Here is a 68,537-nt window from a genome sequence, read left to right as displayed (position 1 = left end):
GGTATCTATGGGATGGTATCTATGGGATGGTATCTATGGGATGGTATCTATAGGATGGTATCTATAGGATGGTATCTATAGGATGGTATCTATGGGATGGTATCTATAGGATGGTATCTATGGGATGGTATCTATGGGATGGTATCTATAGGATGGTATCTATGGGATTGTATCTATGGGATGGTATCTATGGGATGGTATCTATGGGATGGTATCTATAGGATGGTATCTATGGTATGGTATCTATAGGATGGTATCTATGGGATTTTATCTATAGGATGGTATCTATGGGATGGTATCTATAGGATGGTATCTATGGGATTTTATCTATAGGATGGTATCTATGGGATGGTATCTATGGGATGGTATCTATGGTATGGTATCTATGGGATGGTATCTATGGGATGGTATCTATGGGATGGCATCTATGGGATGGTATCTATGGGATGGTATCTATGGGATGGTATCTATGGTATGGTATCTATAGGATGGTTTCTATGGGATGGTATTCAGGCAGAGTGGTATTAGCGTGAAGCGTGATGGCGCTCTGGCCAGATAATAGACTACTGCAGAATTCCAGAGACAACATTCCAGCAGCGGAGAACGTTCAATTAGAGTGAGAATTGGAGCTGGAGCAAGGCACGGAGATACCAGGGAGACGCAGTGGTGCCTGGCCCTTTTAGATACACGCACGCACGCACGCGCATGCACACACACACACACACACACCTTCAGGTCGCAGGAACATCTTGTGTGGGAGGTATAAGACAAAGCCTATTATCCCTCTAAGGGCTCAGATACACCAATAACATTTGCTGGCCGAGAGTACTTGTAATGTAATTTGAGAACAGAGTGCGCACCAATTTTACATCTGGAATCACGTGAAAAAGGAGGGTGGTCCCTAAAACACAGCGCGCTGAACGATCGGCAGACGAACGCTAGATCCACATTCTGTGCGATGTGTGTGAGCCTTAACTTACAATTAAGTGTACATAATCTCCAATCCCACACAGGACAGTTTGTTCACTATCAGCTCAGGGCCATTGCTCTGGGTGTTACTAAACACTGGGACCACCACAGCTCCATCCATAGTAGACCCCCTAACTGAGGTGCTGCCCTACACTAACCATTCCTCTGACCTCTCATCCTCCACGGACTCTACTGTCCCTGTCTGAGCTTCATACTTCCACATGATTTGCAGGCTGATGGGTTAAAACCACAGACAACCGTACGGCCATCTCTGATAAGGTGTGTGGGAGGTGATGGGTGAGGAATGCATGGAGTAGGGCAAGGGGAAGGGGGAGATGGGAGATTAAACCTGAGAAGATCAATGCCAGGGAGAAGAGGGGGAGGAGAGGGAGGAAAATAGGGAGAGTATGTAAGAGAGAGACGGGGGGGAAGCGGAGTGAGCAATGGTTTAAAGTGGTGTATGTGTGAGAGGGAGAGAGTGAAAGAAAAAGAGAGAAAGTGTGTGAGAAAGTTAAAGGGATTTGAGCTGGTCTGTCCTCATGTGTGGTTGGGTAGTGTACACAGTTGACAGGAGCTGTGCACCTGTCAACTGGAGAGACGGGGAGAGGAGAGAAGGGGAGAGGAGAGAAAGAGGAGATGACAGACATTCCTTCACCACCGCTGCTATTCCTTTCCTGAGGCACTAACACACAGATAGCTAGCCTGGCAAGCTCCATAGCTACTAATAGTGAACCAGAGATGGCTAAAGCTGGAACAGTCTGGTGATATGACATCATGACTATAAGTATGACTATAGTCTTCTATAGTGACCATGACTTCCTATGAATGATGCTACATGACCGTGTTCCAAATACTTCTGCGGTCATCTCCCCCCAGGGCCGCAGTGGCTCAGCCAGTCTTACCTTGGGCCCCCAGACTGGAAGTGGTCTCTGTCAAGTACACTCACACATGCTCCATTTCCTTCTATAGAAACGTGGGATCGCCCCTCTCTTTTCCCCGGGAAGCTCCCGTTGGCCACTTCCTGTGCCGCTCCCAGTCTGTGAATAAACAGAACATTTCTGTGTCTGCGTGTCTCACAACACTGCTTACACACACACACACACACACACACACACACACACACACACACACACACACACACACACACACACACACACACACACACACACACACACACACAAAACCACACACATCCTGACCCCCTTGCCATGTCTCCTCTCTGTGTCTGAGGATTTATATTCTGCATATCCACCTTTCAAACACACACGCACCAACCTCCACCCTTTCCCTTTCCCTGTTTTCTCCAGCTTCATCCCATCCAAGACATACTAAAAATAACAAAACTATATCCATCCCATCCATCACACAGCGGGAAGCCTAGTCCAGGCCTCTCCCCAAGACACGTCCAGAGACTGCTCGCGAGTGGCCTCTCCTCAAGAGTCTCAACCCAGAAAGGGAGCTTCATTGACAGGCTGAGTCAAATGGAGACCTGGTGTAGATCTGGCTGTCGTGTTTACTATCTGTAATGTCAGTAGTGATGTTCGCACACAGTAGCACCTCCAGATAAACCCTGGGGCTGTAGGGGTCATCTGATACCTCCTCAGCTTTGATAGCTTCCTCTCAGACCCCAGGTCTTGGAAATGTTCCATGGGACCCACAAAGATTTCACCCACCCCCAAACTACTAACCCAACTCCTCACCCCCAGATACCAACCCTTCACCCCACTACTCGCCACCCGGGTCATCCTAAGTCACGTCCTTACCTCTATAGAGGTAAGGACGTGATAGAGGTGAGGAGAAAGAGAGGAGGGTGAGCAACATAGCGTTCAATAGTTAGAAACCAGCTAAAAACCTCCCTCACACATTCTTTCACACATGATCATGTACACGAACAGGCAGAGATATCAGGAGCGGCTCCAGTTGGAACCATGCTTCTGATAAGGAGGTGTGGAGTCTTCTGTGTCCTGTCACTGAGCCTGTAGTGTACCTCCTCCACACAACTACGCTACGAGCTCACACACACACACACACACACACACACACACACACACACACACACACACACACACACACACACACACACACACACACACACACACACACACACACACACACACACACACACACACATTGTTGTCTATCAACAATGAGGGGTCTGACAATCTGGGTGGAAAATTACTGAGGATAATAGCAGATGATATTGCCACTCCTATTTGCCCATCTTTAATTTAAGCCTACTAGAGAGAGTGTGCCCTCAGGCATGGAGGGAAGCAAAAGTAATTCGATCCAAGAATAGTAAAGCCCTCTTTACTGGCTCAAGTAGCCGACCAATCAGCCTGTTACCAACCCTTAGTAAACTTCTGGAAAAAATTGTGTTTGACCAGATACAATGCTATTTCACAGTAAACAAATTGACAACAGAATTTCAACACGCTTATAGGGAAGGACACTCAACAAGCACAGCACTTACACAAATGACTGATGATTGGCTGAGAGAAATTGATGATAAAATGATTGTGGAGGCTGTCTTGTTAGACTTCAGTGCAGCTTTTGACATTATCGATCATAGTCTGCTGCTGGAAAAATGTATGTGTTATGGCTTTACACCCCCTGCTATAATGTGGATAAAGAGTTAACTTACAAACTACCTGCCCCCCAGGACACCTACACCACCCGATGTCACAGGAAGACCAAAAAGATCATCAAGGACAACAACCACCCGAGCCACTGCCTGTTCACCCCGCTATCATCCAGAAGTCGAGGTCAGTACAGGTGCATCAAAGCGGGGACCGAGAGACTGAAAAACAGCTTCTATCTCAAGGCCATCATACTGTTAAACAGCCATCACTAACATTGAGTGGCTGCTGCCAACATACTGACTTATCTCTAGCCACTTTAAACAATGCCACTTTATATAATGTTTACATACCCAACATTACTCATCTCATGTATATACTGTACTCTATACCATCTACTGCATCTTGCCTATGCCGTTCGGCCATCGCTCATTCATATATTTTTATGTCCATATTCTTATTCATTCCTTTACACTTGTGTGCATAAGGTAGTTGTTGTGAAATTGTTAGCTTAGATTACTTGTTAGATATTACTGCATGGTCGGAACTAGAAGCACAAGCATTTCGCTACACCCGCATTAACATCTGCTAACCATGTGTATGTGACAAATAACATTTGATTTGATTTGTCTAACAGAACACAGAGGGTGTTCTTAAATGCAAGCCTCTCAAATATAATCCAGTTAGAATCATGAATTCCCCAGTGTAGCTGTTTAGGCTCCTTGCTTTTTTCAATCTTCACTAACAACATGCCACTGACTTTGAGTAAAGCCAGAGTGTCTATGCATGCGGATGACTCAACACTATACACATCAGCTACTACAGCAACTGAAATGACTGCAACACTCAACAAAGAGCTACAGTTGGTTTCAGAGTGGGTGGCAAGGAATAAGTTAGCCCTAAATATTTCTAAAACTAAAATCATTGTATTTGGAACAAAACACTCACTAAACCCTAAACCTCAACTAAATCTTGTAATAAATCATGTGGAAATTGAGCAAGTTGAGATGACTAAACTGCTTGGAGTAACCCTAGATTGTAAACTGTCATGGTCAAAACATATTGATGAAGTAGTAATTGAGATGGGGAGAAGTCTGTCTATAATAAAGCAATGCTCTGCCTTCTTAACAGTACAATCAACAAGGCAGGTCCTAGTTTTGTCGCACCTTGACTACCGCCACAAGAGGTCTCTTCACAGTCCCCAAGTCTAGAACAGACAATGGGAGGCACACAGTACTACATAGAGCCATGACTACATGGAACTCTATTCCACACCAAGTAACTGACGCAAGCAGTAAAATTAGATTTAAAAACCAGGTAAAAAAACATCTTATGGAACAGCGGGGACTGTGAAGCAACACAAACATTGGAAAAGACACATGCATACACACACGCACATGATAACATACGCACTATACATACACGTGGATTTAGTACTGTAGATACAGTATGTGGTTGTGGTGGAGTAGGGGCCTGAGGGCACACAGTGTGTTGTGAAATCTGTGAATGTATTGTAATGTTTTTTAAATGGTATAAACTGCCTTAATGTTGCTGAACCCGAGGAAGAGTAGCTGTGGGGATCCATAATAAATACAAAAATACAAACACACACACACACACTTCAACTGAAACTATCAAGATGTCACCTACAGATACGGCTGCCTTGTTTCTATTTCATAAACGTTGATTTGGAGAATACAGTGTGTAAGTAAAGAAGGTGACTTCCCTTCAATTATATTTGTGAAACGTCCCTTTTTTCATTTACCTAGTTTAAATTGCATGCAATCCTTCAGCTATATGTAAAGTAAATATGTAACCTCCTGGATGAAGCACCAACAGCTTTTTATACTTAGAAAGGCACACAGAAGAGTTACTCAACGGAGCACAAATTTCAAGCCAAAAAGGACGTGTTTTCTGTTTCGAAGGGTGTGTGCTGTATAAAAGGTTGTGTTTGATGTGTTGCGGATATTTAACAAATCGTTACATTCTTGTGTGTCAGGGTGTCTCCCCCTCCATACCAGCCCAGCTCTCCCCCTGACCTGCTCAGGCAGGGTGCAGTGGAGGTGGAATATTTTTTGGAGTACGTAGGCCTCAGATGCTGTCTCCCAACAGGGCTCTGGGATTCATCTACCCATGGAAGGGGGGGGGGAAAAATCCAAGAGTGAATGATGTACTAAAGTAAAACTTCTTCCTACACATACCTCAGTGATGTTACCGCAGCAGAGGACACAGTGCCCAATTACAGACTAAAATTCCTGTACTCGAAGTCTTCATCAAGTCTGATTGTTTGATCACCTTCTTTGTTTTCTGAAAGTAAATTAGGGGAGAGTTCCATCACTTTAGGATTGGAGACATCCTAATGGAAATTGAATAGGGAAACATGTTGATGGAGAAGCTACCAAATCAATCCATTGTTGTTAAGCACCTGTTGCACAATCTAATCTCGGTCAGTGTTTTAAAATGATCTCATTTTATGGGCTGATTAATTTCATTTCTAGCACCAGTGGATACTCAGTGTTAGTTGGTAACTGAATCAATGTTTTGTTTACTTAGTAAACCTGGGCAACAGTGTCCACCACAACAGCCCATATTCACATGGTTCTACCAGGATCATTCACCATCAATACACTCAGATGTAACTAACCCCTGCCATAAATGTCCTGATAAACCAATCTGTGCTTCCAAACATGGAATTCATCATATAAGGGAGGACCTGGCCTTCGACTTTCTGTGTTTGGTACCATGTGAGTCCAAGGAGGGGACTCACATGGTAGGGGTGTATGAGGGGAGCACTGTGGTTAAGTGGGGAGTTGTGACGTGGGAGATATTAATGTCGGTGAGGTAAGTGAGAGGGAGACCTAGAGGCACCTCCCACAGTGTCTCTCTGAAGAGACTGAGGTCTAGGAAGATGGAGGGATGTGTAGGGGATGAGGAGGAACGTAGGGGGATGTAGGTGTAAGTCGGACTTAGGGAGTTGTAGCGGCGTTTGGGGCGTAAGGAAGGAAGGATCAACAGGAGGTGTAGGGGTACAGGTGGAGGAAGGGACTGAGGGGGGTGGATGGGATGTAAGGGGGGAGGACTACCAAATTGAGAAGGGTTGTTGGAAAGGTGAGGAGAGAGCGCGGGCACACATTCCAGGCACGCCCGCTCCATTGTAGGAGGCTAATGAGGCGAGTGAGTGCTGCTCCGGGGCGAGAGAGAGAAAACTCTCGGGAACGCCATCCGGCACGGTAAAGTGAGCTAACGGGAGAGGAATTCCAAACGCTGGACATGAGAAAGCATGGCTCAGAGCCAGCAGATCGCTCTCTCACACAGACATACAACTCATTGTGGTTAAGTAATCATGTCTTTAGAATGTGTATGAGTTCACATCAACTGGGTGGACACTATCCCTGGGTCGACTTCCCCTTTGTGACATAGAGATAGATGTTGGCACCAACAATCACATACATCACTTGGGACAGACACACAGTCACATGGCTAATCTGCCAAACTGACATTGATCTTTGAGAAGTTTAACAACATAGCTTTTTTCATTTAAATCTAGTTTTAGAATGAGTTATAGTATTTCTACAACGCACCATCAATAGGAGTGGCCAAATGAAAAAGTAGATAATGACAGCTTTAATAAACAAAGACGAAATCAATGTACTAAATGTCCATAGGTGCTCACAGTCCTGAGGGTGCTGAGAGACAAAAATGACAGTTCATGGTTACATGACAGGTCAGTCAGCAGCCCCACTGTGATACCCCTCCCAGCCCTGTGTCTGGCCAGCCTGGTGAGGTGAGGTGCAGCATCAGCCCTCAGTCAGATGATGGTACTGGAAGGTGTAACGTTTGAGGAGTTTAGAGGATCCCTAACACCAACACAGCATTCCTCTGACCAGCTGCTGGTACTAGGGACGATTGGTGGCAGTCACACACCAGCTCGCTCGCTCACTCACACATACACAAGCTCCATAGATTCGTACAGGTGTAAAAACACTTGTCGACTCCCTCTGCCACACGCACACACAGTCAGTCACAAACAAACAAGGGCACACACAGCGTGTATGTACACCACTCCACACTCATAAACTACACTAAACTCTTACGTGTTCTTTCAATCAAATAAGTTGTATATTGTTGAAGGTAAATTAATAACCCAGGCTGACATGGGAGGGAGTACCATTAGCATAGCTTTGAAAGCTCCACATCTAAACAGCTTAATAATGACCGACTATTTCAGTCCATAGAAACGCCCAGGAAAACCTCCACACCCCTGATCTTATCTCCTCTATTTTCCCCCTAATTTCCCATCACCAGAGCAGCCACTGGATCTTATATCAGACATCATGCCTGGGGACCTTACATCTTTCAAAGATACATGTATTACAAGTAGGGATTGATGTAGAAGTTATTCAAGATATTAATGAAATATTGTCTAACACATGAAGCTGCCAGTTGAGGCAAATCAAGTATTTTGCCAAAAATAATCACATTAACTTTTGGATCCAAATGTCTTTGACTGACTGGTCTTTGAAGAGGGCATAATCAAAAGCGCGTTCAAAGCAATTCCAGGAAAGCCTGTGAATCCCCGTTGTCATGGCTTCTGAGTGGAATTAACTCAGCTCTCTCCTTAGGGTCAAACAGCCTGGCTTGGATCCCCAAATCCAAAAGACAAACATCACACCTGCTGGTTATATGCCACTTTCCCAAGCAAATTAATCTGTCCTTGTTGGCTAATATGGTGAATGAATCGAGGACTATAGATATGAATGATTTGGGAAACATGTATTACCATGTCGTGTGTCTGAAAGAAGCAGCACGCTAAGAATCGTCAGTTATTTATTTTCATTGACCATTATTGGAATAAGGCAAATTGAAGGAACATAAGTCTTTGGGAGTCGTTTCCTTTGTTATTCAAAGTGTTGGTCAGTTTGAGAGTCCACCCAAAATGCTTTCTATTGGATCTCCCCTGGCCTCGCATGACAAGCTGGAATGGGCAGTGCCATGGGCCTGTGAGTAACAGCTGAACACTTGTAAAGAAGACTGGGGTCTGGACTGGCCACGGGGCTTGCGCTTTGAAAGCACAATACGTCTTCAAGCCACTCCGGGAGAGGGAGCCAGCAACAACAACACAATCAGCGCAGCCAAGGAGACCGGAGAAAAACTTTCCCCCAAATTCCCGACTCAGAGAGGGGGAGAAAAGAAGGGGAGAAGCGCCAAACAAAAGCATTCTTGGCTTTCAGCAAAACAATAACTTTGCGAAAATAATTTACTTCAAATACAAATTCAATGAGATAGGCGTAACGGAACGCGTCTCCAGCAATAATCCGCTACTTTTATTCAACATTCTGATTCTGAATACTTAAAACCACGGATTGAGTGCTGCAGCAACACTGAATGAAACAAAGTTTCGTAAAAAACAGAATGGAAACGAAAATGCGAATCACGTGGGCACTTCTTCCACTTGGTAAGTGTCTATTCTTTGTATTTTATTTATTTTATTTCACTTGATCAAAGTTGGTTTTATTTTTGGGGACCCACAAGACCCCATCACCACCTTTCCTTTATTTGAGCAATTGAAGACATTCAATGAGAGAAGTTAACATAGGATGAGATCACATTTGGTATCATAATTTATCAATTCATAATAAAAGAAATACAACTAAATAAAACAATGTTGATAATGATAGGTGTCTGTGTTTCTCCTCAGCAACAGGTGCGCACATCAATAGCCTACAGTTAATGGTGCACGGAAGTTTGTAGCCTAATCTGTAAATCAAAATGGAATGGAATTCCCATTAAAAATGAAATCGTTTTCGTTATATTCCGTCTATATGATTGACATATTTTCGTTTTCTTCCGTCATCGGTGCTAAAAGAACATGTTGCTTGGAAGTAATAAAAAAATAGAATTCCTATTAAACCATTATCTTATTAGCCCTCTATCCCACCAATACTAGTGAGAGTCTATACCAGCTGCGCGCTTTCACAACATGCTGCTCTAATTTCGGTATCGACGAGTGAGTGAGGGGGAGTTGCACTGTAAGTGCGAGGCAGAGACTGGCACCTGAGGGAGTGCCACCGGGGAGTCAGGGCCAGGGCCGCGCAGCTGAAACATCTGCCCCCTCTTCACGCCCGGGTCCTCTCCTCTCACACTGTGCTCAAGAGCCGGGAGGCCGGGAGGGAGACAACGGGACGGCATAATGAACTGCCCCCGTGACCCGCTCGAGACGACCCTCATGCCTAATGGTGAGGCGGAGTGTTATTCTTTAATTACGCGCAGGTCGCACCTGCCTCTTTCCACTGTAAATTAATGACAAGTAGAGACTTTTGTTTTTTTGTCGCCGAGCAAAAACAGACTGGATGTTCACGGTCAGCCCTTTTTCCAAAACTTTTTTAGACCACATAATGAGTTAGGCCTAAAACTAACTTGACAAGCATTATTGCCAAGCATATAGGCACTAATAAAAAAAAATGTCCTCCTTGGATACAAATCAACCTCCATTACCATTTGATAGAACACGAACCATTCATTTATGATGTATAATACAACATTTTCAATCTGCAAACTAACCATAGTGCTATTAAAAGAAAATGTAAAATATCCCAGACCATATCCTTCCAGAGCCTACCCCGCACACACCACTTCCCAGTCCTTTTCATCCTCTATTTGGGGTCATGAAGGTCATGTCATGTGTTTTCCTAAAAGGTAAACCCAGCCAGGATCTCTGTTATGATCGGGATGCGGCTTGGCAGCCATGGCTATCCTCCCTAGGCCTAGCCTATGGGAGAGCGCTAGTGGAGAACAATAGATAGGAAAACACCTTTAACAACATCCCTGTTCCTAAGGAAGGTGTGGCACCAGATTCCCATCCTGAGAGGAGACGGCCATGAGCTCCCTCCGTCTCCTCACGCGCATACACAGCCTGGTTCACTCAAATGCAAGGACAGGGAGACGGAGTCCTCACTCCTTTACTCCCCTGGAAATTCACCTCATAAAAGTGTGGGGAAACAGGACAATAAACAGGCTGTGCGTCTGAAATGACACTCCATTACCTCTATAGGGCACTACTTTTTGACCTGAGCCCTATGGGCCGTCCAAAAGTAGTGCATTGTAATGTGGCCAGGGTCCATTACAGCTCTGGTCAAAAGTAGTGCACTATAAAGGGTGGGTGCCATTTCAGAGGCAGCCAGGGGATTTAGATCCACTATCGACATTCAGGGGATTGGGGTTTTAACAGCAGTTTTGGGGAACAGTACAGGAGAGGGAGGCTTCCAGTTCCTCGAGGGAGTAAGTGTAGTAAAGCCTTGTGTTTCATCAATGTTTGATGTGGATGATAAAGCACCACCACACCCTCCACCTCTATCTTCACCCCAGAGCAGCCTACACTCCTACATGTCCAGGCCAGGTGGCTGGCACCATGCATCACAGACCTTCAGACCACACCCCTCCTCCGGTCTACCGCCTCCCTGCTTCATCTCTCTCTCTCTCATATCACACATGGGGAACACACACATGTACAAGGTCTCTCCCTCCCACTTTCACTCTCTCCTCACACTCCTTTCTCTGCCATGGCTGGCAACTCCCTTCTACTTTGCCTCTAAGAAAACAGAGAGCGGATGTTTCTTAATAAGAGCCAAGCAAACAAAACGTGTGTGTGTGTGTGTGTGTGTGTGTGTGTGTGTGTGTGTGTGTGTGTGTCAAAGAGTTGGGCTTAAGTGAAGTGTCGGTGACCACTATATCACTCCAACCTCCTCCATGATGTCAACTGCTCCACACTGTGGTCTACCAACATTCCTTGCCTAATGTATTTACTGGCAATAGATTAATAGCATACTGCATTGCTTAGTTTAGCTCAAAGCCAGCCAACACAGAGGACTAAAGACAATAGACGGGTCGTTCCACAAAATGAGTTCCTTTGGTATTTTAAGTAGTAAAAACCTGTTATATTAAAATAGAACTTCCGGAAGATTTGCATACTTTTTACCCAGTAGTTCTGAAAGTAGCGCACAAGAGCTAAAATGGGTCCCCGAAAATGGTATACTACATCATTTATGTGCCTCATTGGATAACGCTGGGCAGGCCTGGGCCAGCCTTATTTCACTGTGCAACTTGTGGGCTGGCCAATCTTGCAGCACTCAAAATGGTGCCACACAGCTTCCAGAAGCTTTCAATCTAGGGATTTCATGGCTAATTGAGATATAACAGTAATTCTGCTAATAGATTATGCATGCGTGAACTACACATTGGCACATCCAGCCCAAGGCGGGAGGTTTAATAAAAATACTTAGGTAGTCGACAAAGTTCGGGATGTCTCTTTAAATGTAGTGCCTATTAATATAGACCACATGGAACATTCAATGAATTTGATTTTTATTATGAATAAAGACTTGCTAAAGTGCCAAAATGCAGCATTTTGACATGTCCCTCTGTACACCCTCTGTGACTTCTAGGAAGATTTTAACCCACTTAACCCCAACATTTCTCCAAGCTTAGTCCATCTGTAACATTTCAACTATCTACTAACCCTTAACCCCTATCCTAACCCTTATTCTAACGCTAACCCTCACCTTAACAAGCAGTTGCAAACCAACAGATGGTTTGCTGATAGTATGACCATCTGTAGAGAATCTACAAATGGACTATCCAAATAAAGTATGACCCCAAGTTTTCAACATGATTGTAGCGCTAGCTATTTTGTTGCTTTGATAAAGTCATTCCTGAAGAGTATTATTTATTCATGTGATTAGTGATTCATTTTAAGGGGGGGAAAAAACCTGTCCCTCATTTTAAGGTCAACCCTGTTACGTGAACTAAACTCTCGTTTTAATATGGTGAAACTATTCCTTTGTAAATATTTTCGAAATAAACATTTGTAAAAATATTAGTGTATAAGCAGGTGAACTGGTTCTACTCTTTTTGGACATTTTCTAGTGGAAAACTTAGCGTGTCGAGCATAACATGTCTACCCTGTTACCCGTAGATAGACAGGCTAGAATTGTTTTAACAACCCTGTCACAGGGATTTATGGCTGATTTATGACTAAATCGTCACCCTGTTAATTTATTTGGCACTCAGTAGGCACTTATTATATATATTTATTTATTTAATCTCTTGATTAAAACTTGTATTAAGTTGCTGTTCATGACGGAATGTTAGATTAGGTGAAATCAAACTATTTTTCATTCACTAAGTTACACTACCCAAAAGGGACTAATTTCTTGAAACGACCCAGACCTCTATAGACTAAAGTCCTGTAGAAGTGCTGGACCATATGTGCACACCACAGCTCAACATAGACACAAACACACCCATCACCCTGGCATCACAGCACTAGAAATGTGGTTGTGTTTGGGTGTGTGAACCCACGCCGTGTGGAAACTAATAATCTTCATCATGTCAGTTATGCTGTGTAGTCACAGACAGTTAAATAAAGGTTAAACAAAATAAAAAATATGATTTACACCATCAGACAGAGACCAACACCCTTTTTCCACCCTCACTCTCCTCTACCCACCTCCCCTATTCCCCATTCCCGCTTTCTCCCTTTAATTCATACAGTGATTTTACATTCACAGCCCCTCTCCTTAACGGAGGAGCCTATTGGATAAGTACTGTGTAAAGACGGCCTCCCTCCTCCTTTTCTCTTCCCTTCATCTCCCTTCCCTCCCCCAGTTCCAATTCTGAATTACCCCTCTCAATGGGACACCCCAGGAAGGCGGGGGACTACTGGGCCCCTAAAAAGCCTGGGCCGCAGCAGGGGGCCGGGGTTGAGGGAGTAACCCCCTCCTGGCAGAGCCGAACGCGGGGCAAGCCAGGCTTTTGTGTGGGCCGTCACCCACTTAACAGGGTGGCTTTGTGCGTCCGGGGCTGGGGAGGGATAGCTACATTTATTTATTTACTCTCCTGCCTCTGGCAGCGCATGGTGGACGTTCACGCTCAGACGTACATAAATCTGGCCTTATTATGGGATGGCCTGGCTGGCACACATACAGGGACAGAGATGAATACACACACAGCTAGACAGGATCACATACCCATGCCAGTACACAAGTGGACCGGCAGACACACAGCATAAAGAAAGGCTCTATTTATTTTTAAGATGTCCACTGATGGTGCCCAGGCTGGTCGCCATAAGCCTCTGCTCCCCTCCCTCTACCAGTAGTAGTCTGTGTGGGGCCTGGGGCCCGGAGGTTATTTTTACAATATGGCTGGCAGGAAGGCAGGACAATTCAAAAAGTCTCCACCCTCCAGGCCGATTGTCATTCTGCTTTTACTGTGTACGGATGGAGGCTCTCACACGAAACAGGACTGTGCTTGGCGCCCGCTGGGACCCAACAACAGGACCCCTGTGGGGAGGGCAGGGGAGAGGGAGACACCCCTCTGACCCCATTACTGACTCGTTAGTCACAGTGGGACAGGCCAAGCCGTAACACTGTCACAGGCATGAGTTAGGAACACAAACACTGGGGAAGTTGGAGAACTCAACCCTATGGTAAATGGTATTTAGAGGCCTTATCATCATCTTGTTGCATTTCCATCTTAAAGATCTGGAAGTAACTGACTGTATTTGACTAGGTTTCTGTCTGTGTCTCTGTTAGTCTTGAGTCAGAGCAGGGTGTGTGTAGAGTGTTTCATGCTCTCTGTGTTTCAGTCATGCACACACGTGGAGGACGTCACGCTGCTTGCTTAGCGTGTACCACTTCTTCCTGATTCGGCTCACACCGAGGCTCGAACCCACGACCTCTGCCTTGCTAGCACACATAACCAACCTCCTGAAGTGTCTTACCAGTCGGCGCCATGCAAAAAGCTAGGTATTTGTGGCGCAAGTGGAGAAACCTCAGGCTGAGGAGGGAGTTTCACACATTTACATTTGAGTCATTTAGCAGACGCTCTTAACCAGAGCGAGTGTTTACTTTTATTCGTACTGGTCCCCCATGGGATTCAAACCCACAACCCTGGCGTTGCAAGCGCCATGCTCTACCAACTGAGCCACACAATCCCATGTGCTACACACCCACACAGTGAGAGAGCAAAGAAGCCCATATCTTATTGCATAACAGAGTCAACAGGAAGGACCCTGGGGTCGGTTCTCACACCCTCTGACTACCGTCTGGCCCTGAGAGGGTCCGGGACACCGGGTCGCACCCCGTGGGAGAGAGACAGGCCACTGTAGTAGCAGACCCAACCGGACGTAACCGGACCCAATGACCTAGCGATCCATCTTAATAATAGACTGGTGGAGGAAGAGGCTAATAAGACCTGGCTGCAGGTCAGTCTGTGTTGGCCCAGTTATGCTGTGTAGTCACAGACAGACATCCAATACTCATGACGATAGTAATGTAATCCTACTGTGGTATACAGGAACCTGCTCTGGTGTGCTCTATGAGTTACAACAAGGAGGCTTCATTCCCGATTCACTACTAAGCATCATGGCTACTAGCTAGGGAGCCTATGGCCGAGGAAAGGGAAGCTATGGAGATGGAACCTTCCATTCCATCTCCTGCCCCCCCTCCTTTCTCTGGGGGGGGGGGGGGGGTCATCTTAAGGAATTCATGTTTTTGAGAGACTATATGTGCCATCCTGGTGTGTGGGTGTGGGTGTGGGTGTGGGGGTGGGTGGGTGTTTGTGTGTGTGTGTGCGTGTGTGTGTGTGTGGGGGGGGGGGGTTAGGAATGTCTCTGGTAAAAACAGCCCCAGCTAAATAGTGTCAGGATCAGGGGTGCTGCTGTCACCTGTTAAGAAACAGACCCCCGTGTGACAGATGAGGTCAAAGAGGGTCACCCCAAAAATATGACACCACAGCTAGAGGAGGTAGAGGAGGGGAGATAGTGGAGCAGACAGATAGAGACACACATATCACAACAACACAGAGTCTCAGAGGCAGAACACTGCGTGGAAATCACAGGAGCAGTTCACCAGTCCCAGGCCAAATACATACTGTACACGGAATATCTGCATGATCAGTACAGATGTTTAGAACAGTCCACTCCCAAGACATTGCATAGTGTATGTCCCAAATGATCTGTATCACTCCTGATTTACACATTTTCAAAAGCTGTCAAAAAATGTAGCAAAGAAATACTGACTGTAAAACACATTTTTTCATTGTCATTCAGTCCTGCTGGGGTACTTCCACCTGTTAGACTACAATGTTGAAGCAGCCTCCTTTCTCGAGCTACCCAGCCTGGTCTCATTGACTAGACGTAACATAGGAAATATAAATCCGGGACACTGAAATTAGTCTGATATGTTACATGTGGTATGGTTACATAAGAGAGAAGGTTACTTAAGGCAAAAATGAGCGGAGGGTGGTTGGTCGTTTTAGCATTTTAGCTAATTAGCAAATGTTCAACTACTTACTACTTTTTAGCTACTTTGCAACCACTTAGCATGTTCGTTAACCCTGTCCTAACCCTTTTATCTAACTTTTATCCTAACCTTAACCCTTTAACTTAAATTCATAACATATTGTACGTTTTGCAAATTTGTAACATTTATGATTCATAATTCGTAACATATCAAAATTAATGGAGTGTCTTGTATTTATGTAAAGAATAATACGAAATGCTCTGAGACCAGGTTGAGCCACACGGGGGCATTACCAATGCTGAAGCAGCCCCCTTTACTAGCTACCAGGGGACATTACCAGGAGTGTAAACAAACAGGCTGGGCCCGGGGGGAGGATTCAGAGTTTCCCCCTCCTACAGAGCTGTCTGTGTCTCTGGCTTCTCTCCTCATAGTGACTACTAAGCTGCTTAATGGAGCCTGATAACAATTGGCATGTCTGCAGTTTAGGATGGCAGCCACAGTTTAGGCTGCCTGTCAAAGGGAAGCGATGGAGACAACAAGGTTTTACCTCTCCCCTCCTCCACCACCCCTCTAAAACAGCCTCTTATCAGACACTGATAACAGGCTGTTTTAGACAATGTCCTCATTGCCCCCGACAACCACTATTAATCACCATGACAACCCACCATGTCGGGATTTACATCTTTACATCCTGGGTGAGCATCTTTTTAACGGGCTGGTCAACAGGAGGGGCCCTACTCAATAACACACATACAATACAATGACTATTAGAGTGTGAAAATATGTATTGATATGGAGATTGACAATCTGGTTGGAATGTTGTAAGGGTGATTCAAGTAGTATAGAAACCTTGTTATGAGGTTGGATTGAATAGAGTTGATTAGAGCCCCCACATCTCTTTATTCTACAGTGCACATGTGGAGTGGGAGGTGAGAGTGTTCGTGCATGGTTTATGTGTGGGTGTGTATGTACAGTTTGTCCACTACATGTATTGTAGGCCTGTGTTTGTGCATGTAACCTTGGGAGGAATTTCAAATTATTGAGCACTGTTTAAAAAACAATGTCGTCCTGTGTGTATGAATTTAGGGCTGCACAATATTTGCAAAAAAAATCTAATTGTGATTTTTTTAACCAAATATTGCGATTTGACTTGCAATATACATGTAACTGCCAAAATAAAGGAAACACCTAAATGAAGTGTCTTAATAGGGCGTTGGGCCATCACCAACCAGAACAGCTTCAATGTGCCTTGGCATAGATTCTACAAGTGTCTGGAACTCTATTGGAGGGATGCGACACCATTCTTCCACGAGAAATTTCATCACTTTGTGTTTCACACACACACACACACACACACACACACACACACACACACACACACACACACACACACACACACACACACACACACACACACACACACACACACACACACACACACACACACACACACACACACACACACACACACACACACACACAAAACCCCCTATGCTCCTTTGAGACCCCTCTTCCAAAGTCACAGATCTCTTCTAACCATGGTAGCCAAAATAATGGGCAACTAGCCATTTTTATACATCACCCCAAATACTGTCTATTATATTGACAAGATATTCAAGTTACCGCTCTAACAATGGAAATACATGTTCCCAAAGATAAAAGGCAGGCAGGAGGAGATGAGATCAGATGGGACCATTCTAGCTAATGAGAGGGCAGATAAACAGGCCATAGAGATATATAAAGGACTAATCTAATCTTTGTATCTGTGCAATTCTAGCGTCTGTGACAGCATGGGCAGCGCTATTGAGGCAATCTCCATTTTAAAGTATTCAACGTCTTCATTGGCTGATTCCTCCCAACTCATAGGAATCCCCATCCAGTTGACTACTTTAAAATGGTGGAACCTTCGATGGCAATGTCCATGCTAAAACAGGTTATATCCATGATGAGTCCTCCATCTACAGCACATTTGGAAAGTGTTCAGATCCCTTGACCTTTTCCACCTTTTGTTACATTACAGCCTTATTCGAAAATTGATAAAATAATGTTTTCCCCCTCATACATCTACACACAATACCCCATAATGACAAAGCAAAGACAGGTTTTTAGATTTTTTTTGCAAAAAATTATAAAATTATTTTGTTGTTGAAATATTACGTTTACATAAGTATTCATACCCTTTACTCAGTACTTTGTTGAAGCATCTTTGGCAGCGATTACAGCCTCGAGTCTTCTTGGATATGACGCTACAAGCTTGGCACACCTGTATTTGGGGAGTTTCTCCCATTCTTCTCTGCAGATCCTCTCAAGCTCTGTCAGGTTAGACGAGGAGTGTCGCTGCACAGCTATTTTCAGGTCTCTCCAGAGATGTTTGATCAGGTTCAAGTCAGGGCTCTGGCTGGGTCACTCAAGGTCATTCAGGGACTTTTCCCGAAGCCACTCCTGCGTTGTCTTAGCTGCGTACTTAGGGTCGTTGTCCTGTTGGAAGGTGAACCTTTGCCCCAGTCTGAGGTCCTGAGCGCTCTGGAGCAGGTTTTCATCAAGGATCTCTCTGTATGCTCCGTTCATCTTTCCCTCGATCCTGACTAGTCTCCAAGTCCCTGCCACCGCTAAACATCCACACAGCATGATGCTGCCACCACCATGCTTCACCGTAGGGATGGTGCCAGGTTTCCTCCAGAAGCGACGCATGGTTTCATCAGACCAGAGAATCTTGTTTATCAGCGTCTGAGAGTCCTTCTGGTGCCTTTTGGCAAACTCCAAGAGGGCTGTCATGTGCATTTTATTGAGGAGTGGCTTCCGTCTGGCCACTCTACCACAAAGGCCTGATTGGTGGAGTGCTGCAGAGATGGTTGTCCTTCTGGAAGGTTCTCCCATCTCCACAGAGGAACTCTAGAGCTCTGTCAGAGTGACCCTTGGGTTCTTGGTCACCTCCCTGACTAAGGCCCCTCTCCCAATTGCTCAGTTTGGCTGGGAGGCCAGCTCTAGTAAGAGTCTTGGTGGTTCCAAACTTCTTCCATTTAAGAATGATGGAGCCCACAGTGTTCTTGGGGACCTTTAATGCTGCAGAAATGTTTTGGTACCCTTCCCCAGATCTGTGCCTTGACACAATCCTCTCTGAGCTCTATGGACAATTCCTTCGACCTCATGGCTTGGTTTTTGCTCTGACATTCACTGTCAAATGTGGGACCTTACATAGAAAGGTGTGTGTCTTTCCAAATCATGTCCAATCAATTGAATTTACCACAGATGGACTCCAATCAAGTTGTAGAAACATCTCAAGGATGATCAATGGAAAAAGGATACACCTGAGCTCAATTTCGATTCTTATAGCAAAGTATCTGGGGGGTTTTTTGTAATAAATTTGCAACATTACTATAAACCTGTTTTTGCTTTGTCATTATGGGGTATTGTGTGTAGATTGATGTAAAAAAAAAATTTAATCAATTTTAGAATAAGGCTCTAACATAACAAAATGTGGAAAAAGGGAAGGAGTCTGAATACTTTCCGAATGCACTGTATTTCTATGACAACAGGCACAACTCCGATATAATCGTTTTTGGGTAAGTTGCCGAAATGCCACATATATCAGTGCATTCATAACAACCTAACCATTATGAAACTTCTATTCGGTCAAATAAGCCTCATGTATCACATTAGCAATTGCATTTTTGTTGACCAAATTCGACACACTCTCATTGACCTCCATAAAAAAAATGACTCACGTCGTGGGCTTACTTTCGTGGACAGATTTTGGGTGGAGTAAAACTGCTTTGCCTCTTCCTTTCTGATGACCCTAAGCATGATGGGTTGTTAATTGCTTAATTAACTCAGGAACCACACCTGTGTGGAAGCACCTGCTTTACATATACTTTCTGTCATTTACTCAAGTGTTTCCTTTACAGTTACCTGTAGATGAAAACACTTGGGTGAACTGTTGGAATCCTAGAAATGATTTATATTAAAAAGCAAAAAAGTGTCATTGTTGTATTTTGGAACAATCTGTTGACTGTATTTGACCTAACAGAACAGCATGTAAACTTATAGTGAATCTAAATAGGAGGAGGAACTGTGCTGCTTGATGGGGCAGGGCTTGTGTGAGTGGGAAGCAGCCACAAGTAAACTATAAAAACGGACACTACACATGGCTGAGCAGTGTTTCATAAATATTGCATGCGATATGAATCTTCTTGCGACAAGAATATTGCACGACAATATTGCGATTTCGATGTGAATTCGATTAATTATGCAGCCCTATATGAAGTGACAGCATATGCAGCCTTTGAAATGTATGCTATTTAGTGTGCAGTGTGTTGGTAATGTAGGTACACGTCCTTATATATGAACGTGTGTGACTGTCCATCCAGGTATGTGTATGACTGAGTATGAGGAAGCAAGTAGTTGTCATAATGCTATGGTAGTGTGTGTGGGTTGAGGGAGGGGATCCTATAGAAGCCATTGTTCTAAATCCCTAGGGTCCCAGCCTAAGAACGTGGTCCAGGATTGTTTACGGTGCGCTAGGGCAAGCCCATAGGTTGGGTGTGGTACTTCCTAGGTTATTGTGTGGAGCATCCTGTCCTGTTTACTATAAATAGAGTAACAAAGAGAACGACTACTGTACAGGTGTCTGGGGAGAAGGAAATAAACCACAACAGGTTTACACAGAGTTCACCACAGAGGCTCCTCAATATCTCATCGCTGATATTCTCTTGGAAATACAAGATATGTATAAAACTGTATGCAGGCCACATGAACGATGGACCATGTTCTAGAGACTAGAGATAGCTCAATTTAAATGGAAAAAATGCCAAGTAGATTACATTTAGTTAGGCCTACGTAATATTTGTTTAAGATTAAACCGTTAATTCTGTTTTATATCTGTTCACTCCAGGTTTTCTACTTCACTGTACTCATGCTGATCCAACACAAACACCCTCTATTTCTTCAACTCCCATGGTGCACACCAGCTTCCCAACAGTCCCATCCAATATCGACACCGTGAACAACACTGTTTCTGATCCAGCCACCAACACCACACAAAATATCAGCGCCACCCATGCAGTAACCACCCCCAGTCTAATCAGTAGCACCGGGACTGCACCAGCCTCGCTTACCGCACTAAGTGGGGCCACACTGAGCACCTCTACCTCTGGGAGGTCCAGTGGTAATGTGGTGTCCACCACCATGACTGCTGCTGGACTGGACTCCACTAGCTCCTCAGGAATCCCCACCCAGACCACCGCGCAATTCACTAGCTCCTCACGAACCCCCACCCAGACCACCGCGCAATTCACTAGCTCCTCACGAACCCCCACCCAGACCACCGCGCAATTCACTAGCTCCTCACGAACCCCCACCCAGACCACCGCGCAATTCACTAGCTCCTCACGAACCCCCACCCAGACCACCGCGCAATTCACTAGCTCCTCAGGAACCCCCACCCAGACCACAGCGCAATTCACTAGCTCCTCACGAACCCCCACCCAGACCACCGCGCAACTCACTAGCTCCTCACGAACCCCCACCCAGACCACCTCGCAATTCACTAGCTCCTCAGGAACCCACACTCAGACCACCGCGCAATTCACTAGCTCCTCAGGAACCCACACTCAGACCACCCAGCCCCCCACTAGCTCCTCAGGAACCCACACTCAGACCCCCCCGCACTCCACTGCAGGTGAGTCTCTACCTCCACCACCATTTCACCTCAAAACACCTATCACTCACCCAGCATAGAGTTTGGCTGTAGTCGAAAAGCTGAACAGTTCTTATGACATGCACCTCATACATATTCATATGCAGTCATGTGTGATTACATGATGGAAGTGAAAGAATATTCCACTGACAAAATTGTCCATTCTCTTATTTATGCTTCTTGAAACAGTCACAGAGGTGGATGGGAGACATATTCCAAACCTTACAATCCCATGGTCAAGGTCGTCCTCTCCATCCCAGCAACCTTTCACATCCAGCCCTGTGGGTTCAGGAAGCGGTTTTGCTATCACCACAACCCGTGCACAGGGAGGGATGGTGTTAACAACCACGGCTGAGACTACAACCACGACGACCACTACCACAAGTCCTCCCAAGAGCTTTATGGTAGGACAGAAAGAGTTTTACTTAAAGAGACTTGTCAGCCTGGTTCAAAAAATCACAACACAAATATGACCTTAACTTTGTGATTGTTTCTGCTTTTTACAGTTTGTCATGTCCACAGGAAATGAAGAGGTAAGGGTTTCTCCTTTCTACTGTCGTCCTAGATTTGCTTACGAGTTTAGGTCTGCGTTTACATTCGGTGTCAAATGACAAATGTAATGACAAATCTTCAGCTGCAGTTAGATCCATCTTAGAGTGCACCGTTAGCTGACAATGATGTGCATTCATCAATGGGGCAGAAGTCAGTGTGTTGTTGTGGTTCTGGATGGCCAGATGGCTAGCAACAATGACAAGAAGCTGCCATGTGGGGAATCGCAGGTGGCGCGTTTCAGCTCGTTGTATCTTATTGATACCATGTCTTGAAGTATTTTGACTGATATCATTTCTATTCTAATATGGCAAATATTCACTTGCTAGCAAACCAACAACTGCTCATTGTGCAAATATATTTATGTTTTCAATAAACATTTGGAGACAGAGTTAACATGTTGTCAACAATCAAACCGTCTGTTTTGACCCATAAACAACCAACCCGTCTATTCTCAACACAGAACACAGAGCGACACTTCTCTGTTTCCAAAGCCAGGACAGGAAGTAGTGCATCATGTTATAAAAAAAGATTCTGCAGGCATTGGGTGGAAAAAGTCTTAGTGGGAAACCTTCCTGACATTTTGCTAGATTCCATCTTTCCCACACCTCTCTCGCGTTCTCCCTCGCTTTCTGACTATGAACAGCTGCTCTACTTCAGAAAGGCCAAGAATAACTGACACCTCACTGCACGGGAAACGCTGACGTCCCACCTTTGACCTTTTCCTCGACTCACTACAACCAGCATTGTAGAGATGGCTGTAATGATGTCATGGTGAAATTACATCAGCTCAGCAATTGCCAATCTCTTTAGATAGATTGAGATTCACTAAACAAGGCATGTTGATTGTTTTTTGTCCCGATTATAAACTATGAAAACATTTGGCGCAATCTACTAGAAAAAGTTGAAAACTAATGAAAAGCTTGATGGAGTCTTACAAAGGTGTTTGTTTTCTCTCATCAGAATCATGAGAGGAAGGACCTGGAGAAGCTGTGTCGAAAGCTGATGTCTCAGATGCATGACGCTAACTGTACTCTGACTGGGAGAGAGAACGGACACACTACCTTTGACAGCGTGGTAATTACCGGCAAAGGTATGTAAACTACCCAGTCCCCACTATTCAGCAATTAAATAGATCACACCTAAAGTACCCCATTTCCTAATGCTAGTCTTGGTTGTATGAGTTGTGTTTTTAAATACATACTAATTGAGAGGGTTTGAGCCAACTGCTGTCAAGGTCAAGTACCAGAAGTGAACAGTCGTAAATTAAAGTTTCCTCTGATTCTTTTAGTGGACAACGCTGTCGTCCAGCAATACTATGAGGAAATCACCAGAGTAAGTCTAACATTGTGTACATATCTCCCTGAATGTCATCATAAACAGGCTACTGGAGAGCATGTAAAGTTGTATTTGGAGGGAGGCGTGTCAGAGTGGGTCTTTATTTACTTTTTCATCTATTCTGTCAGAAACCAAGTGACAACATGACACTGATTGCCATTTTGGCGTCCTGCGGAGCTCTGCTGGCCATGATTGTAGGCTTCGCCCTCTACGCCGCATACCACCGCAAGTCCTATTGGAAGAACCACCAAGTAAACAATTAGAAAATCAAACCTGAAAATCAAACTACTCTACAATCAATAATGTCTGTCCGTGATATGTCCACATTCTTCCTAAAATACTTACTAATAATAGTTGAGCTATGCTTTCGGAGGGTCCTCACCAAAATCTCCCCTTATCTTCTCTCAACAGCAACACCTGACAGAGGAGATGCAGACGGTGGAGAACGGTTACCATGACAACCCCACGTTGGAGGTGATGGAGGTGCAGCCGGAGATGCAGGAGAAGAAGGTGGCCCTGAACGGAGACTTCAACGACAGCTGGATTGTTCCCATCGACAACCTGCTCAAAGAGGACATGCCAGATGAGGAGGACACTCACCTGTAGAGGGGGACTGGAACAGACAGGGGTGCTACTATAATCCCTCGACCAACTGACTCTCCCTTCCCTGCACCGTTACAAGGGCCCTGTTTAGTAGAGGGTTCTAGCTCCAAAGGTTTCAGGTAGAAATGTATTCTATATAGAATGTATACAACCTTAAATAATGGGATTTGAGAAATCGCACAATTGTGAGTTCAATGCAATGCATTTCTATCCGCAACACTTTTAATGTTCCTCCCCATTGAAGCAGACCCAAGGCAACAACACACAGACACCACCTGACAAATCTGAAAAAAATAACACCCAGAGGATGACAGGTTCTGGAAACCCACCGGGCCTAAACGGGTGTCTGAGTCCCATCGCTGTGGCCATGGAAAAGTAACAGGGCATTTGGTGGATACTACACCAATCAACATTGTGCCTAGTTTTAGGAGATATTAAATAAATATTTGGGAAATGTAACTCTCAAGCATACACAATCCCATTTTAAGCACCATTGAGTGTTTAAAGGTACTTGATGTACCTCTACATAGTTATTGATTTAATTGGGAAAACCAAACACTCAAACCACCAATATTTCAGGGTGGAGTTTATGAACTAAAATCTGCATGTTCTTTATGCTGTAATCAATGTAATCGACAAAAGTGCATTGAATTGAGCACCTGTACATAGTATTTTCTTATATTTTCAGAGAAAATGGAAGCTGAAACTTTGTAATACTGTAACACTACTTGCCTTTATGGTTAAATCTCAATAGTATTGATTTAGAGAAAATGACCTCAGGATAAAGTGAAATAATCATCCTGGTGAATGAATTAAACTACTAGTGAATCTCAGCTCTGACGACCTGGCAGTGGCTGCTGTATAGAAGCCATATACTGGTGAAACAACGGGGTCCCTGGAGACACTGCTGGGACAGGAGCTTCTACAGATAAAGGGGAAAAACACTGTAAATAGTCATTTGAAAGTTCTAAAGAATTTTACCTAGAGCCTGTTTCCTGGACATAGATAAAGCCTAGCCTTGGACTTAAGAGCCCTTTCAACTATGCTTTTTAGTCTAGGACTGGGGTTACTCTATCAGGGAAGCTGGACCCTAAAGATACAGTTGAAGTCGGAAGTTTACATACACTTAGGTTGGAGTCATTAAAACTCATTTTTCAACCACTCCACACATTTCTTGTAAACAAACTATAGTTTTGGCAAGTCGGTAAGGACATCTACTTTGTGCATGTGTAACAGTTTAACTTTACACCCGTCCCCTCGCCCCGGGCGCGTACCAGGGACCCTCTGCACACATCAACAACTGACACCCACGAAGCATCGTTACCCATCGCTCCACAAAAGCCGCGGCCCTTGCAGAGCAAGGGGAACCACTACTTCAAGGTCTCAGAGCAAGTGACGTCACCGATTGAAAGGCTATTAGCGCGCACCACCGCTAACTAGCTAGCCATTTCACATCCGTTACACATGACACAAGTCATTTTTCCAACAATTGTTTAGACAGATTATTTCACTGTATCACAATTCCAGTGGGTCAACATATTGTGGTAATTTGTTAAACACCAGGGATGACTTGTTACATAGGCCTCTGGACATTTTCCTTTTTGTTTGTTACCCTTTTTTGTCAAATCAACTGAATAGAAATGTATTTAAATATCCATTAAATATCCAATATGTGATTATCTGGCAAAACATTCAAATTCATGTATAATTCACATGGACACAATAATTCCCAATCATATTTAAGCTGTAAAATCAACAAAAACAATCCACCACTTATTCTACACATTCCTATGTACTGTTTGTCATTAGTTATTGTGTACAGTCACTCACTCGTATTAGATTTCTTTAACTTTTACACCAAAGTATTTAGCAGTTATTGTATATATTTATGGTTTGTTTGCTGATGAAGCCAAACAACAGGGGGTCTGACACACTGGAAGCTGTGCCTCGTCTATCATGACCAGGGCAGCCATGTTTTCTTATACCAATAAAGATTTGCCAATAAAACACACTTATTTCAAACAGGTGTTTGAATTTTTTCTAACTTTTGACCAATGATGAAACAATCAAAATACAAATGTATAGTTGCATCCCAACTGGTTACAAACAAATCAAAGACCTGAGTCATTTATTTATGAAAACCTGAACAAAATACAATCTTTATTCGTTATGTACATTACATACAATGCAATTCTACAATAGGCTCTTCTACACATTCACGTTATCCACAGAGTAGTGCTCATTCACGCACCCTAGAGTACCTCCACATACTCCTGAGTCCCAGTTGGGGAGAAGAGGGGGCAGATGAAGAAAATAACATTCCATTATTTTATCTGAAAATTATAATTTCCTTCCTCTCCCAAAAATAAGAAAAATAATTATTTGGCATTGTGTTTATATATATATATATTTTTTTTTTTTGCAAAGGTGCTTCTTTATTTCATGTTTTCTTAAGCTTCTTTTTTTTCTGACAAAGAAACTAATGCAAACATCACAAAAGTCTTCTATTCTGTGATAATGACCATAAATGAGTCCTTCCTAAATAACGGGTTTTTAGTACAAAGCTATGATGGTAAGTATGACACTCCTTTCTCTCTGGATCTCAGTTCAGAGAGCTAATATTTACTAAGCTTAATATGATGGCAGCAGAAGACATACATTAACAAACAGACACAAACAAGCACACAAACTAGTTTTAAGCTCACACACTAAGCATACAGGTGTGTGCACCGTGCACACAAGCAGAAAACGCACACAGCACTGACTGTGATTCAAATTAAGCTAATACTGATTACTGAGGACATGAGTGCAAACGAACAGAGAAATCGGATCTGATCACTCATCTTCTAACAATAAGAGCAGATGTCTTCATGTATATGCCTGTATGAAGAAACCAGATGTAATGAATCTATTGGGACGTAGTGTACAATCTGCCAATTTGATTAGGATTTTGATCAAGGATTTATAAGCATCTAACAAGAAAAAGTATCTCTAAAGTTTGTCTCTACCACCCTTGACAGGACTCAAGCACTAAGTGTGTGTCTCCTTGAATGTGAATAGTCCCTCCATCCCTGGTTATCTGATAGTGGAGTTGATTGATCTCAAAACAAAGGGGATGGATATTTCACAGACTCCATAGGCCTTTGCCTAGAGTGTACTCTGCATACTGTACAGCGGTCTCAGAAAAATGCTAAATATATAGACAATACACACAATGTAATGGAAGACTAGGCTGCTACTATTCTTGAGAAGGAGGGGAAAGGGGATCACTTCAATCATCTCTCCTACTGAGATTAATGGAAGAACAATATGAGGCAAATGTTTGTATTATGCTACACAGGTGAACTAGACAAAATACCCTGGCGATCCGAGACAAACACACATATTGACGGACAGACTCTCACTCACACACACGTCAGCTATATCAAGGGGCATCCTCAGTTCCAGCATAATGATTATGAACCAATCAAAAACATTTCCTGTACATCAAAACTTTGGCTGGAGCCACAAGACAGATACCATTTGATAACTTGGTGTTTAGAGATCACTTGTGAATGCTCCTATCGCCTTATTCTGAGTAAGAATGAAATCTAGTGTTCTGTATTTCTTTAGGTCAGAAATGAAGAATGTCTAGTCATCACTGTTTGCATAAGAAACAGCGAGAACACAGTAATCAGGCCATAGCTAAAGGGGGAGACTGGGCTCTCTCTCAATGAAAGCAATCATTCATTCTTCCTTTACCCATAAAATAAACTCCCATCGTCAAAGGAAGATACATCCCAGTCAATGAGATCATGTGAGTATAGATGTGTGTTTGTACATAAAAAAAACTCCCTCTGATACAGCAGGACCATCATTTTGCAGTTCTTACAAGATGGGGAGTTTGAGTTTAAAAACAATAACGTTCATACTTGGAAACTACATTTCCCAACATGCCTCAGTGACAGATCCATGGTTACATCACACTAAAGTTACAATAGCCATTACCAGAATCACAAGCTTTTGACAACTTGACAATGTTTTCCCCCAAACCCATGATTGATTTTTTACATCGATAGAGGATTTAATTGACATATATATTGTCTCTTAGGATCATTATTCTATTGTTTCTATATAACAAAATTAACATTTTGACACGTAGTGTGCAACAGCATGGCCGTCATAATTATAAATATGGGGCATATAATATGGCACCAATAATACAGGCAGAGCAAGCAAAAAGCATGAACTTGGTTGAAGGTATATTCAGCGTACAACACGCCGACAGGGTGTCATTAAGTAACACAATTACTTTCACAAGCAGGTTTGTGTGAGTGCTTGGGTGTGTGTCAGAGAGACGGATGCAAGACAGAGTGGAAAATAAAAGGAAGAGACTCCTCCTTGATCTAACAGGCTACTAATGCCAAGCAAACTCAAGCGCAGCGCGTAAAAGCATCATGTAAACCTCACAAATCAAATGACTTGACACAGAAGATATGTTTGGCAGAGTTCTGGGTTATTTTAAACTGTTAAATCAGTTTATTCAACAAAGACCATCAGGCCTGGGGGAGTTTGTGTTTTTTTCTTTTTCCACACAGTGACATTCAGTATCAACCCCTTTAAATCGTGGTCTGACCCTCATTTTCCCTTTTAGTTCAGTTCCGCTGTTGAAGAACCAACGTCCTAAATAGGGGGTCAACAAGTGCAGTCCGCGAGCAGAGCACCCCTGAATTTGGAAGGGTCAAGTGTAGAAAAATATGAAGTTTGGCTTTGGGCCAGCCAATCAGAGTCTTATTGGCATATGGTGGTGGTGCGTAGGGTTCTGGGGCGGGGCTAGAGTGTGATGAGGTCAACGAGGTTACCCTTGGGCGGGGTCATGCTGTCCGGGAAGAAGTTGACGAGCGTGTCGAAGAGCTGCGTGCGCTGGGCATACGTCTGGTCCACGTCTGAGAAACCTGAGAGAAGGAGGGAGAGGGGGAGAGATGAGCGTGGGAAGGAGTGTGACAGAAGGGAAGAACGGAGAGGGGAAGAGGGATGGAGAGGGAAAGAGGGACAAGAGAGAAGGTGAAGGGGGAGAGAGTGGGAGGAAGAAAAGACTCACTTCAATTGCTCAATCTCCACAGGAAGTCATATGAGCTCATAAAGGTCACATACACGCTCAAAAAGGTCATGTGGGAGGATCAAAATGAAAGTACGTCAGAAAGAAGGGCTGAAGGGGGAAAAAGCAGGCGAGAATAATCCTTCCGTTCATTGGTTTTCATCTACTGTGTATCCAGTGAAGTATGCAGATAACACAGCAGGCTCTTACCCAGAGGGATGAAGTCAGAGCTGGACTTGAAGAGAGCCGAGGGCAGGAGCTGGAACTGAATAGTCACACCGGAACACAACATCTCAGTCACTGAACACTAACGCAACACCGCCAACAAATACACTGCCATTTCACTCCTGAGTAACTATGGTAATAATATCAAAACAATGAACATCAACAAACAGGCTTTGAATGTTACATTCTCAAACCATTTCATCCGTTTACTTGATCTAAAAGCAGTTTAATAAATAACACTGCACAACGTGCAAGTACCCCTCTCCCCATCAGTCAACCCTCCCTCCCGTCCCTCACCTCTTTGGTCTCGTCAGGGTTGGTGTGGTCCACGGTCAGAGAGAGGTCGTTCTGCAGGTACTTCAGAGCATTCAGAGGCTCCGACTGGGCCTTCTCCTCAAACCTAAAAAAAACACACAGATCTTCAGGAATACCTACAGAGAGCTTGAGGAAATCGTTTAGCCTAACCTACAGAAACTCTGTACCACACAAGGTGAAAAGATCACTGCAAAGACTGCAAAATGACCGAGGAGAAAACCCTTCCCTACAATGGCAAGACATGGCCACTAGGTGGAATCAGTGTCAAAGCAGAACTCGAAACTAGAATTGTGTCATAACTCCTATACATTTGTATCCACCGTTTTGCTATATGGTACAGAGAGGTTACAGTTCAGTTCCAGGTGTATAGTCCATTCTCTGCTTCTGTACCTGTACTTCCTGATTAGGTATCTGCAGTGTCGGAGCAGGTACTCCTTGGAGGGGCGACACAGCTTGAGGGACCAGAAGTCATCCAGACGCATCTTAGGAGAGCACGACTTCCCTGGGTTCCCTCCAAACAGGTAGTGCACCTGGACACAAAGAGGAAAAATAACACTGGATATATTCAATATTATCCATCAATACCTCAAAACTGCAGCTGGTCTCAGATCATAATGATATCCTGAAACAGTATTTAACTAGACTTTTGTGCCCTTATGCTTATAGCATTTTGTAGAAGTGTGTGTGTGTGTGTCCATGTTCTTCACTGACATGCTGCATGTTATATTGATGTATCTTAGTCTGGTTGATGTCATGTGTCGATGCTGCTGTCTTCATTCAGGTCTCTCTTGAAAAATAAATGTTCTCTACCAGACTAATCTGGTTAAATAAAGGTCAAATATTTTTTTTTAAGCATGTGTGTGTGTGTGTGTGACCTTGTGCATTTCGTCATAGACCAGCTGGTGTGCGAAGCGTGGACAGGGCTCCTCCTCCTGCAGAGCCTTACTGGGGTTCTCCTTCAGCGCCTGGTCATTCTTATATACACATGACCTGCAGCGCGCGGGAGCGCGCACACACACACACACACACAAACACAGTACAACAAGTTAGTACGCACATAGCCTTAACCCTGAAGACGAACACCCATTGTGTTTCTATACCTTAAAAAGGAAACACGCCCACACACCCCGAAGCAAATACTGGAACACACTTCTAGACAGCCTCCTACGGAGAAACACACACACAGCTTGAGCCGTTACATTGACTTAATTTACTGGACACTCAGTAAAAAGAACGACTGGAGAAAGCAGTGTACCGGAACCAGCGGCAGGCAGCACTGACAGCCTGTTCTCTCACAAGCACTGTTTCAACTGACCAAATTAGCTAGGCCAGAACAAAGACTTTCTCCATGAAGGTGCAGAGGTACAACAAACACACGCTCTGAAACTCACCCTCTGAAAGAACATTTAGTTCTCTTTTGAAGGGCAGAGAGATTATGAAACTCACTTTCAGGTCAGGAAAGCCTTTGAAATATGACGTTACTGGTTGACGATTGTATCAAAGTGTCTTACTGTGTGCGTTTGCCGGTGTGTGGGCGTGTTCAACTATACTTGTGGGAACCAGAAGTCTCCACAAGAATAGTAAACAAACATTTTGTTAGTCCCCACAAGGTCAAATGCTATTTCTAGGGGGGTTTAGGGTTAAGGTTAGAATTAGGTTTAGGAGCTAGGGTTAGGGGAAAATATGTGAATGGGACTGAAATGTGTGTCCCCAAATGGTTAGTTATACAAGACTGTGTGTGTTTCGTACCAGTTGTTGCGTGCGATGTCATAGATCCAGAAGGAGTTACGGACGTTCTCCTCTCGTTTGTCCTTGTCCTTGCTGAGGCCAGACAGGACGTGGATCTCATTCAGCTCGGGGTCTATGGTGGCCCTCTGGGTGAAGCCCGTCATCGGCACTGTGGGACAAACACACATCAGAGAGAGGTTTAAAACCGAGACTGGTGCTACTGAGAACACCGAGAGAGAATAGCTGGCTACATTGAGAGAATGGCAGGGATTCAGCATTTTTCCTGGTCACAGAATTCTAGGCTCTATGGTTATTTAACGCTATCACACATTTTTTTCCCCCCATCAGAGGCCAAGATTAAAAAGACTTGAGAGAAATGGGATAGACTACGAAAGCAAAAGGCTGCTCACATAGCAACGTACATAGCAACGAGATTCGCTGGAAACAAACAGGACACAATGCAAATGTATGTTTGTTTTTCTACGGATTTGCATTACCGACAGAACAGGATGTGTTTGTGGTCACAGTGTAAACAGTACGCAACTATCCATATGCATGGTGTTTTACCCAGATGTACGTACATTGCTTGTCTAAAGCAATCCCCTGATAGCACCTGATGTGTTTGTGGTCATGACACGTCACAGTGTATACAGTATGCTCCTATTCATACGTATAGCAGAATATGGAACACATATAGGCCAAGTATTTCCGCTTTGTGGTCATCGGCTGCTTATTTGTCACATGTGTTTCAGTAGTTGTAAGTAAGAAGCAGGTATAAGCTTTCGCAATGACTTCACAGTGTATCAAATCTATGTGGGTTGTTACCATGGCTATGATAGTAAGAACAGTGTCAAAACAAAGACGAGGTGTTGTGCTGGGAAGACATTCTTTAAATCACTTAGTACTACCAACTTCAACTAATACATTTTTATGGAAACCACCATATGCTTTCAAGGAAAATTAGAACCATTTCTCAAACAAGCTCCATAGACAGTTTTCCAAACAGCACACAACATGAATTATGCGTCAACGTCCTGTTCCAAGACATTAAGCTATGCATTAACTTCTGGATAAATAAAACAGGCCCCTAGGTCAACCAGCCAGTGTAACTTGAGTAGAGTACAGACTGTTTTAGGGAATCAACAAAACAAAGAAGTTTATTTGAAGAACAAGAAAAAAACACCAGAAGGACAGAGCCACCAGAGACTGTGCTCTGCCCTTCAGACATAGGGTGCTATTTGGGACGTAAGCGAACACATATAGTGCACTACTTTTGACCAGGGCCCATGTGAGTCCCAAATGGCACCCTAACACATATGCAGTGCACTACTTTTGACCAAACGCTATGGGCCCTGGTCAACAGTACACAATATAGGGAATAGGGTGCCATTTGGGATAGATATAGAGCTCATTAGAGCACAGTTCTAAAATGGAAATGAACAGGAAGATGTTGCGGCAGCGATAAACATTAGAGAATTATTACAAGAGCACTGTTTGGGCTTGCTACTTCCTTCCTGCCAAAATACATTTTGTTCTTTCTCGCTCCATCTCTCCTGTTCTTTTGCTCTCGCTTGCTCATTCTGCATCTTTCGGTTTCTTCGCTCCCTCTCTCTCTACTTCTGCCTCCCTCCACCCTCCCTCCTTCCCCATCTCTCGTTCTTGCAGGATGACACAGATGCGAGAGGCACACAGACAGAGGTCCTATTAATACTCTGCCATCATCACGCCAGTCCAGTCCAACTCCGCCCATCCAGAGATCTTAGACAATCTGTTTCAGGACAACAAGCATCTCTTTCTCTCTCTGCTGCCCTGTGCCTTTTAATGAGCTGCACTGAAAAGTCTGTCACATGTCACTTTAATAGAGGAGCCATGAGATGGTATCTCCTCCTACAGCCATCTACTGCATCTGAAACCACAGATTCTATTAGATTCTTTAGTGTAAGGGTAGATGAAGATATGTGATGGGGAGAGTTCTGTAAATGTAGTATCACTGAGTCACAAGCTTGAGGGGAAAAAGACCGATTAGGCTACACACACAGCTGCTGACCAAAGCATCAGCTGATAGCGACTAAACGGAGTGCAACGTTGCGATTTGCTCAGGTTAGCATTCAGACTGTGTGTGTGTGTGTGTGTGTGTGTGTGTGTGTGTGTGTGTGTGTAGGGTTGCAAAGGGAAGGTACATTACTGGAAACGTTCTAAGTTTACCAGCAAACTACCAGAATTTTGGTATCTTTCAAGGATGTAATTTATCACAAGACATCTACTGGCCCTTTTGGGTACTTCAGATTATCACAGGTGTCTAATCATCTCTGGTCCTCTGTGTGTCATCACATGTAAAATATATGAAATAATGAACAAGATGATTTATACAAAAACTATTGAATGACAACGCTGTAAAACATAATCCTAAATATAAACTTAGTGAATACCATTGGTGTTTAATTTGTATGTGTGAACAAACACACACAAAGCTCAGAAAAAAATTAAGAAACCACTGCAAAATGATCAGTTTCTCTAGTTTGACTATTTATAGGTATGTGTTTGGATAAAATGAACATTTTTGTTTTATTCTATAAACTATTGACATTTATTCCAAATAAAAGTATTGTCATTTAGAGCATTTATTTGCAGAAAATGACAACTGGTCAAAATAACAAAAAAGATGCAGTGCAGACTGACCTCGAATAATGCTAAGAAAATAAGTTCATATTCATTTTTAAACACAATACTAATGTTTAACTTAGGAAGACTTCAAATGGACCAAAAGTTTGGACAAACCTACTCAGTCAAATGTTTTTCTTTATTTGATTTTTTATTTTTTTTTTTTTTTTTTTTATTTTTTTACATTGTAGAATAATAGTGAAGACAAACTATGAAATATCACACATGGAATTATGTAGTAACCAAAAAAGCAAAAGTCCCATTCTGAAAAAGGAACGTTTCTTTTTTTGCTGAGTTTGTTTTGTGTTAACTATCAAAAGTACTGAAAATTCCAGTAACTTTGGTGAAATACCAGTACCATTGCAACCCTGTGTGTGTGATAGAAAAAGTAGAGGATAAAAGAGTGTGGTTCTGTGAGAGAGTGAGAATAAAACGTAAAGAGAAAGTGAATTGTGAGAGATTGAAACAGTGTGTGTGTGGTGTGAGAGCGCAATCTAATTAAATGTTCCTGTGAGGTTTTGCTAAATACCACAATAATACGGGGGTGGGAATTTCTAAGAACCCCACTTGCACATGACAAAAATGCTATTCTCAGAAGATGATGACATCAACTGCTCACTTTCTAATCACAGCAAGCAATTATGAATTCCAACTTTGTAAAGAAACGCACCACGGCCACGCTACTGGATTCTCTGTTGCCCTGCAGAATGGGTAGAACCCAGGGTGCAAGTGCATCGTGCTGAAAGCAGTAAGGGGACTTTTACATGAACACCTAAATGAGTTTAGCCTTGCAACACCCTTGGCATTAGACCTGCCAATCTGAGACCTGACCAGATCCATTTGGAACAAAATGTTGGCACTAAACAATTAACTTCTTACGGCTGAGATCCCGTTAACGGGATCGATATGACAACAGCCAGTGAAAGTGCAGGGCGCAAATTCAAACTGAAAACTCATAATTAAAAATCCTCAAACATACAAGTATTTTCACATTGTCTGATTTCAGAAAGGCTTTACGACGAAAGCACACCATCTGATTATGTTAGGTCAGTACCTAGTCACAGAAAAACACAGCCATTTTTCCAGCCAAAGAGAGTAGTCACAAAAAGCAGAAAGAGATAAAATCACTAACCTTTGATGATCTTCATCAGATGACACTCATAGGACTTCATGTTACACAATACATGTATGTTTTGTTCGATAAAGTTCATATTTATATCCAAAAATCTTAGTTTACATTGGCGCATTATGTTCAGTAATATTTTGCCTCCAAAACATCCAGTGATTTTGCAGAGAGCCACATCAATTTACAGAAATACTCATAATAAACATTGATAAAAAGATACAAGTGTTTTACATGGAACTTCAGATACACTTCTCCTTAATGCAACCGCTGTGTCAGATTTCAAAAAACCTTTACAGAAAAAGCACACCATGAAATGATCTGAGTACGGTACTCAGACACAAAAACAATCCAATACAGGTACCCGCCATGTTGTGGAGTCAACAGAAGTCAGAAATAGCATTATAAATATTCACTTACCTTTGATGATCTTCATCAGAATGCACTCCCAGGAATCCCAGTTCCACAATAAATGTTTGTTTTGTTCGATAAAGTCCATAATTTATGTCCAGGTACCTCCTTTTTGTTTGCGCGTTTAGTTCCAAAATCCAAATTCATGACGCGCAGGCCAGACGAAAAGTCAAAAAATTCCATTACAGTTCGTAGAAACATGTCAAACGATGTATAGAATCAATCTTTAGGATGTTTTTAACATAAATCTTCAATAATGTTTCAACCGGAGAATTCCTTTGTCTGTAGAAATGCAATGGAACGCAGCTAACTCTCACGGGGGCGCGCCTGAGTGAGCTCATGGCACTCTGCCAGACCCCAGACTCAATCAGCTCTTATTCCCTCATCCTTCACAGTAGAAACATCAAACACGGTTCTAAAGACTGTTGACATCTAGTGGAAGCCTTAGGAAGTGCAATATGACCCCCATAGACACTGTATATAGGTAAACCTACAAACCTCAGACTTCCCACTTCCTGGTTGAATTTTTTCTCAGGTTTTTGCCTGCCATATGAGTTCTGTTATACTCACAGACATCATTCAAACAGTTTTAGAAACTTCAGAGTGTTTTCTATCCAAATCTACTAATAATATGCATATCTTAGCTTCTGAGCCTGAGTAGCAGGCAGTTTACTCTGGGCACCTTATTCATCCAAGCTACTCAATACTGCCCCCAGACATAAGAAGTTAAGGTGTGTCAGTTGTACTATACTCCACCCATGGCATAAACAGTTACTGTCCCTGGTGGCTTAAGTGACTAAGCGGACAGTCTTACCCATGCCGGAGTCCTTCTTGGTTCCGTCTGAGATGATCTCCACATGGTCTCCGTCCACGTCGTAGCTGAAGAAGTCATTCAGGTACGTCTTTGACCTCTGACCTCCGAACACATACAGACAACGATTTCTCTGGAGAAAGGGAGGGGGGATGAGAGAGAGAAGAGCAACACTATTTTATAATCATGCCAACACTGAATGGTTTACATTCTTCTGTGAAACAAGATAATAGTCTGAACAATTTTCCTTGGCTTCATAAAAGTCCTGAGAGTAAAATTGGTGCATATTTGTTCTGTTATGTCTTTGGGCTTTCTCTAAAAACACAAAGCAGAAAGCGATGAATTCTGAATGCTTCAGTCATGATTGTGTGGGTATTGATTTGTTACTGTCAATAAATCATTCTGGTGTTTGTGCTGAATTCTATAATTCTAACAGCAACACCAGTCATGGTACTACTCCCATAACTCACAGTGTGGAAGAGCATGCAGTGTCCGATGCGTGACTGGACATCCTCAGGCCCAGCGTTGCAGGAGTCTTCCCTGAGCAGGCTCCAGGTTCCGGCCTGGCAGTGGAAGGCATACAGCCCGCTGAACTGGGGCTCGGACGTCCTGCTGTCCTCCACACTGCCGTTACACATCAGAATCCGACCACCAAACGTATAGATCATGTGCTTCTCCGAGTCCATACACATCTATAAGGAGAGGGGGGAAGGATGAGAGAGGAGAGAAAGGTTGGGTACAAAGAGAGTCATGAGATTCAACATTTGGTTTTCAGTGTTGGGCTTAGAGCAGTGGAAAAAATATGCAAAAATCCTTGGCATTTACAGATCCATTTTTAGCTTAAAAAGTGGGACAGGAGGAAAATATGTCAAGACTATAGCCGGCTAAGCCTTCATCATCAGTGCTCTGGTCTCACCTCCAGATGGCTGAGTGTACCAATTATTTAACCAACAAAAACTCTGTAACCGATTTTTAATGAAGCCCAAAGTGTTTAAATTCACTCCTAGCCAGTTTGGTCCAGTTTGGACGTGTGTGTGATACAGCTGTGTGAGGGGCGTGATAATGGGGTAACCTGGTGGTCAAAGACGAGCTTGGGCCCGCCGTCGGCTGACGTGTCCTCGCTGAGTAGTGTCCAGGTGTTGGCGTCGACGTCGTATCGATAGAAGTCACTCTTCAGAGACTTGCTGTTCCTGACGCTGGAGTCTAGGTAGCGGCCGAGTGTGTAGATCTGCCGCCGCTGACTGTCGATGCACATCTTGTGACAGGACCGCGCACTGGGACCACTCTGGGAGAGGACGGGGTCAGCCATCACACAAACTATCTATACAATAGGAGAATGAGACGACTCTGCCCCCTGCTCCCATGTGGTGACAGCGTTGCTACCATTTACTGAACTTTGTTGATATCTAGTACCTGCTCAAAAACATTACACCGTTGTTATATTTCCCTATAGTGAAACTTTCAACTATTATCTTCATTATAATCATCCGTTAGATAGACATTACCCTCACCTTGACCACAGAAAACTGCAGTCATTATCATGATCATTTCTATAAATAATTTAGTGTTCTGCTCATTAAGCAGCTGTAACAATCAGTATAGACCATTTAACAGTGTTGTTCTGTGTCACAATAACTGCTCTTTCCACCGTCCTTCGGTCTTTCATACATCTTTCCCTCTCACCTCTTTCTCGGTGTCTCTGGAGATGCAGACCCACTGGTTCTCCTGAACACTGTAGGCCCAGAAGTCAGCCAGGTCCTGTGTGCCGTCCCAGCCCCCAAAAAGATACACCGTCTCTGTAGGAAACAGGAAGCCAACGCTGGTCAACACCTGGGATGCATTCAACATCACTGAACTACTCTGGTGCCTATACTGAAACTGGTCTCCACTACAGAGCTGCATGGGATTCAACTGACAGGCGTTGTAAACAGCAGTACTAAGCGCAACAAGAAGATACCCCCGTCCCTCCCGCTAATTTGGCTACTTTTGCACATGTTTAATCAGAGAGGGGAATATTGTAGATCAAGAGGACTCGATTTGTTTTAAAAGATGAGACGTTGATTATAATAAATACTGCTTTGATGTCATACAAGCAAACCACACACCCACAAGTCCAAATGTGCGCTTTGCTTTTCCATCTGACCAAACTCATGTCCTTCACATTATCAACGTTTATGATCGCTATATTTGATGTACAGTTACAAGGATGACATGGCGTCATACCCTGGGTTATTTTTAACAGGAGGAGCCTGTTTGTCACATAGTGAAGAAAATTAGCAGCAGAACACGCACCTGAATGCACTCAATAATCCATTCTATGCACACCAAAATGACTATCATTTTCTCTGAAAAGTGCCTTATGAAAGCCTAACACGAAGATAGTATTTTAGAACTTAGCTAGTCATGTTGGCAAGAGAATAAGCTTTCAAAATTGTGCCCACCTGACCCAGAATGCAATTTATAAATGGACCAATTATGGATTGCAAAAACAATAATTGTGTGATGGGAATGAAGGGCAGTGCTTGCTTCAATTCTTCAAAGGTACAGCTAGGAGAGCTAAAAAAAACAACTAATAGTTGAAAGCTCTTTTCTTGAGCCATAAAAGTGAATTGAAATGATTTAGTAACTGTGCACACTTCGGAGAGCTGTGTGGCCACTTCCATACACCAGTTAGACCTCTTAATCTAACGCTTGACTGCTGTGTCCTCACCTTTGGTCTGATAATTTCCCCATATTATGAAAAGTGGTCCCTTTCAATTGCTACCATGGTTATGCATATGTTTCTTCAAACATTTCAACGTAGCCCTATCCATAGAGGCCAAGTCCCCACGAATGTAAAGGGTTAAGGAGGAGAAAAAGGGTATTCAAGAAACACTTAGACTACATGCTGCCATACTGAGTGCAATCATGAGAATTTGGGGAGGAAATCATCACTTCAACTGTAGTAAACACAGAGTTCCATTCCATTCCAGAAGTCCTGAAGAACCCCTGAATTGAGTAGCATGAGTGCATAATTAACACAGCGGTGCACAGGTTCAATGGGCCGTAACCATGGCAAATCAGCAGAGCAGCACACAGGGGTAATGTTTGCATGGTGTGCAGACGGTGTGGAGGTTTTTGTAGGTTGGGGGGGTTACTCTAGGTCATCTGGTTTGGCCAAAAACACAGTACTCAGTGTCTGGGGGCCTGAGAGACAGACCAGCAAGATGCAAGGCTTCTCACAGCCTGTATACACACGTGCACAATACAAGCCTTTGTCTTTACAATCACCTGCAGGCGAGTAAGCCACCAAAACATTACAGAGCACTAAAATAACCACTGTGTCTTCTGCAAAACAGCTTTAAAAAGGCAATAATAAGTCTTACACACCCACAGCAGTAGAAATCCACTTTTTTCGAGCTGAAAGACGATTGCCAGAGCTTACCCACGATGTTGGACAACACTAAGTCAATAAGTCATTGTTTTAGTCAAAGTAGAATATATTTGGGCTTGAAGTGACAACCCCGAACTGCCCACTTCGTGCAACTTCGTGCCAATGACATGTCTTTTCCTATGAAATGACGTGCAAATTATTTTTAGCATACGTTTCATTTCAGGGCTGGGTTTTCATCAAATGGTACCACCCACCAGCATGGCATTGTTTATTAATCAGAAACACCTGCAAAGTTTGCAAGTCGCAACTAAGCTGAGCAATATAATAGAAAATATTTGGCTACAGCAAAGATGGCGGATAAATAAAGATAGTTCACTCAGGCTGTTTACCATTGAAAAACATGTGTCAGTTCCGGTCTAGTTAACGGGTTGGGTCTCCCACAGACACCAATGCAACAGCAGCTGGGTCTGGTCTATTTACGTCATTGACTTTTATTGAACCAGAAAGAAAGAAAAACAGTGAGTGGGGTGTCTCGCTTCCTCTTCCTTCTCTGGCTATAGCTTTTAACCATAGGCAGCCAAGTGTAGGCTGAGCCATGGCGCATATTAAAATAGGGGGTAAAAATTTATGTTTTTGCACCTCCACTTTTTTATCAGCAAATTATCAAAATTCATTGGATAACGTGTCAAGTTGCACTTATTTAAAATTGCGTGTGATATGCTTGCATTTTGGAATCACGCTCCCCGCAAGATGAATGGTTTTGAACACACTCCACTGCTTTGATTGGTGCTGCTAGAAATCAAGTGTCCACGAACTTGTTTATCTAGCTTCACGGCGTCTCCAGTGAAGGTTGCACCCCTCATAGTTAGGCTATCCATATTACCAGAGCGTCATCTTATTCTTTCCATTTCTATGGCAGATTCCCGGCCACAATTTATGAATGATGACAAAACTTTGGAGATACAATAGATGGCAAAGACACTGCTTTCCCCTATCCACCTGTGGCAAAGTTTTCCCTACATTCCTATGACAAATTCAACTCCAGAACCAGCCATAGCCTAGCTGGCTAATCTTTTGAATGCAGTGTAGTAGCAGATAACATTAGTTAGCCGGATAAGGTTAGCATGCTAGCTAGCTACACTGACAGCTGTTGGTGCCCTACTTGTTGTTATTTGTCCACGTCATGTGGAAAGCACCCACGGCATTCCAACCCCCAATTCTTGAATATGTATTAGCAGCCTGCGTCATTCTGCAGAGGTGGAACCTAAACGTCAATTTCCGCTAAAGGACAAGAATTACATTGAAATAGGGGTGGGATTGCCCTCTGGTGGGGGCCTTTAAGGCCAGTTTGTAAAACACATTTGGAAGAGGAGAATTGCAGTTGAAGTAATAGCTGACATTATAGGGGGTGTTGTCTAGGTGTGGTTTTAGCCAGCATGCCTCACCTGTCTGAACGTCGATGACCATCTGATGACCTCCCCTCATCCCTGGTCTGTTGTCATCCTCATTACCTGGAGAGAGCGATGGAGCGGGAGAAAGGGGTTGAGGGAAAGGAGGGAATAAAATGTAGGAGAGGGATGGAGTGTTGAAGGAAAATGGAGGAGCAGAAGAGAAAGGGGGAGCAGGGGAAAAAAATTATTCATCGCTATAGACCAGTAATGTACAGCATACCATAGCATTTTGTTAATGAGAACACATATCCTACTTGAATAGTTTGTCTCACTGTTCATGTCATCTGGGCTTGGCTCTTGGGCGGTTGTACCTTTGTTACTCTTGGGGATGATCTGACTCCATCTTGGCTTGTACTCTTGCTGGCTGATGTACTGGTTAAATAAACCGTCTACAGAGGAAAAGGTCAAACACAGGAAGATTGTCCAGATTATTTTAGCCAGGAGATAGAAGTGAATAGTTTTGTTACCTTTTCAACCTCAAAAAGAAAGTATGATGTCAGGATGACATTGCCACGCCCTGTGGTTTCAAATCAATCTGATAAAATGAAAAGGTCACGTACAGATACATGGGTCATATGGGTCTATAGTGTAAATAATGAATCACTATGGTAACCACTGAATTCATGAGCTAAATATAAGCCGAGCTAGGTTTCAAGATCTCAGTCATGGGATGGTAGAGGTCTGTAGTTAGTATGATGATTGAGGTCATGTAGTTGTATTGCAGTTGATGTGTACAGAGCAGTAGGTCCAGCCCCCATCGGTCTGTCTGAGGAGGTGTGGGTGACAGGACCTTTGACAGCTTTGTCGATGAGCTCCTCACAGGCGTCAAAGTCTCCACGGAGTACCAGGCGGTCGTGGAGGTGTGTCAGCATTTGGTGTTCCAACGCGATGCGTGTCTTCTTCTGCAGCGACTCAAAGGCCTCTGTGTAGTTATGCTGCCGGAAGTGCTTCAGGCACAGGCGGATCGCTTCCTGTTCCCGGTACTAGAGGAATACAGGGGAGGAGGCAAGGGGATGGGAGGGGACACACTCACTGTAATATCGGCTCCATCTTTGTTCAATGTTTTTCATCACAAATGTTATACTTCATATTATAAACTGGGTGGTTCGAGCCCTGAATGCTGATTGGCTGAAAGCTGTGGTATATCAGACCGTTTACCACGGGTATGACAACAACAAAAACTTTTACTGTTCTAATTACGTTGGTAACCAGTTTATAACAGCATTAAGGCACCTCTGGAGTTTGTAGTATATGGCCAATATACCACGGCTAAGGGCTGTATCCAGGCACTCCGCAAATACCACACCCTCTCTGGCCTTATTGCTTAAGTAACCCACTCAGACTGATTCTCTCCCTTAACCCCAACTGTGTATGTGAGTGAGTGCGTCTCAGAGGCAGGCTCACCTTGCTGTACCAGTTAAGGCAGGGCTGCACTACGTCAGGTTCCTCTATGCCATGCAGCTCAATGTACCAGATACTGAAGTTAAAACTGGGCCCCCAAGACATCAGAGGCACTGAGAGAGACAAAGAGAACGGTCTATAATTTAAGTCATCAACTATTTTGCCAGTTTGACTTATTTTCATCTCCAGCTGTGTAGCATCCCTTCACTACAATAATTTTCAAGCTGGACTGTCTGTACAACACGTAGGCCCAAGCCTTGGGCCCATTCCTTTTCCAAACCCACCTATTTTAACAAATCTGCAAGGAAACATCTGTTCGTCGATCTTGTGTTTCAAGGTGAAGGTCTCCTTGTTGTAGTCATTCTTCAGGCCACTGCAGAGGAATAAATATGGTACAGACAGGAAGGTAGGTTATTTATACAGTAAAGAATAACACTTCACTGTCCCTCTGCCCTCGCCCATCACCTGGACAGGAGTTCTGTCATGTTCTCTTCACTCATCCCACCAAACACTTTGAACTTCTTCAGGTTGCACACGTGAGTCTTCTCATACTTCCCAAAGGTGATGCTTTGAACGATCGCTGGCCTTTCCATTTTCAACATTAAGTACTGGAAGGAAAATAGAGGGGAGAATCTGATCAGCGGTCTCTCACAGTAATTCATAATGCAGTGTCCGGTCTATATTATCAACACATGACACTGCAGTTTTCATTCTACTGCTCTCCGAACATGTTTCACAACACTGCAGATGGCACAGACCGCAGAGGAGAAATGCTGTGTATACGAGCTGCTGCACAATCAAACTATGGGACATGTTCACAGGTCATTGGAGTGGTAACTAGCCTGGGCATATCTGCTACCGACAGGACAGGGCACTGGCCTGAGCCCTCTGGGAGAGACAGAGGGGATAGAGCAGCACAGATGGAACATCGATTAAATCTGCTTTCCCGGAAACCAGGCAACCCACAATCTCTGGAGACCCATGTTTCTACAAATCCTGTAGGTATAAATGGCTGTGTGAGTGAGCAATAACCATCCACTACCAGAGTGCATCTGCTAGGCTTACTAATGGGTCCTCTGATATGGTTCCATCTTCAACAGTTTTCATCAATAATAAGGCAGGCATATTGCATCTCATTAGGTTATCGCCTAGGGTACATCTAACACAGAGGGATTACTCCTAGGCTTGGGTATTTCGATCTTTCTTTTTCAAAACAGTCCTGTCCTGTCAGCTAAAAACATGGCACACTTGATAATGAAAAAAACCCGTATCTCAATGATTTGTCGATTCTTGTTGCCACAGAAACCATTATAAAACATTTATATGAAAAGACTCCGTCTTCATTTATTGAATAAAGAAAATAAGCTTTGCGATGGGGTGATTTATGGGGTATGGCTTTATCATTTGTTCAGTATAATTATTTTCAAGGCTTTACCTCTCCACAACCTCCCTCTCTTTGAAAAGATAAAAGGGGTTGATGAGAGTTCAACATCTTTATAGTGTGAAAAGTATTTGACGTAAACAGATTTTGCCTCTGCCACACTTGAATGTCTAGCTTGGTTGGTTAAGACAGACATGCTAAGTTTCCTCTTGCTGCAAAAACAAACTTTCAATTTCCTCTGCCCGTAACCACAAGACAGTCAAACACGCTACGCTGGGCAACATCCTATTCCCAAAAGTGCAAATGCAAGTCATTGGATGCATACTGAAGATGCACGCGTTGTCAGCTAACACTTCTATGGGGCAGAAGTCCGTGGATTTTATGACTCTGGATGGCCAGATAGCAGTTTCTTGTCATTGTTGGTAGCTATGTGGGGAATCGTAAGTGACTCGTTTCAACTAGTTTAATCTTTTTCTTGAACTTTACCATGTCTTGTTTTGAGGTGTTTTGCCTGATTTCATGTCAATGCTAAAAAGGCTCAAATTCACTAGCTAGCTATCCAACAAGTGTAACGATGTATTTGAGACAACATGTGCACATTGTGCAAATGTATTTATGTTTTCAATAAATGCTGGAGACTAAATATAGTTTACATATTGTCAACAATCTAAGCCAACGCAGTCTGTTTTACCCCATAGTTGAATGCTTTTGTTGCTAAACAACCAACCCATCTATTAGGCGCTACTATTTTGCAGCCACCAGTGAATTGAGAACACGGATGTTGTATGCAACTGGGCACAGACCCTCTACTGAAGAGCCCCATCCCAAGACAGGTAAGGCACAAGGCATGGAAGGTGTGTGAGTGACAGGTAGGCCTGAGTATGAGACAGGTGTCTATGTGGGCGGGGCACAGCAGACGTTACCTGTGGAGGGTAGTTGCTCTCAGACGACCACCTGGAGGACTGGTCATTGGGTTTGTCCATCAAGATGTTTCTACACACAGAAAGGGAAAGATGGGAGAAAGGACATGTTTCAGCCAACATGCAACCATTTGTTGTGAGCAAAGGGATAGGGTAATATCCATGTAAAAGGACCCATGAGCAACACATGTGCAGGGAGTTCATAGCAGCATATCAAATTGGGAGTCAAAAAAATCTAAGAGTGTATATTTTGGGGAAATTAAGGCATAGATACATTTTCAACCATTTTCCATCTTAAAAATTAGGCATAAGTACTGGCTTTGATTTCTGGTCAAACAGAAGGAAAATGGGTATTAGATGAATTCTCTGGTACTTTCGTATACTTTTTAGCTAGTAGTTCTGAAAATAGCACTCACGAGGCAAAAGTGGTCCCTGAAAATTGCATACTACGTCACATGTGATGATACTGTACGTGCAACGTGTCACTGCTCTCTCACTCGCTCTGCTGTGCGGGTATCTTGTGTATCTTGCTAGCTGTCTCATATGACGAGGGGCTGAAGCTCATTGGTTGAACCCGAATTGCTAGGGGGCAGACCCACTTGGGAGAAAATGGCGCAACACAGCTTCCAGAAAAACAGTTCCTTTCGATCTAGGAATTTCGTGGCTAATTGAAGTGAGACAGTGATTCTGCATGTATGAACTAAACATTGACACATCTAGCACAAAGCAGGAGGTTTAAGTAGTTGCCAAAGTACCGGAGCATGTCTTTAAAAAGGTATTAGAAATACATCAAAACACAATAATATTATTGAAGTTAAGAACTTATATCAACACACATTTAATTTAGGAGAAATTACTTTCTGTAAGTTTAAGAATCATTACCTTGTGCCTTGTAATTCTGTTACCAAAAAAACACATATCTTTAAGATAGCTTCTAATTTCTCTCCTGGGCTTGACATTAAAATTTTTAGACAGATTTTTTTTTTACCTGTCCGAAAGCTCAAGAAGTCAAGACCCCAACCCCCCCCCCGAAAATGGTGTTGTATGATGCAAGGAACCACTTCGCAAAATAACATTCATTATCACTGGTATTGACAATGGAAGGCTGCTGCTCTCTGATCCCATGTATTATACAGTACACTGGCGACCTGTCATTCAGGGCAGGTGGGGCAGAGCCTGTTTTGAGCCCCACTTTTTTTTTACATGTTATTGTGTCACATATCAGTTTGCAAACAATGTAAAAAAAAAGTTTATAAAACCGCATACTTAAGACAGCTCCAAAATCCAGGTGTTCAGCCTAGCTCAGTGCTTTCTGTGGTGGTGGGGCAAGCCAGCAGAAAATATGGATTGTTGCACCGTGATTGGCTCAGTGTTTTGTCACTCATGGGGACACTACGTCACCGCCAAGTCTAAGAGTAGAGCTAGAAAATTCAAGCCCCCTGGGTGCTGCCATAGAGTTACATTTGAAGTGCCCATCCAAGAAGGCTCAAGGTCATTGGCCAAAGATAAAATTACATCAAACCACATCTTATCTACAGTAGCTTTGATTGGACTGATTATGTCAACATCATACTTTCAAAATTTTAGCTGGCAATCAACATCATGAATCAAGTTGACAATCTACTGGCAAATCCTTTTTAATCCTTGTCATATGAAGAGAAATAATGAAGAGAAATTATAGATAAAACGTATCGCTGCTCATCGGCTATTGGACATAAACATTACACAACAAGTTGGAAATCGCAAATTCAAAAATTAATGGTTTAGAAGGAATGAGTGGCTAACTGCAAGCCTTGCAAAGCAATCATTATCCTGCTATTCAGTGGAGTGGCAGTGGGTCCCAAGTCCAAGATTAAGGGTCTCTTTACCTAGTTAAAAATTATAAACATTCAACATTGGCCGTGCTGTTAATGAACCATGATTTATGCTGCGCCCAAAACAACTGTTAACCCAGAACTGCAAAATCTGACTTTAGTGAGTTCAAGACAACTGAAAACTCTGGAAATACGAACTACGACTGGGAAAAAACATTTTGAACTTTCCTCCAACTCGGAATTGTGAAATTCGGAACTCGGGCCTCTTTCTAGAGCGACGACTTGAAGATCACTGACGTCATCATGATTCACAACTTTCTCCCCCCCAGAGTTCCCAGTTGTCTTGAAAGCACCAAAAATCCAGAGAATGCCAGACTTGACGACAAAATTTGCCCAAAAGGACCGCCGCGCCACCTTCCTGTTCAAGTGAGTGTAACAGTATAACTTTAGACCGTCCCCTCGCCCCGACCTCGGGCGCGAACCAGGGACCCTCAGCACACATCAACAACATTCACCCACTAAGCGTCGTTACCCATCGCTCCACAAAAGCCGCGGCCCTTGCAGAGCAAGGGGAAACCCTACTTCAAGTCTCAGAGCAAGTGACGTAACCGATTGAAACGCTATTAGCGCGTACCCGCTAACTAGCTAGCCATTTCACATCCGTTACATGAGCAAGGCACAATGCAACGTGTGAAGTGATCACAGAATTTTTCCATACACACAAAAAGCTTACTTCTCTCAAATTGTGCACAAATTTGTTTACATCCCTGTTAGTGAACATTTCTCCTTTGCCAAGATAATCCATCCCCCTGACAGGTGTAGCATAGCAAGAAGCTGATTAAACAGCATGATCATTACACAGGTGGCATGCTGACTGCAGGAATGTCCACCAGAGCTGTTGCCAGATAATTGAATGTTCATTTCTCTACAATAAGTCGCCTCCAACATCGTTTTAGAGAATTTGCCAATACGTCCAACCAGCCTCAAAACTGCAGACCAGGTGTAACCAAGCCAGCTCAGTACCTCCACATCTAGCTTCTTCACCTGTGGGATTGTCTGAGACCAGCCACCCGGATACCTGATGAAACTGAGGAGTATTCCTGTCTGTAATAAAGCCCTTTAGTGGGGGGGAGACTAACTGTATTTAGCCATGTTAACAGCATCATAGCATCACTGTGACATATGAAATACAAGTGATAGTGTAATCACTACCTATACAATGTACATGCTAAATTATTAAGTGATGTGCAGTCGTATTCAAGTCCTGATTGGTCAATAAGCTTATTTGACATATAAAATAGTGTTATTTGACGTGTCAAATAGTGTCATTTAACTTGTTAAATAACTAAATGGACTGTGACCTGAACGGCGTTCCTAATTTGTTCCGGCATTGGCCAGAGCAAATTAGGCCTACTGATGATGACCTCTCACATCCCTCATCAAACATGGAATGGTATTGTGACAGAGGCAGTGGTACTACTGTCTTCAAGGCTGCAATTACAAAGGCAGACCAAATCTGGTATTTTTTTTCACTAATGGGTCTTTTGACCAATCAGATCAGCTTTGAAAAATATTTATGGGTAAGGACAATATTACTATTAGTGGAAAAAAATATTAGAATTGGGCCGCCTGTGTAAACGCAGCCCAAGACACATTTTCAGCCAGTTCCAAGCTAATAGTGCTGAAAATTGCAATTCCACGCGTTAAAAGAGCGGGATAATAGGTTCCATAAATAGCTGACTGTACAGGCATGTCCTATGGTTTAAGGTTACCCAAGCAATGCCATAGAGACATACTAACTCGCTACCCAACGTTAGCTAGTTCTCCCTTTGGCTTTGCACGAACGGGTAGTCAGACTAAACATGCCTACAAAAAGTGTAGGTGAAAAAAGTAGGCTTCTAGTATGATTAGTTAACTATTTAGCTAACTAGCTAATATAAAAAGTAACGAGTGGTTTTGGCTACCAACTAACTTAGTAGTGGTGGTGGCATGCTCGTCTAGTTTGCGAGCTCGCTAACTTAACTAGCTAGCTTTTTTTTGCCAACTCGTTAGGACAGCTGTTAGATAGTTACCAGTATCGGATTTACAGTGTATGGCAAAACGTCACACAGTACACAAAAATAACCAATTTAGCTGGCTATGCGTGCATTTTGTTTACTCGAGTAAATCTAACTAGCTAACGTTATCCCCGTTGCCAAACGGTGGAGTAGTAAGCTCGCAGTCAAGCTAGGCCGTGGAGAGACGATTCGATGCACTGTGGCAGTTAATGAGACCTGCAGCCACGAAAACAAATACATACATGTGGTCAACGTATGCGTGGATTACTTACTCTGGTAAATATGTGGAGGAATAAGAGCTCCATTTAAAAACACTGAAGGAGAGGACTCTGTTCTCTGGAACGACCGCCATCTTGTTGCAGAAAATGACAAGCAGCAACGGCTCGAGTGACAGCTCTTAAAAAGACAATACACTTTAATTCGATTAATGCGTTTGGTTACATCGGTCAAGTTCAATAATAGAGAAAACTGTTCCAAATAATTATGAGGTCATGATATTGATTAGTGACCCTGAAAATGTGCATGGAACACTTGCACCAAGTTATTTCAACCAGACTGCTTCCATTTGGCTTAGTGTTCGTGTGTTTGTATGTGTGTGTGTGTGTGTGTGTGCGTTATCATCGCAATAGGTTTTTCCTGACACCTATTTTACCTACAGAAATAATATAGTTTGTAAACTTTTAGAAGCTATTCAATATAGGCTTGAGTATAGGCTTGTCTCATATTTGTTGCACGTTGAGACACTGAACAGCATCAATAGAATTTAGAATATGTTTGAAATACTGTATCTCTCAAAGATATGGAACCCGTATTACCTCACACAAGCAGGACTGATGTTTCCTCCTGTGTTTGGTTTTCCTTATTCATTTTTAACATAGGCCCATATCTTTTAGTTCCAAATGTGTTTCCCACCAAAGTCCCGATGATGAGGATATCACAGGATAATAGAGTCACTGCTTCATTCTTATGTCATCTTTCCTGATGATCTCAGTTCCAGCCTGGAACTGAGAATCCTCATCACCCTTTCCAGTCAGCATGAGATAATAACTGACCCCCCCCCCCAGACACACACACCTCTCTCTCTTTCTCTCTCTGTGACTGTCCAACCTACGGGGCAATGACTGTACTGATTCGATCTTGATTTCCTGTTTCTAGTTTCTGATTATTTGTGTGGTTGTTTTTTCTGCACTGTTAGGAGCTAGTAAGACAAGCATTTTGCTGCACACGCTATAACATCTGCATAACTGTGTATGCAGAACAATAAACTTTGATTCGATTTTTATTTGGTTTACTATTAGGCTATTATATTATTGCAACAACAATAATCTTATTATAAATAAAGCCTCATATAATTGTACATAAATTACTGAAAACAATAATAACCATGACTTTCTGAGCGTCAACCAGGCTTTGATCATCCCATTTTTCGAAAGGACCATCTCCGTGTCAAATGCAATTTGACACCGGTGAATCATCTCCAAGTGGATTACCAGGAAGCTTTTTGATGTAAGAAATGCAAGACAATGTCATTTCTTCTAAGTGCACGAGCAGCACTTGGCACAGGAACCTCTTAATTTAGCATAAATGGAGTGGAGGGGCACTTTTTTTCGTGACTTTTTTGTCCAAAGCCCAGCGGACAAGGGATTATTGAGTGACATTGAGAAGTATAGGCTATATTAAATTAGGACTCCTTTTGTAAACTATTCTATTTCATTTTTCACTTACTCAGTTAAGTATTCCAAATTTGGTAAAATTATAGGCTACATGTTTATCATGATAAAACATATATTAACCTATAGGCCTATGGACCACGAGGTCACTAGACACTGCATTGGTCCTATAATAGCAATAAATGCACCTGCTCATCTCATTCCTGAGTCATGGTCATGTTGATGTTATAGCCTACACATGAGCTCATATATGCGGGAAATAACTCACTATGTGACTCTTTTGGAGACTTATACTATTATGTAGGCTAGTTTATATTATATGGGCCAGAACTTGGACGCTGTAGTCTTTATTATGCGATTAATGGCTCATGCTGTTTACAGAGCGCAGTGGACTTCCCCCTCCCATAGTGACTGCGCATGGACTGGATCACGTGGGAGGTCCCTTTAAGTTTCCATTGAAAGGCTTGGCCATGTCACATGATGGACATGATATAATGAAATAGCAGGAAAACAGAGACGGAGTGTACCCTGAGCTGATTAAAAAAAAATCTACGCACTCATCTGCAATAGCACCCGCGCAATTGCCTCGGAGCAACTGGGGACCAAGTCGGGGACAGGGGCGGTCCAGAATACGTACCCATCAGACGGGACATGTCTGTCGATTCGCGATTGTACCTGCAGCTATTAAGCACTTTTTGAAGGGGAAGATCCCTTGAAAGTGCGTGTTTATTCCATCCATCTACCTGGGAGTGAAATCGGTGATCATCTCACGTGAGTGAACTTATTTATATAATGTCCCAGATGGTTGATACGCAGCTGGGTAGAGGCACTGTTTCTCTATGCTCTTCTCAGCTGTCATTTCTGCGCGTTATTTTGGCTTTCTCGTGTTGATACAGCGGAGGAATCGCATTGTGTTCTGTGTTTTCTGTAAGTGCGTAATACGAAAATTCGCCCCTGCTCTTGTGACTGAGCAGATTTTTTACATTTTCTGCCAGATTTTTGCTCTCTATAGCTTTGCCAATGTCCACATTCCAGTTTGTGTTGCGCAGATTGAAGTTGAAGTAAGCTCGACAACTGCGTCTTTGCTTTCTACACATATTTGATAGCCTATTGAATGTATGTTGTTTAAAAAATAATGCCTATAGGTCGTCCACCTCACCCATATCTTGAAGGATGGCACTGCAACAACACACAGACCGCTGTCTGATCCAAGGCTAGAAAATACGAGCAAGAAAATGTTTAGTTTAAACTAAAATTGATGTCGCCACTATAGTCTGATTTTGCGTTGTCGAGACAGGTTATTTGGAGCTTGCACTGACAGTCGAGAGGGCGGCATTTTTATGAGGACGCACTTTCATAACTTGTGATGTTCAGATCTCTCCAATCGTCATCATTACGCAACATAAACAGAACATAACTACTCATCTTTATGAATTATAGCCTATTGTGATGTAAAATATGGGGCAGCAAAATCATTCATAACCTGGTTAAAGTTTATTTCTGTGAAATAATTGTAAAGTTCTAGAATGAACCGAATACTGGGCTATAGCATTGTGATTGGGGTAGCCTTTATATGTCCGATGCATGGAGAACTTTCTACTGTCAAATCGGAAACTGCGTAGCTGTAGGGCCGTCCGCCTTTGATACATCCTATACCCCCCTGTTAGCCTACAGGTGGGGCCAAATCCTTTATCAACATGTTCTACAGTCCCTCTGTCGGACGGGGACGGGATGTTAAGGAAATGTGACAATAACATTTGACGTCACTGCCTTGTACAGTATGTCGGAGTAGTGTCAGGGACACGTGAGCGTTCAAAACAGGTAGGAACTCGAAAATCTCCGACTTCAGTGTGTTCATGATAACTGGGAACTCGAGAAAAAAAAACTATCTCTGAAAGGGAAAAATCGTTTTGAAAGTTCATCCGATTTGGAATTGCAAGTCGGAATCTCGGGCATATTCCTAGACCTCGGATTTACCAACCTGAATATTTTTTATTTTATTTTATTGAACCTTTATTTAACTAGGCAAGTCAGTTAAGAACAAATTCTTATTTACAATGACGGACTACCAACAGGCAAAAGGCACTCCTGCGGGGATGGGGTCTGGGATTTAAATATATATATATATATATATATGAGATTTAGTCTAGATTTAACTTTAGCCTGCAGCCGTGATAAGTGCTGAGAGAAGGACAGTGTACCTTCTAGCCATACTCCTAAGTACTTGTATGAGGTGACTACCTCAAGCTCTAAACCCTCAGAGGTAGTAATCACACCTGTGGGGAGAGGGGCATTCTTCTTACCAAACAACATGACCATTGTTTTGGAGGTGTTCAGAACAAGGTTAAGGGTAGAGAAAGCTTGTTGGACACTAAGAAAGCTTTATTGTGGAGCATTTAACACAAAATCCAGGGAGGGGCCAGCTGAGTATAAAACTGTATATCATCTGCATATAAATGGATGAGAGAGCTTCCTACTGCCTGAGCTATGTTGTTAATGTAAATTGAGAAGAGCGTGGGCCTAGGATTGAGCCTTGGGGTACTCCCTTGGTGACAGGCAGTGGCTGAGACAGCAGATTTTCTGACTTTATACACTGCACTCTTTGAGAGAGGTAGTTAGCAAACCGGGCCAAAGACCCCTCAGAGACACCAATACTCCTTAGCCAGCCCACAAGAATGGAATGGTCTACCGTATCAAAAGCTTTGACCAAGTCAATAAAAATAGCAGCACAACATTGCTTAGAATCAAGGGCAATGGAGACATCATTGAGGACCTTTAAGGTTGCAGTGACACATCCATATCCTGAGCGGAAACCAGACTGCATACCAGAGAGAATACCATAGACATCAAGAAAGCCAGTCAGTTGATTATTGACAAGTTTTTCCAACACTTTTGATGAACAGGGCAAAATAGAAAAAGGCCTATAACAGTTGGGATCAGCTTGATCTCTCCCTTTAAATAAAGGATGAACCGATGGCTGCCTTCCAAGCAATGGGAACCTCCCCAGAAAGGAGAGACATGTTAAAAAGGTCGGAGATAGGCTTGGCGATGATAGGGGCAGCAACCTTTAATGAAGAAAGGGTCTAAACCATCTGACCCAGATGGTTTTTTGGGGTCAATTTTCAGGAGCTCCTTTAGCACAACAGATTCAGTGACTGCCTGCAGAGAGAAACTTTGTAGCGGGGCAGGGGGGAAAGAGGGCGAAGCATCAGGGATAGTCGCATTAGAAGGGGTGGGAGATGAGGAAATGTTGGACGGGCAAGGAGGCATGGCTGAGTCAAATAGGAATCCTGACTTAATGATGTGGTGATTAAAGAGCTCAGCCATGTGCTTCTTGTCAGTAACAACCACATCATCAACTTTAAGGGACATGGGCAGCTGTGAGGAGGAGGGTTTATTTTCCAGGTCTTTAACCGAATATCACTGACACCATGATTTGACATTGTTGTTTTCCGAGTTCCCAGTTCTCTTGAATACACAAAAAAATACTTGCAACTGACCGCCTTTGGAACGAGCACAGAGCACGGGAATGCGCATCTCCATCTTCTTTGCACGTATGTGACAAGACCTAGAGAGACCAATGGCCAATTGATAGATTGTAACATTGCCCAGGTCAACTACATTTTATAATTGTTTTTGAGTGTGTATAAGAAAAGAGCACAGTCTAGTCTAAATCTCTATCCATCTCATCCCTTTAAATCTGACAAGGTAACCAACAACCAGGTGTTTACCTCTACATTGAATTCCATTTATCCACAAAAACTAGCCTAAGAGCCAAAACACAGGTGGCATGAACTCTCCTCCTGTCACAGCAGAGCAGGCTGACATCCTTCTGTACAGTATAAGAAAATATGCTTTCTAGAGATGGGGCTCTCTAACCCAGCACTCTCAGTAAACACAGCCATAGCTGCAGGAAGTGTGGGTGCTGAGGGTGCTGCAGCGCCCTCCTAAAAAATCAGAAGAAAAAAGAAGAAAAAAAAATAAAAAATAAAAAATAGCGCAGCACCCTCAAACTACTTCCCGCGGCTATGAACACAGCTATAAAAATGCTCTCATGTCCTGTCCTGTCAGCAAAACTAGTAAGATAGTAATGTACACATAGCTACGTGCCTTTCTCCACTATAGGTTACCTTTTTTTGCTCACAACTCTATGCAGACTTAAGGCTGTACCTACTGCGGTCCATTGTCCATTTATGACTTTATTTGTTGATTGAGTCACTGCCAGTCTGAATCACTTTACATAAAAAGAGGAAGCATTGAAGGACGTGGTAAATTTCACAGGAATCGAGCTCTTTTTCGTGTAACACCCTGGTGTGTGTGTGTGTGTGTGTGTGTGTGTGTGTGTGTGTGTGTGTGTGTGTGTGTGTGTGTGTGTGTGTGTGTGTGTGTGTGTGTGTGTGTGTGTGTGTGTGTGTGTGTGTGTGTGTGTGTGTGTGTGTGTGTGTGTCTGTGTGCATGTCTCTTTGTGTGTGTGTTTTGGTGTAGGTTTCCATTTCTGTGATATTACAGGTGTGTTATTCTAGAGAAATGTTGATGTATTTTCCTCTTTTAATATGTTTCCTTTAATCTTGTGTTGGACCAGCATTTAATTAATTCTGAGAGATTTTGTTTTTGTTCCTCATGTCCTTGTCAACAAAGTGCCAAATTGGCCTAAATTGTAGACCTCAGCTCAATCTGATAATTCAGAATCTAGCTATTGAGCAGGTTGAAGAGACTACATTTCTTGGTGTCACCTTGGATAGTAAACTGTCATGGTCAAAACGTATTGGTTCAATTGTTGTGAAGATGGGGAGAGGTCTGTAATTGATAAAGAGATGCTCTGCTTTTTGACACCACACGCCACAAAGCAAGTCCTGCAGGCTCTAGTTTTATCTTATCTTGATTATTGCACAGTCATATGGTCAGTTGCGGCAAAGAAGGACCTAGAAAAACTGCAGCTGGCCCAGAACAGAGCAGCACGTCTTGCTCTTCACTGCAATCAGAGGGCTAATATCAATACGATGCATGTCAGTCTCTCTTGGCTAAAAGTAGAGACTGAATGCATTACTTCCTGTTTAAAAAAAAACATTAATGTGTTAAAAATTCCAAATTGTTTGCATAGTCGACATACACACAGAACTGACACACACACTTACCGTACCAGACATGCCACCAGGGGTCTTTTCACAGTTCCCAAATCCAGAACAAATTCAAGAAAACGTACAGTATTATATAGAGCCATGATTGCATGAAACTCCCTTCCATCTCAGATTGCTCAAGTGAACAGCAAACCTGGTTTATAAAAACAGATAAAGCAACACCTCACCACACGCCTCTCCCCTATTTGACCTAGATATTTTATGTGTCTGTACTGTACCGTTCCAGCCATTATTATGAGCCGTCCTCCCATCAGCAGCCTCCACTGATATACTGATATGTAGGCTATGTGGGATGTTTAAAATGCATGTAGTTCTGTCCTTGAGCTGTTCTTGTCTATTAATATTCTGTATATGTCAGGTTTCATGTTTTATATGGACCCCAGGAAGAGTATTTGCTACTATCGCGAAAAGCTAATGGGGATCCTAATAAAATACCCCAAATAAACCGTTGTCAACAACAAGCAGAAGACATGGGAATGAAGCATGTTTGAGTTTGAGCAGGGTTGACATTCCAAAGTGTTGAGTGAGATTGAGTGTGTCAACATAACTCATGTTATTATAGTTGTTATTAGTGGGGATATTCTAACACCCATTTCAAAGGAGAGGTTCAGGGGTATAAGCAGTTGTTTCCTCTGGAGGGTGCATGACTTAGCTAAACTATGCGCTGCACTTTACTACAGAGGAAGCAGCGAGATTAGTGACATGTTTAAAATGGCCAGAGTGTCACTCAAGTACTGAAGTGTATTTGTGTGTGTGTGTGTCCGGTGTACGTCCATGCTGAAACCGACATCGCAGTCTGCGTCACAGGCCATGTATGAAGTCCAGTGTTGACAGTCTCCCTGTTACAGGCCAAATGGGTCTGTTCTTGTCCATTACAACAAACATACCATTTAATTTAATGATATGTTGTTGTGTTTGTCTTTTAGCCACGGCTGTATTTAAAGTTGAAGCACGCAGACAGCGCCTGTGTCTGTGTAATTTGCAGCAGACTGCAATTTAATTCCTGTCCTCTTTCCCCTCCCTCTCTTCCTCACTAACTCCATAAGCCATCACTACTGGTGAGTCAACAGGAGCTCAGCAAATGTTACTTGAAAAGACTTGGATTGCAGACTGATTTGAGTACAGAGAACACTGAGGTTGGTGGTTTCACTGTGTGTGGGATGTTGTTGAATTATTGCATTTCCTCAGGCAGGTGTGTTGTACTCAGAGTGTTGGTGTGTGTTGCTAGTTATACATTTGTCTCTGTATGTATCTGTGTGCCTCTGAGTGGGAGACAGCTGGTTTTTAACCCAGCTGTTAAAGTTTTATTTCCGCTTGGTGCTTGTGGTTGTGATGAACAACCCTTGTGTGTGTGCGTGTGTGTGTGTGACTGTGTGTGTGACTGTGTGTGTGTGTGTGTGCGACTGTGTGTGTGTGTGTGTGCGACTGTGTGTGTGCGACTGTGTGTGTGCGTGCGACTGTGTGTATATGTGTGCGACTGTGTGTGTGTGCACTCATGCAAACGAGCATGGGTGCGCTTGTGTTTACATCTCACAGTGTACTAGGAGGGGAAGTGACGCAGGAAGCAGCAGAAGAGCTGCAGACATTAGGCTACACTGCTGCAGAGAAACGGAGGGAGAAACTAGCTGTACGCGCAGCGCTGCTGAAATGCTCCATCATTTGCCTCTGCTCACAAGAAACAGACGTAGACAAGTTTAGTGTGTGTCTGTTGGAGTGTGTGTCTGTTTGAGTGTGTGTCTGTGTTTGATAACAAGATGTTAACTGTAACGTGGCATGGCATTTGTGTATCCAGAGCCCTCCCTGTTCCTGCTCTCAGCAAACTCTACTGTTGCCAGAGCTACAACAGCTCAAACACATTTCCAAGTCTCTCTTGAACACTAATCTAGACTGTTCTAGAATGGAAGGGTTTTATCCCCGAGGTGAGCAGCTGGCTCTAGTCTAGAGCAGGTTGATTCCAGAACCGAGCAGTCTGGTGGATGGGTATGCAGTGTCAGTGTGTCTGGGCTGGCAGAGTTGGCACAGGGGTGGCCTGGGGAGGGTGTGTAATGAAACCTCAGTAGGGTACTGTCAAACGAGGAGAAAACTCCTGCCCACACCTTTATTTAATGAAAAATGAGATGTCTACAAATGAAAAGCCTGAAAAGATCTCCCTTATGTAACAAAGGTTTTCAACCTTTTTTAATTTCCATATCAGTTATTTATCATTCTGACAATAACTGCAGTTGCATTCGGTTCTTTGTCAGTGGGTAAATGTTATGTGGAAATTATAAAACAACTCTGGCAAGGCTGTCTAAATGTGTGGGCCCACCAATTAAGCATACTGGAATTTGGATGAGAGGGAGAGGGAGAAAGAGACCGAGAGATGAATAAAGAGAGGTGAAAGAAAGAGCGAGCGAATGAGTGAGAGGGTTGGTTGTCAAGCTGACCGGCAGAGGGGTGGGTTGGGTAGGGAGCGGGATGCATTTTCACACAGCAGTCACATGAGCTGTACTTGGCAGCCGCCATTTGCTTTGATTCTGTACAGCCTGGGAGAACAAGACGTTCTCATTCCGGAACCCATCCCGGACCCTGGCCTGCCATGAGGAAGTGGAGCAGTCGTCAAAAGAGCGAGCGAGAGAAAGCATGGAGCCTCATTCAACCCAGAGTGAGAGTTAGAGGGGAAGTGCAGAATGCTACGGCTAGCTAAGTAGGCCACAGGCACAGCGACTGTCACATGAACACTGCTGCAGCGTTAGCCATTCTCCAGTGTATGTGTTGCCACAGAGTGGAAGAGAGAGTTCATCATTTACTGTACATTAGACCTAATGGGGTTGGCTATATATGGAGAAAGACCGAGTGCTTTAGGTAAAGCAGGGCAGTGACTAGCTACGTCAGAGCTTCCAATATCCTGTGAAAGACAAATATCGACAGTCAAATTTTGGTATTTGATTCAAAAAAAGAAAAGGAAAATTCAGATGTCTTCTTGATGACCCCCCATGATCACATGACCCTTGGATCTCAATAACCACTACATGAAGTGGAAGTACTGTTGTTCCCTTATAGATGAAATCCACAGTAGGGGAAACGGTGCCACAGCCCGCCCCACAGCCGTTGTTATTGTATTTGTTTTGTTGTCAAAGCAGAGCTGGGAAGCGTTGTGCATCATGGTAAAAGCTTTAAACACTAGTTAATGATCTCTCTAACTCACCTAGTTAAAATACAGAAAAAACCCTGAGAAGAAATCAAATGTTAAGGGATTGTGTCCATTCAGAGAGGATGAGGCGAAGCAAGAGGCTCCGTTCCCATCAAAATCTGTCTACGTGAGAATACAGCGACAAGCAGACCAAATGGGGATTTTTTGTATGGTGGTCTATGAGAGAGTGTTGGATTTGGTCAATAAAATGTTGTGTTGCTAATTTGCTAAGTGAGGCTTATTTAATCCAATAAAAGTTTCGTAATGTTAAGGTTGTTCCGAATGTATTGATATACACTGAGTGTTCAATACACTAATATTGAGTTTCACCCCCTTTTGCCCTCAATTGCACCCCCCTTTGCCCCACAATTCGTCGGGGCATGGACTCTACAAGGTGTCGAAAGCGTTCCACAGGGATTCTGGCCCATGTTGACTCCAGTGCTTCCCACAGTTGTGTCGAGTTGGCTGGATGTCCTTTGGGTGGTGGGCCATTCTTGATACACACAGAAAACTGTTGAGCGTGAAAAACCCAGCAGCGTTGCAGTTCTTGACACACTCAAACCGGTGCACCTGGCACCTACTACCATACCCCGTTCAAAGGCACTTAAATATTTTGTCTTGCCCATTCACCCTCTGAATGGCACACATACACAATCCATGTCTCAATTGTCTCAAGGCTTAAAAATACTTCTTAAACCTGTCTCCTCCCCTTTGTCTACATTGATTTGAAGTGACATCAGTAAGGGATCATAGCTTTCACCTGGATTCACCTGGTCAGCCTATGTCATTGAAAGAGCTGGTGTTCCTGACGTTTTGGACACTCAAATATTTGATATCGGAGTTGTGTCTGTTGTTCACATGAGTATCTGCCCAAACAATGTGCTAGTCTAGTGTGAGAATGTTCCCAACTGATCGTACCTGCTTCCACCTGCCTTTTCGCCTTTCTGACAACGACTCCCATTGTTAGGGCAGAGACAAGACCATTTTGACATTATATAGATTATCTCTGGTCCAGTTCTTATCTGAAGTCACAGGAAATGAGGTCATCACTTCACACTAGTCTGGTGGTGAAACAGCGTCTGCTGCTCCCTGAGTCCCTGCTCAAATTCTCAGCTATCCCTCACTACCCTGACATTCTCTCACCAATCAACAAGTCACACCACTACTGTAAGGAAGATAGCACTATCCCTCTCTTGTGTGAGGATCTAACATCCAGAGAGAGAGAGAGAGAAAGAGAGAGAGAGAGAGACACACACATACACACACACACACACACACACACACACACACACACACACACACACACACACAGAGAGAGGGAGAGAGAGGGAACAGGAAAGAGACAGAGTGCAAACAAATAAAGCAACAGATCGATGGAAGCCCATATTGGGGCCCCTGCTGTCAACAGACTTGTATTTGCATTTGGATTTATTCCCTGTTCTGTCTCTGTAAACACCCGTCTCTGAGTGCTACTGCTGCTGCTGGGAGATTTACCCCCAGCCTGTCACCTGTCTTTGTCTGACTGGAGGAGGCCTCTCTCTGTCTCTGTCTCTGTCTCTCTCTCGCTCTCTGAATCTCTCTCTCTCTCTCTCTCTGCTTCTCTCTCTCACTCGCTCTCACTCTCTCTTTCTATCTCCACGGAGCTGTGTCGTCGCCCAGTGACTACATGAAATGTGATGACTGGGGAGAACTTTGGTTCCCAGTATGAGATTGAAACAGGGTTACATGGGGATAGAAACTGGTACACTGAGGATTAGGATTCCCAGGAAGATGTTTAAAACTCTTGTTCTGGGCTAAATGATGGTGACAGTGGGTCTCACACTCACTCACTCACTCACTTACTCACACAGGTCCTCAGATCCAGGATCATTACATTCGTCCCACCCATTTCCAGGCGTGACTGGCCTAGATTGATGAGTGACTGGCCTAGATTGATGAAAATGGACCTGTAACACTTACCATTTTAAGACTTTCCTCTGCTTCTACCCAAGCAAGGTTTTCACCCAAAAGTTCCACTGAGTCTGACCATTTTGTAGTGCATCGAGTCTATGAAATTATATTTGTCTTCGCTTTACAAAGTTGTTTGATGTTTTGTGGCAAATATATAATGTGGGGTAAAGAATAACTTTTATGCGTATATAGTACCAGTCAAAAGTTTGGACACACCTACTCATTCCAGTGTTTTTCTTTATTTGTACTAATTTCTACATTGTACAATAATAGTGAAGACATCAACATATGAAATAACACATGGAATCATGTTGTAACCAAAAAAAGTTTTAAACAAATCAAAATATATTTTATATTCTAGATTCTTCAAAGTAGCCACCCTTTGCCTTGATGACAGCTTTGCACAGTCTTGGCATTCTCTCAACCAGCTTCATGAGAAAGTCACCTGGAATGTATTTCAATTAACAGGTGTGCCTTGTTAAATGTTAATTTGTGGAATTTCTTGCCTTCTTAAAGCCAATCAGTTGTGTTGTGACAAGGCAGGGGGGGTATACAGAAGATAGCCCTATTTGGTAAAAGACCAAGTCCATATTATGGCAAGAAGAGCTCAGATAAGCAAAGAGAAACGACAGTGAAGGTCAGTCAATCCGGAAAATGTCAAGAACTTTGAAAGTTTCTTCAAGTGCAGTCGCAAAAACCATCAAGCGCTATGATGAAACTGGCTCTTGTGAGGACTGCCACAGGAAAGGAAGATCAAGAGTTACCTCTGCTGCAGAGGAGAAGTTCATTAGAGTTACCAGCCTCAGAAATTGCAGCCCAAATAAATGCTTCACAGAGTTCAAGTAACAGACACATATAAGGATACCAATAAGAAGAAGAGACTTGGGCCAGGAAACACGAGCAATGGACATTAGACCGGTGGAAATCTGTCCTTTGGTCAGAGGAGTCCAAATTGTAGATTTTTGGTTCCAACGGCCGTGTCTCTGTGAGACGCTTAGTAGGTGAAAGGATGATCTCTGCATGTGTGGTTCCCACCGTGAAGCATGGAGGAGGATGTGTGATGGTGTAGGGGTGCTTTGCTGGTGACACTGGTGGTGATTTATTTAGAATTCAAGGCACACTTAACCAGCATGGCTACCACAGCATTCTGCAGCGATATGCCATCCCATCTGGTTTGTGTTTTTTTTTTTTATTAAACATTTTATTTAACCTTTATTTAATTAGGCAAGTCAGTTAAGAACAAATTCGTATTTTACAATGACAGCCTACTCCGACCAAACTCTCCCCTAACCCGGACGATGCTGGGCCAATTGTGCGCCGCCCTATGGGACTCACGATCATGGCCAGTTGTGATACAGCCCGGGATTGAACCAGGGTCTGTAGTGACACCTCCAGCACTGAGATGCAGTGCCTTAGACCGCTGCACCACTCGGGACCGTTTAGTAAGACTGTCATTTGTTTTTCAACAGGACAATGACCCAGAACACCTCCAGGCTGTGTAAGTGCTATTTGACCAAGAAGGAGAGTGATCGATTGCTGCATCAGATGACCTGGAAAAGCAGTCAACAAGTGCTCAGCATATGTGGGAACTCTTTCAAGACGGTTGGAAAATCATTACAGGTGAAGCTGGTTAAGAGAATGTCAAGAATGTGCAAAGGTGTCATCAAGGCAAAGGGTGTCTACATTGAAGAATCAAAAATCTAAATGTACATTTTGATTTGTTTCGCCGTTTTTTGGTTACTACATGATTCCATGTGTTATTTCATTGTTTTGATGTCTTCACTATTATTCTACAATGTAGAAAATAGTAAAAATAAAGAAAAACCCTTGAATGAGTAGGTGTGTCCAAACGTTTGACTGGTACTGTACATTTTCTATATGTTTTATGTGGAATGAAGAGCTGTTTACTTTCTATATGTTGTATCTCTATGGCGCTGACTGTGCTGCTTCCGGACCTTTCTTTAGCTCAAGGCCTTTGCTTTGACTCCACGGCAACCAGCGCCAGACACGTAGGTAGCTGGCTGGAAAACACACAGGGTCAGAGCAGCTTAACGTCACACACACCCACACATGAACATAGACACGTGTATATGCAATAAACATTATATTACCAATGTATAACAGTATGTGTGGACAAAAACATGTCACATGTCATGTCACGCACAAAGTCATGTCACATGCTATGTTTACACTGTGTCTGTATCTGTGTGGGTTGAGGAGGAAGTTATTTGTGACTTTGTTCCTGGTGTTGTCATGCCCTTGTTGTCATGCCCCACTTGGCGCCACTGAGCTGGAGCGGGATAGAGCTGGGGACAGGGAGGCAGGGGATCAGAGCTGAGGCAACAACAGACCTCGGGCACTCTGTTCCAGACTTATCAGTCTCATCACTCACAATGTCGTGCGTGCGCGTGCATCATCCAATAGATGTGAGTATTACACACTCATACACACATACTGACACACTCTGTCCCCCTCCCCCCCCCCTCTCTCTCTCTCTATCTCTCTCTCTCTCTCTCTCCCTCTCACTTCCCCCTCTTGTCTTTAACACTTTCCCAAAGGGATGTCTGGTTGTTGAATGCATATAGTTATGTCATCAAAATGCATCATGCTTGACACTGGCAGTAATAGTGGTGTCATTGTTACTACTGAGCGGAAGAATAAAACACGACACACATTGTGGCCCTGATGATACTTATGAGCCAAGGCCATCTTTCATGTATTATTTATCAGTAATGTTGACCCTAATTTTCCCCCAAATGTATATGTGTTACTGCATCATGCATGGTGTTTACTGAATGTGTTCATGCGTACTCTAATTGTCAATTTGGCAGCTGTACACTTTATCTCCACTAGGTGTCCCTACCACCTCAGCACTGCTGCACTTTCTGTTAATCCAGTTTGCTCCGAAATGCCGGCGCTGTTGTTCATAACATGTACAAAACATCGTTTTAAATAGTGAGTTAAAGAGGTTAGTGCTACTGAAAAATGATAATCAGCATCAAAGTAGACATCAAGAAAGACTACAAATCCCTGCAAGCTCCTGCACGTCATCTCTAGCTTACACCTTTTCTAACAGGTGTTGTGTCAATTTAAAACTGGCACAAAACAGTTCACAGAATTGTCAATTTAAAGAAATGTAGCCAATTTATTCATTACTGCATTTAGCTAACATTAGATCGTTAATCCAGAGATTCTTAACTTTGCCTCGATTCGGCAGTCTCGTCCAGATCATGATGTTATCTGTAGTTCTTATGATAGCCACATTAGCAGCTAATTAGCTTTTCATTTGGGGGGGGAGGGAACAAGTCACCTTGTCCTAGGGAGATTTACACGGTTATCAAAACGTCATGCCAGAGTAAGCATACATGAAACGCAGGCACCTATGGAACGCAGGCACCTACGCACCTATGGGAAAAATTAATGGTGGAAAAATGATTGGAACCATTTCCCTGTTTGACTGCTAGGTTTTATGGGTATTATGAATCATACTGTGGTACTCTATACACGTGCAGAGTTATCTGGAACTCTACTGTTTTGTGTGTATGTGTCCACTGTCTTGCTGTGATGATAAATGGTGATGAATGTTTCTCCTTGCCCCCCGTGTGGGATCCTGCGTTGAAATCAGTGCAAAGTGCATCTGTGGGAGTGGTACATTGGATCGAAGTGTCCTCTCTGTTACACACATAAACACATGTTTGTTTTACTATCCTTGTGGGGACCAAACAGTTGATTCCCATTTAAAATCATATTTTCCCTAACCTCTAAACCTAAACTTAACCTTAACTCCTAACACCTAACCCAAATTGTAACCCCAATTAAACCTAAACCCTACACCTAAAATATCCTTTTTCCTTTTAGGGACTGGTGAAATGTCCCCACTTGTCCGAATGTTCCTTGTTTTACTATCCTTATGGGGAATACTATCCTTGTGAGGACTTCTGGTCGCCACAAGGACAATAAAACTAAAAAACACACACACGTGGACAGTGCTGCCCTCAGATCCACTCTAATGGCATTAGTCAGGCCTCACCAAAGGAGCATAGCTGCTGTTCATTTCAATTAAGAGCATGTCAAGAGCAAGTCCCACACGGCGCTGGAGTGAGCTCTGCCTAGTTGAGCTCATTTCTTATTTATGAGAGAGAATGCAAGTAATACATAAACATTCTGTTCTCTCTCTCTCTCTCTCTCTCTCTCTCTCTCTCTCTCTCTCTCTCTCTCTCAATTCAATTCAATTCAATTCAAGGGGCTTTATTGGCATGGGAAACATGTGTTAACATTGCCAAAGCAAGTGAGGTAGATAATATACAAAAGTGAAATAAACAATACAAATTAACAGTAAACATTACACATACAGAAGTTTCAAAGCAATAAAGACATTACAAGTGTCATATTATATATATATATACAGTGTTGTAGCAATGTACAAATGGTTAAAGCACACAAGTTAAAATAAATAAACATAAATATGGGTTGTATTTACAATGGTGTTTGTTCTTCACTGGTTGCCCTTTTCTTGTGGCAACAGGTCACAAATCTTGCTGCTGTGATGGCACACTGTGGAATTTCACCCAGTAGATATGGGAGTTTATCATAATTGGATTTGGTTTCGAATTCTTTGTGGATCTGTGTAATCTGAGGGAAATATGTGTCTCTAATATGGTCATACATTGGGCAGGAGGTTAGGAAGTGCAGCTCAGTTTCCACCTCATTTTGTGGGCAGTGTGCACATAGCCTGTCTTCTCTTGAGAGCCATGTCTGCCTACGGCGGCCTTTCTCAATAGCAAGGCTATGCTCACTGAGTCTGTACATAGTCAAAGCTTTCCTTAAGTTTGGGTCAGTCACAGTGGTCAGGTATTCTGCCACTGTGTACTCTCTGTTTAGGGCCAAATAGCATTCTAGTTTGCTCTGTTTTTTTGTTAATTCTTTCCAATGTGTCAAGTAATTATCTTTTTGTTTTCTCATGATTTGGTTGGGTCTAATTGTGCTGCTGTCCTGGGGCTCTGTGGGGTGTGTTTGTGTTTGTGAACAGAGCCTCAGGACCAGCTTGCTTAGGGGACTCTTCTCCAGGTTCATCTCTCTGTAGGTGATGGCTTTGTTATGGAAGGTTTGGGAATCGCTTCCTTTTAGGTGGTTGTAGAATTTAACGGCTCTTTTCTGGATTTTGATAATTAGTGGGTATCGGCCTAATTCTGCTCTGCATGCATTATTTGGTGTTCTACGTTGTACACGGAGGATATTTTTGCAGAATTCTGCATGCAGAGTCTCAATTTGGTGTTTGTCCCATTTTGTGAAATCTTGGTTGGTGAGCGGACCCCAGACCTCACAACCATAAAGGGCAATGGGCTCTATGACTGATTCAAGTATTTTTAGCCAGATCCTAATTGGTATGTTGAAATTTATGTTCCTTTTGATGGCATAGAATGCCCTTCTTGCCTTGTCTCTCAGATCGTTCACAGCTTTGTGGAAGTTACCTGTGGTGCTGAGGTTTAGGCCGAGGTATGTATAGTTTTTTGTGTGCTCTAGGGCAACGGTGTCTAGATGGAATTTGTGGTCCTGGCGACTGGACCTTTTTTGGAACACCATTATTTTGGTCTTACTGAGATTTACTGTCAGGGCCCAGGTCTGACAGAATCTGTGCAGAAGATCTAGGTGCTGCTGTAGGCCCTCCTTGGTTGGTGACAGAAGCACCAGATCATCAGCAAACAGTAGACATTTGACTTCGGATTCTAGTAGGGTGAGGCCAGGTGCTGCAGACTGTTCTAATGCCCTCGCCAATTCGTTGATATATATGTTGAAGAGGGTGGGGCTTAAGCTGCATCCCTGTCTCACCCCACGACCCTGTGTGAAGAAATGTGTGTGTTTTTTGCCAATTTTAACCGCACACTTCTCTCTCTCTCTCTCTCTCTCTCTCTCTCTTTCGCTCTCTCTCTCTGGATGTTAGATCCTCACACAAGAGAGGGATAGTGCTATCTTCCTTACAGTAGTGGTGTGACTTGTTGATGGGTGAGAGAGTGTCAGGGTGGTGAGGGATAGCTGAGAATTAGAGCAGGGAGCAGCAGACACTGTTTCACCACCAGACTAGTGTGAAGTGATGACCTCGTTTCCTGTGACTTCAGATAAGAACTGGACCAGAGATAATCTATATAAGAGATCAGGTGGGAACATTCTAGAACTAGACTAGCACATTGTTTGGGCAGATACTCGTGTGAACAACAGACACAACTCCGATATCAAATATTTTTTCTCAAAGTTGCCGAGATGCCACGTGAGTCCACTTACACTGAGTGTACAAAACATCAGGAACACCAGCTCTTTCAATGACACAGACTGACCAGGTGAATCCAGGTGAAAGCTATGATCCCTTACTGATGTCACTTCAAATAAATGTAGATAAAGGGAAGGAGACAAGTTAAAGAAAGATTTTTAAGCCTTGAGACAATTGAGACATGAATTGTGTTATGTGTGCCATTCAGAGGGTGAATGGGCAAGACAAAATATTGAAGTACCTTTGAACGGGGTATGGTAGTAGGTGCCAGGTACACCGGTTTGAGTGTGTCAAGAACTGCAACGCTGCTGGGTTTCCCGTGTGTATCAAGAATGGTCCACCATCCAAAGGACATCCAGCCAACTTGACATAACTGTGGGAAGCATTGGAGTCAACATGGGCCAGAATCCCTGTGGAACGCTTTCGACACCTTGTAGAGTCCATGCCCCGACGAATTGTGACTGTTCTGAGTGCAAAAAGGTTTACAACTCAATATTAGGAAGGTGTTCCTAATGTTTTGTACACTGTGTATATCAATACATTCAGAACAACCTTACCATCAGGAAATTTATATTCGATGAAATAAGCCTCACTTAGCAAATTAGCAGTACACCATTTTATTGACCAAATCCAACACTCTCTCATAGACCTCCATACAAAAAAGCCCTACTTGGTCTGCTTATCACTGTATTCTCGCGTAGACAAATTTTGATGGGAGTGGAGTCTCTCGCTTCGGTTCGTCCTCTCTGACTGGACACAATCAGGTAACATTTGATTTCATCTCAAGGTTCTTTCTGTATTTTAACTAGTTGAGTTTGAGATCATCCAAATAGTTTCAGGACTAGGTTTTAAAGCTAGAATCCATAATGGTGAAAATGTCACGTCCATTTGTAATATTACAATAACAAATTTATTTGGTCCAAGGTGGCTTAGCAGTTCAGACGTCTTTTTCCGTATTGTCGTGTCGTGTCCTGTATATATATATATTTACACCTTTTCTTCGCATATCTTTTATTTATTTTATTATCCAAGAACTCAACTACAAAAGCTTTCCTGCAAAAGCTTTCCTGCAACCCGCTTCACCAATTACAAAAAGTATTACTTACCTCAATCTGAAAATCCATCGTGGAAGCTAGCCAGGGGCTAATTCAGAAGCTAGCCTGAAAGCTAACCAGAAGCTACTCCGATAGCTAGCCAGAAGCTAATCTGTAGCTGCCCCGAAATTAGCCGGTTTGCTGGCTAGCGTTGGTGTTTCAGCTGCCCTCGTTTTGTGGTCATCAGCTATTCCTTTAGCTCGATAATCTACCGGCACTTTTGTGCAACGCGACTCGGACCAGAGCATTCCGGGACTTTTTTTCTTTTTCTCTCAGTTTCCCCGGATTCCAGCCGCAGGCTCTGGACACCTGCACCTTGATTTCGCAGCTAGCTAGCTGCATACCGTGTGACTATTGGCTTACGTCGACCCCGGAGCAAACTCAAATCATGCTGGAGCTAGCCAGCTAAGGAGTTCCATCACCATCCGGACCCGTTTCTTTTGTTGCTGCTGCAGATACGGAACCCCACCG

General features: G+C 43.3%; 2 protein-coding genes and 1 long non-coding RNA gene across 5 annotated transcripts; 2 read left to right on the top strand and 1 right to left on the bottom strand.

Moving 5' to 3' along the window:
• Window positions 1-8,536: 8,536 nt before the first annotated feature.
• LOC139534016 (podocalyxin-like) lies at window positions 8,537-26,051 on the top strand. Its single transcript, XM_071332610.1, has 8 exons — window positions 8,537-9,000; window positions 20,736-21,521; window positions 21,729-21,943; window positions 22,046-22,072; window positions 23,052-23,181; window positions 23,380-23,423; window positions 23,555-23,677; window positions 23,838-26,051. The coding sequence occupies exons 1-8, from the start codon at window positions 8,931-8,933 to the stop codon at window positions 24,030-24,032; spliced, it is 1,590 nt and encodes a 529-aa protein (XP_071188711.1). The 5' UTR covers window positions 8,537-8,930; the 3' UTR covers window positions 24,033-26,051.
• A 58-nt stretch (window positions 26,052-26,109) lies between these two features.
• LOC139534015 (muskelin-like) lies at window positions 26,110-49,716 on the bottom strand. 3 transcript variants are annotated; one of them, XM_071332608.1, is made up of 19 exons: window positions 49,593-49,716; window positions 49,050-49,173; window positions 44,910-44,979; window positions 43,071-43,213; window positions 42,890-42,978; window positions 42,609-42,718; window positions 41,995-42,187; window positions 41,477-41,593; window positions 41,199-41,264; window positions 38,064-38,176; window positions 37,453-37,665; window positions 36,851-37,072; window positions 36,384-36,513; window positions 31,396-31,543; window positions 30,522-30,636; window positions 30,037-30,176; window positions 29,629-29,731; window positions 29,317-29,371; window positions 26,110-28,963 (listed from the first exon to the last, which is right to left on the bottom strand). In XM_071332608.1, the coding sequence occupies exons 2-19, from the start codon at window positions 49,127-49,129 to the stop codon at window positions 28,842-28,844; spliced, it is 2,229 nt and encodes a 742-aa protein (XP_071188709.1). In that variant the 5' UTR covers window positions 49,130-49,173; window positions 49,593-49,716; the 3' UTR covers window positions 26,110-28,841. The 3 variants fall into 3 exon arrangements, with proteins under 3 accessions (XP_071188709.1, XP_071188710.1, XP_071188708.1); XM_071332609.1 differs by having other exon boundaries at window positions 41,516-41,593; XM_071332607.1 differs by lacking the exon at window positions 49,593-49,716 and having other exon boundaries at window positions 41,459-41,593; window positions 49,050-49,188.
• A 1,187-nt stretch (window positions 49,717-50,903) lies between these two features.
• Window positions 50,904-62,543, top strand: LOC139534014 (uncharacterized). The gene is made up of 2 exons (XR_011666897.1): window positions 50,904-51,218; window positions 62,177-62,543. It is a non-coding gene; the product is annotated as an uncharacterized lncRNA (long non-coding RNA).
• The last annotated feature ends 5,994 nt before the right edge of the window (window positions 62,544-68,537 follow it).

Source organism: Salvelinus alpinus, chromosome 11 (genome assembly GCF_045679555.1).
Source record: "Salvelinus alpinus chromosome 11, SLU_Salpinus.1, whole genome shotgun sequence".
Taxonomy (NCBI): Eukaryota; Metazoa; Chordata; class Actinopteri; order Salmoniformes; family Salmonidae; genus Salvelinus; species Salvelinus alpinus.
The sequence above is the reverse complement of the archived record's forward strand: the minus strand, read 5'-3'. Positions and strand labels throughout refer to the sequence as shown.

Coding starts and splice junctions, on each gene's coding strand:
- LOC139534015 (XM_071332607.1), bottom strand. CDS start 49,129: ATGGCGGTCGTTCCAGAGAACAGAGTCCTCTCCTTCAGTGTTTTTAAA. Junction 41,265..41,458: donor CAGTGAGACAAACTATTCAA/GTAGGATATGTG, acceptor CGCTCTCTCCAG/GTAATGAGGATGACAACAGA. Junction 28,964..29,316: donor CTCTGACTTCATCCCTCTGG/GTAAGAGCCTGC, acceptor TCCTTCTCTCAG/GTTTCTCAGACGTGGACCAG.
- LOC139534016 (XM_071332610.1), top strand. CDS start 8,931: ATGAAACAAAGTTTCGTAAAAAACAGAATGGAAACGAAAATGCGAATC. Junction 9,001..20,735: donor GTGGGCACTTCTTCCACTTG/GTAAGTGTCTAT, acceptor TGTTCACTCCAG/GTTTTCTACTTCACTGTACT. Junction 21,944..22,045: donor GTCCTCCCAAGAGCTTTATG/GTAGGACAGAAA, acceptor TGCTTTTTACAG/TTTGTCATGTCCACAGGAAA.